Source organism: Oryzias latipes, chromosome 2 (assembly GCF_002234675.1).
Source record: "Oryzias latipes chromosome 2, ASM223467v1".
NCBI classification, from domain to species: Eukaryota; Metazoa; Chordata; class Actinopteri; order Beloniformes; family Adrianichthyidae; genus Oryzias; species Oryzias latipes.
The window spans coordinates 733,701-805,789 of NC_019860.2; the positions used below are offsets into that span (position 1 = coordinate 733,701).

Here is a 72,089-nt window from a genome sequence, read left to right on the forward strand (position 1 = left end):
AATCAGACAGACAGACACACACAAAGATCCAGAGAAAGAATTTTGCTACAAGTTTCCCAGGGTGGATGTGAAAATGCAAATGCAATCCCCTCTTTGCATTTTCGTTTTAATTATGACACAGAATAAGCGGTTTTAAGTATAAAATGAAAAAGCATTTTGAAATATTGCTTGTTCATTTTAATTTTGAGTCATTTGATGCAGCTACATTTTGAAAATTAAAAAGCATTTCTATTACTCCATTTTAATTGTCAAATTAGACATTTCTAAATTAATTTTGCTACACATTTACCAGAGAACATTTTTATAATGAAATGTCAAATACCATTTTCATAATCATTTTAATTAAGTGAAAGAATAAGCTGTGTTGAGGAAGGAAATGATTAAGCATTTTGGTGGATTGCTTTTTCATTTTAATTTTGAGTCAAAAAATGCAGCTTCATTTTGAAAATGAAAAAGCATTTCTGGTTTTGACTTTTCTTTTTATTTATGCTACACAATCGCTTCCATATAACAGCCCATCAGAGGTGAAGCCTTTACTCTTTAGGACCCAGCAGCGTACTGACTCCTGCAGTGATTGCTTGTAACTGCTGCAGCTGCAGTTACAAGAAATCACGTGATTTCTTGTAACTGCAGAGAAGTGGAGAGTCACAGCCATTAATGTGCACACACACACACACACACACACACACACACACACACACAGAGGGAGGAGTTCTGCTCTCGGTCAGTCAGCAGACTTTGTCCAGCAGACAGACGTTGGAGTTTCCTCCATTTTCTTCTTCTTTGGTGAGTCTTTGTGTAAAAGTTGTTTTCTGTTTTCTCATCATGAAGCTGTTGTGTTGATCTGTGAGGAAAAGAGCAGCAGACAAACACAACAGGGCTTCCTAAAAACATGGCGACTTCTTCCAGAATCTGCTGATTAAATTTGATACGTGGATATTCTTTAAGGGTCTTAATCTGTTTTTAAAATAAGGGGGGGCTGTTATGTTATGATGTTAGACACCATGATGGCGGCTTGAAGACGTGTTTCCCCGCAGAGCAGCAGGATATGAGTCAATTCCACAAAAAAGGCACTAATTATGTAACATAATTGCTCATAAAGCTATATAGTCAACCCTTGTTTTTCTCGGGGGTTACGTTCCAAAAAGAACCCGTGATAGGCAAAATCCGTGAAGTAGAAACCTTTATTCTTTTTAACATTTATTATACAATTAAATACTCTATTATACATTGCAAAGAAAGAAGAAACCATTTTACAGGCTCAAGCATTTGTTTCACAAATAAAAGTACTTTAAAAACGTTTTTTTTCAACAAATAACTTCTGTACTGTACTGTCAAATAATAATTTTAATCATTACTTTACATGATTACTTTATAATGAAGATAAATAAATAAATAAAAAATAAAACAAATGATTACCGGTAATCTATTATTGAAAATTGTTAAATTGATTGCCTTTTAATGATATTACTTCACTTGCTCCAAAAAAAATTGATAAATTGATTTGTGATTTTTCCTAATGTAACATAATTTTGCACATATTTTTAACTTTTGATACTTGACCAAATTTTGCTATGAAAATTCCTGAAACAGTGTTATGTCTATTTTACTCATATAAAATTATTTTGTAATCATATCAATAGCTTTTATAAGTAACATAATCTTCAAATATTTGGATACATCATTGCCATGTTGATTTCTAAAACTTATTACATTATAATTAAGTAATTCATATTTGTCATGAGCTTTATTGATATTGCAAGATTTTTAATTCTGTCTGATAAAAGTTTTGAACTGGATATTGATAAATCATGTAATAAAATGGTTATAGTATAACGGGGTGGGATTATATAAGTTTGCTTCCTTCCACTCCCTTTCAAGCAATATTTTATAATGTCCAATTATCCTAAGTCTGATTAGATAATTGATTATTTTATTATTTTTGTGTATTATTCTTATTTGATTGCTTGAAGTAAACCATTTAAAAAAAATCTAGCACACCAATCCCCGGTGTGCTAGATCGCGCTACTCTCACAGTCAGGTTTTCTTTTGTTTTGTTTTTGTTAGATGTGTTTTTGTCTCATAACGTCTACAAATAGTTAGCTCACATCAACTACAACCTGGAAGTCACAGAGGATATTTCTACAAAAATATCTTGAACCTGCACCCGGAGCTCCGACAACACCGTAATCTCACAGTCTTGCTCTGAAAACGTGGAATATCTGACTGTTAAGTGTAGGCCATTCTACCTACCAAGGGAGCTGCAGTGCATTATTCTGAGCACTGTTTACATTCCCCCCTCAGCTAACCAGGCAGCTGCACTCCAGGAGCTGCACGACATGATCAACAGGCATGAGAACAACCACCCTGATGCTGCATTTGTGATCCTAGGAGATTTCAACCACTGTGATCTCCGGAAAAGTCTTCCAAAATTCCACCAATTTATTGATTTCCCCACTAGGGGAAAAAACATTCTTGATAAATGTTACAGCAACATCAAAAATGCATATGCTGCCACCCCCAAGCCTCACCTCGGAAAGAGCGATCACTTAGCCATCCTGCTGAAGCCCACATACACAAGGAGGCTTAAAGCAGATCCAGTCACAACCAGGACTGTAATGACTTGGACTGACAAAGCTGTGGAACAACTGAAAGGCTGCTTGGAGGCCACAGACATGAGCATCTTCAAAGCAGCTTCATCAAACATTGATGAATACACGGACACAGTCAGCAGCTACATAGACCGGTGCACCTCCATTTGCATTCCAACTCGGACCATCCGCATCTTCCCTAACCAAAAGCCCTGGTTCAACACAGATGTTCGAACAAAAATATACAAACGGCGTGCAGCCTTCAAATCTGGAGACAGCACAGCATACAAACACGCCCGCTATGACCTCCAGAAGTCCATCAAAGCTGCCAAAAGGAACTACAGTCATAAAATTGAGAGCTGCCACAGGGAAACCAACACAAGAGGCCTGTGGCAGGGGATCAAATCCATCACCAACTACAAGACAAACACCAGCAGATCAGAGTTCCAGAGTAACATTCCGCCAGACAGCCTTAACAGCTTCTATGCAAGGTTCGACCAGAACAACAAAGAGGTCCCCCAAAAGACCTCATGGGCCCCAGAAGAGGCAGCGCTGCAGGTGATAAACACACAGGTCCTCAGGGCCCTGAAGCAGGTGAACCCACACAAGGCGACGGGACCGGACCACGTTTCACCAAGGTTTCTGAAAGCCTGTGCGGAGCAGCTAGCAGAGGTGCACACAGACATCTTCAACCTCTCGCTATCGCAGGAAACGGTGCCCCGTATCTTCAAGTCCTCTGTGATCGTGCCGGTCCCGAAGAAAACACACGTCGCAGCGATGAACGACCTTAGACCCGTGGCTCTCACCCCTGCAGCAATGAAATGTCTGGAAAAGCTGGTTCTGTCCCACATCAACTCCCTGGTCGACGAATCAGTAGACCCCCACCAGTTCGCCTACCGCCCCAACAGATCAGCAGAAGATGCTGTGGCACTGGCACTTCACTCCACCCAGCAACATCTGGACACCAAGAACACTTACGCCCAGATTCTGTTCCTGGACTACAGCTCTGCCTTCAACACCATCAGGCCCCTGAAGCTGACTGATAAACTCGCAGATCTGGGAATACCAACACCCGCCAGAAACTGGATTCTTGACTTTCTCACTGACCGACCACAGGTGGTGAGGATGGGAAAGAAGGTTTCTGCTGAGCTGACAGTTAGCACCGGTACACCACAGGGGTGCTGCCTCAGTCCAAAGCTCTTCTCACTTTACACCCACGACTGCACCTCCCCCGACTCCAACAACATCATCATTAAGTATGCAGACGACACAACCGTCCTCGGCCTCATCAGAGGAGGGGACGAGTCTGCATACAGAGACCTGGTGCACAGGATCACCATCTACGGAGAGGACAACCACCTTGTTCTCAACGTAGAGAAAACAAAAGAAATAATCGTGGACTACAGAAGGAAAGCACCGCCACATCAACCGCTCATCATCAACGGGACTGTGGTGGAGCGGACCGACTGCCACCGGTTCCTGGGTCTGCAGATCACAAACAGCCTCAGCTGGGGAAAAAACACTGTTGCCACAGTGAAGAAAGCCCAGCAGAGGCTGTACTTCATCAGGCTGCTGAAGAAGGCCGGTATCAAGCGCCGGACCCTCACCCAAGCCTACAGGGGGCTTGTGGAAAGCATCCTCACAAGCGGACTAACAGCCTGGTTCGGTAACACCACCTTAAAAGAGAAGAAGATGCTGCAGAGGGTCATTAATACAGCTGGAAAAATTATAGGTTGCAACCTACCATCCATGGACACCATCCATCTACAAACAGCGCTGCAGGAGGAGAGTGACTAAGATCATCAGAGACAGACACCACCCTGCTCATGGACTGATTCAATGTGTAGACTCAGGCCACAACCTCAGACGCCGCAGGCCTGAAAGCATCCGAGCACACACCACACGCTTCCACGATAGCTTCTTCCCAACAGCAATCAGAATGCTGGCAAAGGACATCAGAGAGGGAAGACTGGACTAAATTACTAAGTGCAATAAACAATAATATGTGCAATAATTCTATGTGCAATAATGCTTCTGTACAGATTGGGTCTCTGCAATATTCATTATCATATTTTACTGATATTTATATTTTTTTTATACACCATGTAAATTTGTTGTCTAATTTTGACTTTTAACTTTATTCTATTTATTTTTATTTTCTTTATTATTTCTTCTTCAAATTACTCTTTTGTCCTTTTTTTTTAACCTACCCTGACATGAGAGTTGCCAAAGACAAATTCCGATGTACCGCATGTGCAAACGGCAATAAAAACTTGAATCTTGAATCTTGAGCTTTAACCCCACGCTGGAATCTCACCACAACAGGCCGCAGCGGGATCGTCTCCCGGAATCGAGAAGCCGTCTCGCAAGCGCGGAAGACGGGGAGGGACAGCACGAAGGCTACGCCGGCTGGATATAGCCGCGGGAGGCTAACGCTCCCGATCATTCTCCTCGCAATACGTACAATCTCTGGCGAACAAGATGGATGCTGCGTACCCTGATGCTGCATTTGTGACCCTAGGAGTTCAACCACTATAATCTCTGGAAATGTATTTATTCACTAATTTGTTAACTTTCCCACCAGGGGAAACAATATTCTGGATAAATGTTACAGCAACATCAAACATGCATATGTTGCCACCGACACACGCCCCAACGATGAACGACCTGAGACCCGTGGCTCTCACCCCTGCAGCAATGAAATGTTTGGAAAAGCTGGTTCTGTCCCACATCAACTCCCTGGTCGACGAATCAGTAGACCCCCACCAGTTTGCCAACCCCCCCCAAACAGATCAGCAGAAGATGCGGTGGCACTGGCACTTCACTATCCCTGCAACATCTGGACACCAAGAACACGTATGCCAGGATTCTGTTCCTGGACTACAGCTCTGCCTTCAACACCATCAGGCCCCTGAAACTGACTGATAAACTCGTAGAACTGGGAATACCAACACCCGCCAGAAACTGGATCCTTGACTTTCTCACTGACCGACCACAGGTGGTGAGGATGTGAAAGAAGGTTTCTGCTGAGCTGATAGTCCGCACAGGTACACCGCAGGGGTGCTGCCTCAGTCCAAAGCTATTCTCACTCTACACTTATGACTGCACCTCCCCCGACTCCAACAACATCATCATTAAGTATGCAAACGACACAACCGTCCTCGGCCTCATCAGAGGAGGGGACGAGTCTGCATACAGAGACCTGGTGCACAGGATCACCATCTACGGAGAGGACAACCACCTTGTTCTCAACGTAGAGAAAACAAAAGAAATAATCGTGGACTACAGAAGGAAAGCACCGCCACATCAACCGCTCATCATCAACGGGACTGTGGTGGAGTGGACCGACTGCCACCGGTTCCTTGGTCTGCAGATCACAAACAGCCTCAGCTGGGAAAAAAAACACTGTTGCCACAGTGAAGAAAGCCCAGCAGAGGCTGTACTTCATCAGGCAGCTGAAGAAGGCTGGTCTCAAGCTCCGGACCCTCACCCAAGCCTACAGGGGGCTTGTGGAAAGCATCCTCACAAGCGGACTGACAGCCTGGTTTGGAAACACCACCATAAAAGAAAGGAAGATGCTGGAAAAGTCTTTCGTTGCAACCTTCCATCCATGGACACCATCTACAAACAGTGCTGCAGGAGGAGAGTGTCCAAGAGCATCAGACAAAGACGCCACCCCACTCATGCACTGATCCAATGTGTGGACTCAGGCCACAACCTCAGACGTCGCAGGCCTGAAAGCATCCACACACACACCACACACCTCCTCTACAGCTTCTTCCCAGCAGCAATCAGAATACTGGCACAAGACATCAGACAGGGAAGACTGGACTAAATCATAATACATACCATCCAGCTAGGACACTAAGTGAAATAAATAATAAACTCCACATGTGCAATAATTCTATCTGAATAGATCGGGACGCTGCAATATTCACATTTATTCATATTTATTTCTATACTTTTTAATTTTGTTGTCTAATTTTACTTTATTCTATTTATGTATTTATTTTTTTAATCTTTTGACCTTTCTTTATTTACCCTGACATGAGAGATGTCAACTAAAAATTCAGATGTACTGCATGTGCAAACGGCAATAAAACCTTGAAATTATGTGTTTTGCTTAGAAATAGTATTCGTTTTCTTCATTTCACACCACCAGGGGCGGGACAGTGGATATGCTGTAAATACGTCGTAGGGCTACCAACCAAACTTGGGAAAGTTATTTACAGTTCCTATTTTTTAATTTCACAGCTGTATCCGCTCCTCCCTCCCTTCCTCCCTCGGGTCTTGTTACAGAGAGCGTGCTGCAGCGCGCCTCTCACGGAGACGCGCGCGCGGGAGCGCAATGTTTTTTTTTTTTTGTTGTTGAATTGTGTAGTCATCTGCTGACAGCGCGCTAAAGATGGAAAGGCAAAAAAACAAAAACAATCTAGGGCTAAAAATAAAAACGCAAAAGGGAAAAAGATTGGGTGTGAATGAAGAAAAGTTTCTCTAAAACTCTAAGACGCTTTTTTCCCTGCTCCTGCTGCTTCCTGCTTTATTTGCTTTTTAATCATTTAATTAATCATTTTTAATCATTTTACTTCTTCCACACATCCTGGAATATCAGACTGGTCATCCTTTTTTGTGACTTCTACCTATACAAATCAATATTTTTGACAAGCCAGCGACATGTCCGGAAGAGGAAGAAAAACAAACTCCCACTGTGAACGCTGTCGGATCTACCAACAAGAAATAAAAGAGCTACAAACACGGATATTTACTTTGGAAACTGAAAATGGACTTCACAAGACCCTTCCAGTAACATCGGGTGGTAAGAAGCCTGCTCTTACCACAAACGAGAAGAATAACAGTGACATAGACCTGAGTGATGTTGTGTCCTTTCCAAAACTTTGTGCGGAGGAACTCTGTGTTAAGCCAAAGCGTAAAGATGACAGAACATCCGAAATAAAGCTCACAAACAGATTTTTACCCCTAACACAATGTGATATTGAAGAACACAGTGAAATTGGACCACAGAGAAGGAGTCATAATGTTGGCAACAAAGCACAGGCAGAAAGAAAATCTGTGCCAAACGTCAAGGTCAGAGATACGCTGCTGCTTGGAGATGGCGCTATCAGTGGAGTCAGCCACAGAAGAATGCAAACTTTATGTTGCCCAAGTTCTACTGTTCCAGTGATTACAGGACTCTTATCTAAAGTCTTGTACCAAGGAGTTAAACGAATAATCATCCATGTAGGTGCTGTCGATATCAGAAAAGAACAGTCCGAACGTTTGAAAAAAGACTTCATCAAGTTATTTGAAGAGATTGACAAAGTAGAGGTTGAAGCATTCATCAGCGGACCTCTTCCTAACATCGATGGGGTGTCACTCAAGTTCAGCCGTCTGTTTCAGCTGAACAATTGGCTCTCCAGAGAGTGTGCTTCCAGAGGATTGCATTACATTGAGAACTTCAATACATTCTGGAAGCGAAAGGACCTTTTCATGGGAAGAGGCCCACACCTGAACAGAGGTGGAGCAAGAGAGTTAGTGAAGAACCTCCTCCACGCTCTGGGGCATAGAGGCCAAGGCCCTGAAAAGGCAGTAAGGAAGGACCGAGCCAGTGTCCCAGGAACCACAGCACAACGGCAACAACAACTACCTCCACCAACACCGGTCAATGACTTGGATCCGGCAGCACCAGCACCACAACCACCTCCACCTAAGGACTCAGCTCCACCAGCATTACAGCAACCACCTCCATCTAAGGACTCACCTGCACCAGCACCACAACAACTACCGCCAGCTAAGGACCCAGCTGCAGAACCACAACAACAACCACCAGATTTGGCCCCAGAAATTCCACCATCTGACCAGCTGTGGGCGCCCCCTGCTACGTCTACTCCCAGTGAAGACTCACTTTCCTTTTCGTCCCCCCCACTTTCCCCCATGGCCCTACCTAGCCATTTTGATAGCCTCATCAAGTCAGGAATTAAGATGGCTCCCCTAACACCTGTGAGCCTCACACCACACAGGAGCTCTCCTACCCCTCCAGCGCCCCCTCCTCATCCTTCACCCAAAGTCCCTCCAACACGGCCTTCATCCAAACCCCCTCCAACACGCCCCCTCCGTCGTTCACCCAAATCCCGTCCAGCTCCCACTCCTCCCGGTCCATCACCCAAACTACCCTCAACTCAACCTCTCCTGCGCGCCTCTAGACGTGCTATTACCCAGAGCTAGGATGAAACGGGCCCCCAGTGTCCTAGGAAAGGTTATGTCAAACTGGGGCCCTGTGATGAACAGCTTCCTTCTGGTGCTATACCTGTAGTTGCACCACGTAGAATGCAAAAAAGGGCAGTTAGACTGTCCAATCAAAGAAATCTAGTTCACATCCCTTGCAAGAAGGTTTTGACCAGTCCCAAGGAAACTAATCTCAAACTTGCTGCACTCAATGTCAGATCTTTATGCAACAAATCATTTTTAATCAATAATCTTATCTCTTCTTTTAATCTTGATTTTATGTTATTAACTGAAACATGGCTTGACAAAAACACAGGAAACATAGTTCTAGTCGAATCAACTCCCCCCAACTACAAACATGAATCGGAAATACGAGAAAATAAAAAGGGTGGAGGCGTTTCTGCACTGTTTAAAGATAATATTGCAACCCGCAGACTATCATTTGGTGTGTTTTCATCATTTGAGTATGTGTCCTTTAAGATTGAGTTAAAACAAACTCCTCCCTTACTCTGCATAGTTATGTACAAACCTCCTCAGCACAGCCAAAGTTTTATTGATGATTTCACTGAAATGCTCTCAGTTGTGTGCACAGACTTTGATGGTCTAGTCATTACAGGTGATTTTAATGTTCATGTTGATAATGTCAATGACAAAAATGCAAAAGAGCTCAATGCTGTCCTTGAAACCTTTGGTCTAATTCAGCATGTGAGTTGCCCCACCCACAGCAGAGGGCACACTCTGGACCTGCTCATCACAAGGGGGGTTACTATTTACAATGTCAGTGTGGTTGATGTCGCCCTCTCTGATCATTTCTGTGTATTCTTTGACCTGTCTGTTGCTCCCAAACCACCGCCTGGCCCTGCAGTTGTCCAAAGGAGACAAATAAATGAGAGCACTAGGGCACAGTTTGTAGAAATGATAAACCCTGAAAACGTCTCTGGTGCCAATGTTGATGAAATGCTGAATTCTGTTACTTCTAGCATCTTGAATGTTCTGGATGCCATTGCCCCTATGAAAGTTCAATTGAGAAAACATAGACAGAAAGCTCCCTGGAGGAATGATGATCTAGTCAGGGCACAGAAACAACAGTGCCGCAGAGCCGAGCGAAAGTGGCGCAAGTCAAAACTCCAGGTTCATTATGAAATGTATAAGGGGGAGTTGTACGCTTATAACCAGATCTTATGCAGAACAAGGGAAAGGTACTTCTCTGAAATAATTGGAAGTTGCAGCAGCAACTCTCGTATCCTGTTCACAACAGTTAACAGATTAACTAACCCTCCAACCCAGCTACCAATAGAATTGGTTTGTACACCTAAATGTAATGAGTTTGCTGTATTTTTCAATGACAAGGTTCAGGGCATTAAAAAAGCCATCAACTCCACAACACATATAACTATCGAACGGCCACCTACTCACTCTAAGCTGACTCACTTTATACCTGTCACTGACCAAACTGTCCAAGAGACCATCACCCGTCTGAGCTTGTCTACATGCTGCCTTGATGTGTTACCCACTAGATTTCTAAAGTCTGTCTTGAACAGTGTGTTGCCATCAATTACTCAAATAGTTAACATGTCTCTTCAATCTGGAATATTTCCAGAGGCCTTAAAAACTGCAGTCATTAAACCCCTCCTGAAAAAGAGCGGTCTTGATCCCACTGTACTGAATAATTACAGACCTATCTCTAATCTGCCATTTTTAGGAAAAGTCCTTGAAAAAGTTGTCTACCAACAGCTCACTGACTTTCTCTTATTAAACAATTCGTTTGATGTTTTCCAGTCAGGTTTTAGACCCCATCATAGCACAGAAACTGCTCTTATCAAGGTAACCAATGACATCCGCCTGAACACTGATGATGGCAAAGTCTCTGTCTTAATCCTGCTAGACCTGAGTGCTGCCTTTGATACTGTTGATCATGGGATCCTTTTGCACAGACTCCAAGACTGGGTTGGCATCTCTGGATCTGCCTTAAGTTGGCTCAAGTCTTATCTAGAAGACAGGAAATATTTTGTTGAAATTGGGAGTTGTGTCTCAGACTACATGGGCTTGAATTGTGGTGTGCCCCAGGGATCGATCCTGGGACCCCTTCTGTTCAACCTCTACATGCTGCCACTAGGGCAGTTAATACGCAGTAATAACATATCTTATCACAACTATGCAGATGATACTCAGATCTATGTGTCACTGACAACAGGTGAATATGGGCCGGTGGATTCACTCAGCCACTGCCTCCAACAGATCAGTGCGTGGATGCAGAACAACTTTCTCCAGCTAAACTCAGACAAGACCGAAGTTATTGTTTTTGGCCCACAGAAACAAAGAGAAATTGTCAGCAGCTACCTTCATTCTCTGTCTCTCAAACCCTCAAATCAAGTCAGAAATCTAGGGGTAATCATGGACTCTGACCTGAACTTTAACAGCCATATCAAGTCAGTAACATCAGCGGCATTTTACCATCTGAAAAACATTGCCAAAATCAAAAACATAATCTCAAAGCGAGACCTGGAGATACTTATCCATGCATTTGTCTCCAGTAGGTTAGACTACTGTAACGGCCTGCTCACCGGCCTCTCCAAACGAGCTGTAAAACAGCTTCAGTACATCCAGAATGCTGCTGCTCGAGTCCTGACCAAAACCAGGAAGTATGATCACATTAGTCCTGTGCTCAGGTCTTTGCACTGGCTCCCTGTACCTCAAAGAATAGACTTCAAAGCAGCTCTGCTTGTGTACAAGTCTCTCCATGGCCACGCACCAAAGTACATCTCTGACATGTTAGTGCCATATGAACCATCTCGTACTCTGAGGACCTCAGGGGCCGGCCTCCTGTTGATTCCCAGAGTCAGAACTAAACAAGGGGAATCAGCGTTTCAATATTCTGCAGCTAAAATCTGGAACAGCCTCCCTGAAGGCGTAAGACAGGCCTCTTCTATGTTCATGTTCAAATCTAGACTTAAAACATTTCTGTTTAGCCGTGTATATGACTGAAAGGTCCTATCTGCACCTTTCTTTCCTTCCTTTCTTTTTAAATCTTTTTTTTTCTTCCTTTTCTTTTAAAGTAAATTTTATGTTGATTATTTCTATGATGTATTGTGATTTTAATGCATTTTTCTGTTTTGTGAAGCACCTTGAATTACTTTGTGTACGAATTGTGCTATACAAATAAACTTGCCTTGCCTTGCCTTGCCTTGCCTAAATGGTTGAGAGACAGCAACTTTTTTTGTGTTTGCAAAGCACATGTTTTCGCATGCGTTGTGTGCCATCTCACTTTTTTCCTATCTTTGCTGAGTTAAGTTTCGGTTTGACGTGCCAAGCTGCCATCAAACAGCGGCTGATTGGTCCAGATTCTAACCAATCAGGTGTCTCTGTCTCATATTACGGTGCTTGGAGGCAGACATGGATTTTGGACTTTGCGTTGGTTCTGTTCTAACGGGATTCTGTCGTTTACAACCATTCTGGCCCATTTCTCTGAGTAAAACGCAGAAGGAGCAGCAAAGCAGCTAAAATCAAACAGAGTTTAGTATTTATTCATGTCAGTGTAGAGACCAACGTGTTTGAAATGTCTGCAGCAGAAAAAAACGTTAGAGCTCCGAATCCGTCCAGCAGGAAGTAACACTTTTTAAGATTTGTATCAGAACTATTTTATTTTAAACAATAAATGTTGAAATATTAATAGAAAATAGCATTTTTTATGACTATTTTTTTTTACTTTGGGCAAATGCTCACGAGTTCTAAAATATGAGTCAACTGTTGTGATTTATCATTATTTTGCTCATTATTGCTGTTGATCTAATCCCTAATAGTTGTGCAGCATAAAATCATATGTGCTTTAAATCTTTTATTGTTTTGTTTTAAAAAACAGATCTTAAAGAAAATCACACTTTCCCCCAATAATTTGCTCTGCAGGATTCACAGATCACACACAGACCTGTTGATTGAATGTCACCAGATAAACTTTACAGTTTCATTAGAATTTTAGCCTTAAATTCACAAATCTTTTGACTTAATCAAAATTAATCAATGCAAAAAAAAAAAAGTATAAATCATTGTTAAAATTATTTACAAAGATGAAAACGTCTATATCCAAAGAGATAAATGTGGCAATCAATGTTTCATTGATTAAAATCTGGACCAATCAGCAGTTGTTTGATGGCAGCTTTGTCACGTCACACTGAAACTTAACTCAGCAAAATCAAAGATAGGAAAAAAGTGAGATGACGCAAGAGCAGACATACATAACAAGTCAGTCCCATTAGAGAAGAACGAGGAGAGAGGTTCAAATGAAGATGAAGAGGGAAAAGAACAGAGCTACAGAGGAGAGAACTGGGGCAAGGCATTTTTCAGAGGATTCTTCTGAATGGCCTTCACCACACAAATTTGGGGAATCATTGAGGCAAAACATGGTTTAAATAGCTCACAAAAATGTTCTGTTGGGTCATATCCATGATCAGATAAGAAGTAATGAGATTTATACATTTGAACAATAAAAGTGTTGTGGGGATGTTTAGATAGCTTTAGGAGGGGATAGCTTTGTGTGTGTGTGTGTGTGTGGGGGGGGGGGGGGGCGTTTTTATACCCCTGAAATGGGGTTGGCTGTTGCACCCCTGTACACCACCAATTTTGTCATTACCGTTATGACCTAACTGAGTTCACTTCACAAATACCAATCAATTTTATTATAAAAAGTCAATATTTGCATTAATCTAAAGTTCTTTTTATGCTCTTTTGATAGTAATGATTTTTTTCCCTGAGTAACTCCTCAACCCGTAACACACAACGATGCCACCCATTATTTGTATGATCCGTGAAAGTGTATAGACCAGGAAGTGACAGCAGTGGAGTCTTTTGGACCCTGGAGTCGCAGAGGGAAGCATACGGAAGTTCTTCTGTTGCATCACATTCTACATTTTTTAAACCTTTGAATTTTCTTTATACATTTTTTTAATCAACAAACTCTCAAACAGCAACATGTTATGTCCCGAAATATTATTTTCTATCTTAAATATGTAGCCCCGAGAAGAAAAAAGAGGATTAAAAAATTCCCATAAATGATCAATATTAGTATTAAGAGTTACTGAAATGTTTGAGTAAGTCTGGGTGATGACACAGATTTAACTATAATGAAATGGGTTGATTGTAAATAACAAGGTTATTGTTGTTTATTGATTTATTTTGGATAATGTAACCTAGACCTTACAGAACTATTTTTTATTCTGAAGTTTATTCTGAGTGTTCTGTGGAGTGCTCTTTGGTTTTGATTGGACTAAGCTGATTGGCTGAGGAGAGGATGAAAGAGAAAACAAGAACATCCTGGACGTGAAAGCACGCTGGGAGGTGAAGAAGAAGAAGACGGGGAAAAAATAGAAACTTTCTGCAGAAAAAGTCAGGAGGAAGATTTGAGAGTGGTTTCCCGTGACAGAAAAGGTGACTTCCAAATCTACAGTTCAAAAATCGAGTGGACTAGAAATTTCCCAGAAGTATCTACGAAAAACCAGTGTGGATCGATGCTCACTCAATTGGCGAATATTGACCAGAATGCACTGCATTCGGACCAGAATGCACTGCGTATGAGCCACAATGCATTGCGTTTGAATTATTCGAAAATGGCAGCCGGTTGGGCAAGGAAAACAACCGAAACATGTAAGTATATTAAAAAGTATCTAGTATATGTTGTAAAATATATTTGTAAATACGTAAGATGATGTGTTTAATATGTTATATTCCTCAATCGACAACCTACATTGTTTTGAAGCTCATCAATTTCGGTAATGCTAAAGCTAACGCTAGCGCGAATTAGCGCCGAAGGCTAAAAACAAACGCTAGATATTACATCAAAAAGCAGTGAGTTCTAACCGTAGTCATAAGTTATTAACACTTTTTAAATGTGTTCATATATGCAGGGACAGACGAGGTTCTTGAACGGAGAAAGGTAGCTTGCCATCTCTCGGTGGGTGGAGTCTCCCTGCTCCATGTGGAGGAGTTTAAATATCTGGGGGGTCTTGTTCACGAGTGAGGGAAGACCGGAGCGTGAGATTGACAGGCGGATTGGAGCAGCGTCTGTAGTTATGCGGTTGCTGTACCGGTCCGTTGTGGTGAAGAGAGAGCTGAGCCAAAAAGCAAAGCTCTCAATTTACCGGTCGATCTTCGTTCCAATACTCACCTTTGGCAGGGCTCGACATAGCCATTTGTCCGCTGGCCCGGTCCTGTTTTTCGAGCAGTGCGGACCACAAGACTTTACTTTTCACTTGTCCGCTCGGGCCACTAAAATATCTAACGGTTTATATATTCTTCACCTTTTTCAATAAAGTAAATTTTGCGAAAACGTGTAGATTTACCTCGTCTTCATAATGTAGTTTTTCTGCTAGTCCTGTGTTCAGACTTCAAGGGTTTCTATGGGAAACCTTTGATCACTTCTCCTTCTCTCCCGCCTGCGCGCGCGCGGCTTTCACTGCCGAGCACCACGCGGCACGCGCTCACTACTTTTTTTTTCAAACTTTATTGAATGTAACAATTCAATACAAAACAATGTTAAACAGCAACAACGAAGGCACAAGCCAGTGGGTTATTATTACATTTGATTATAAATCCGACACCGTCACTGAAGAGAGACTGAAGCATGTCAGAGATGTGGAAGACATGGCAGGAATAGATAGGAATATGTTGGATGGAGTAGTGGGTATAATTAGTAGTATGGACAGCAAGATATTTAATGAATGCATTGAAGATGAAACTGTATCCACTAAGCTTTAAGCTGAATGTCAAAGAATCAAAGGCAACTCCAAATACCTGAATCTCAGACTCAAATGCAGTAGAATGTTAAACTACTTAATTTTGTTTTTCTTTACAACACTGTAAGCAGTAAGTATTTCTAGTTAGCTGAATGATCTCAGTTAGACCTGCACAATATGAGGAAAACTCGCGATATGCGATATCAGAGATTAAAATTGCGATAACGATATAATTTGCGGTATATAAACAAACAGCATTCTTCTTCCACTTTCGGCTTCTCCCATCAGGGGTTGCCACAGCGAACAAGTTGCATGGTAAATTTGGCAATGTTTTACACCGGATGCCCTTCCTGACGCAACCTTCTCAAACCGGGCTCGGGACCGGCTCAGAGGTAGAGAAGGGAACAGGGAGCAGCCCGGAGTCGAACCCTGGTTTCCTGGACGGAAGGCGCCGCAAACCAGCACGAGCTAAACCAGCTCCCATATAAACAAACAGCAAAATAACCAAATAACCATTCCCAGTTTAAAAATTATACTCCAAATGACCCACGTTGACATAGGTTACAAACATCTAACATAACAGGGCTCCATCTGATTGGTCAACAATGTGAAGGCGTCCATCCGATTGGTCAAATGCATTAAGGGATTTATTTGATTCGTTAAATGGTTCAAGCTGCCATTAGATTGTTTTAACACATTTAAGGTTTATGATTTATTGCGATATTTGCCGTTAGAAGCACCATGAAAACTTCTGAACTAGTGTTACCTACTACACTGCAGTGCTCTCTTCAAAACATCTGAAACAGACTAGAGCAGATTTAAGTTTGATATGGTCTATTTTCAGTCATTGAAAAGTGTAGAAATAAGTGATGTCACCAGAATGCACCAAATTGCACCATATTAAAAGTTTCCGGGGGGGCATGCCCCCAGACCCCCCTAAAGTTGCAAGCACCTGCGAAGCGGCGGGTCCCGCTATGCGCGGTGTCGGGCCAGTAACTTTCAGGCAGGGCCAGTAAGTTTCAAAAACTACTGGCCCTGTGGGCCAGTGCAAATTTCTGGGCTATGTCAACCCCTGCCTTTGGTCATGAGCTATTGGTCATGACCGAAAGAACGAGGTCCCGAATACAAGCGGCTGAAATGAGCTACCTCCGTAGGGTGGCTGGGCGCTCCCTTAGAAATAGGGTAAGAAGCTCGGCCACCCGCGGGGAGCTCGGAGTAGAACTGCTTCTCCTCCACATCGAAAGGAGCCAGCTGAGGTGGCTCGGGCATCTAGTCTCCTGGATGCCTCCTGGACGCCTCCCTGGAGAGGTGTTCCGGGCATGTCCCACTGGGCGGAGGCCCCGGGGAAGACCTAGGACACGCTGGAGAGACTACATCTCTTGGCTGGCCTGGGAACGGCTCGGGGTTCCCCCAGAGGAGCTGGAGGAAGTGGCTGGGGTGAGGGAAGTCTGGGCATCTCTGCTTAGACTGCTGCCCCCGCGACCCGGTTCCGGATAAGCAGAGGAAGATGGATGGATGGATGGAGAGACGAGGATGAGGAAAATTTGATCCATCTGTGGATGGAGAAAGACAGCCTGTTTTTTTTCAGGCAAGCTCGTGTCGGATGGGAGTCAAGTCACTTGTTGATGATCATCATCAGATTTGTCTGTTAATAAACGGTTAATCGTTGTCATATTGGGGTAAAGGTTTTTGTTGAAAGAGCCAGAGGAGAGGAGGAAAGAGCAAGAAGGGAGGAAGAGCGACAGGAGAGTCTGTTAAGCTTACTTAAGTTACAAATATTGTTCAAAAATGTAATGTTGCCGTTGTTTTCCAATTTGTTTACTAAATGCATGAACAAAAATGAATAATTTACATGTATTATTTAAATCTGAGCCATTTTTAACAATCTCAAAAGGATTTTCATATAAATATTAAATGTACACATTTACAATTTCGTGTTATATGTTAACATTTATTTTTACACATGTTAACAATAATTGTGCTCCTCCAGAGTCATGTGTGTCACAGTTGGAGCTGAAAGGAAAGCAGAGATTTGTCCTCCCAGACGGACGCCACTTTGCTCGTCCTGCTGGTTCCTGGTGTCGTCCTGCTCTGGCTCCCAGCAGTCTCCTTTGCTGATGCACAGATTGTGCAGAATTAAACTTCAGGCAATGATTTTCATTGCAAAGGTTGGTTTTACTCCCAGTGCCCCCAGAAATATTGCTCTCCTCCTCATCTTTATAATGCCAGATGCTCTCTCTCCACCACAGTGCGTGTTCTGGAGTGGTGCTGGTTGTAACTGCCTCAACCACATTCCTCATGGGTTCCCTGTAGGGTGTCAGCAGCATGATGGGATGAGCAATGCAGGGATACCCACCATCACCCAAAAGGATCCTTCAGGTGGGTAATGTTTTATTTACATAAATTGGGCTTTTACGTAGAACCCGTGAATCATGAACTGATCCTGGATTCCCAACAAAAATATCTCTAAATTTGGCATTAGAGTCACATCCAGCCTGCATTTGAATGGAATAAAAAAGCTTCCTGTTAAAATAACAAGCTGCATTTTCTTTTAGGGCCTTTATTCTCATGTGGCAGCCATTGATGCTCCCCACAACCTTTTGGAAGGTGGAAGACCAAGCGAGCTGCTAAAAAACCAGGGGTGACTAACGGTAGTTCATTCCCACCGGGAAGCTGGATGACCCGGCTCACAGTGGACCGTGTCATGTCAAAGGCCCTGGCTACCACAACGTAAGATGTGCCACACGCCAGCCATAAAAGTAATACCAGGACCTCAGTCTCCTGTGCCCCCAGAGTGTGAGGAACCCGAAGCTGCTCCACCAGATGCTCGATGGTCCTGCGGGTCAACCGAAAATCCAGTCTTGTGTTGGACTGACCGTCAGCGTAAAGGGCCAGGACAGAAACCTTTATGTTTGCAAAGCAGTAGAGACGTGGAAGACTCTGTTAAATCCAATATTAATTCTTTCATTGACGAAATTAAATCTCATTTTTTGAATGTTTCTATTTATTTTGATGTCTTACATTTTAGTTTATGAAGTATTTTTAAATGCTGGAAAATCTTGTGTAAGTATTTAAAAAATGAAAGTATTTTTGATTTAAACAAGTGATATGGTTTGACTCTGAATAAAAAATACTAAACTTTGAACTCACAAGTGTTTCATGTAGTTAGACTATACAACTCATAATCCAATGTTGAAAAAGAATGTTAAAGTCTTACCCAGCAGATTGTGTAACCTTGAGCACAATAAGTGACAAATGCTTAAGTTTAACTAAAAAAAACTTGAAGTTTAACTCACAGGTTGTTCATGTCTGGCCAGGGCATTCAGAGGAAATCTTCTGAGACGTCTGTTCCTCCTCCTTGCTGTCCTGTGATGCTGCATATCTGCTCGTTTTCGGTTTGATCTCACGAAAAACGGTTGAATTACTGCCAACAGGAACACGGACAGATTCATATTCATAGCTATTTTCAGTAAGGTGGAAGAGAAAACTACTGAAAAAATGCCTCTTCACAAGAGCCCGTAAATCGTTCAGTGGCATAAAAATAAAAAATAAATATTGCCATGGACTAATGACTTGAGGGTTTAGTTCTGTACAAATACATTAAATTAACACCAATGTGCTTGTAATTTTATTATTTATAAATCAGCCACGTTTTCCATGATCAGAACACAGCAGATTCATAGTATTTGTAAAGATTTTCATATTTATTATGTTTTTTTGTTAAATAGTAGTAGTTCCCCTCCAGACCAGGTGGTGGCGGCACTATAATGCGCCACTTTGTTTTCGTGTCAAGCGCCATATCAAAACACCAAAAAGAGGAAAAGTAGTGAGTATGGGTGTCCGAATTGCTTTGAAATTTCAGAGAACTATATAGTGCCGCACTATATAGGGTTTCAGTAGTTAGGGGTTAGGGTAGGAATTCGGACACAGCCTGACTGTGTGAATGAGTGAGTGAATATGGGCCCAGTTTGTTATTTTTCATGGCGTCATAACTTTTTAAACCAGTTTATGAATGTTCAGTTAAGTTTTGAAATTTACATTTTTCTCAAGTGTTTATATTTTTTCATTTAAGAGGAAGAGTATAAAACCAAGATATATTGACCGATATTTTTTGTTCGTGTTGAGGGTCAAATCTTTATTGTATTAAACTTGAGACAGTGTTCAGTTTCAAATGGTTGTCTGGTGTCGTATTTTTTAGGAAGGCATACTTGTCTATTTTGAGTTCTGTGATGCTGTAACTTTTTAGACTTAAATAGGTAACCCGATTGGGAGCTACCATAGCTCAACGAACCCAATCCCCCCATCACGACTCTGTAGGTTACTATTCTTTAAGTTAATGCTGAGTTATGGGGCTACAAATATTTCAGTTTTTTTAAATTTCAAGAATCAATTTATAGCACAGAAATTGGAAACAATACAATACAATAATCATCAGTTATACATTCATACAATGATGAATCAAACTTAGGGATAATTAGACATATTAATAAATATTGCTTGAAAGGGCGTGGAAGGAAGCAAATTTATATAATCCCATCCCGTTATACCGTAACCATTTTATTACATGATTAACCATTATCTGGTTCCTATCTTTTACACACACACACCAGAGTTTGTGGTCTGGCTAATGTTACCAGGAGCAGTCAGCACTGGATTGACTTCACAATTTCACCATCATTACTGTGATCACCATCCTACTACAAAAACATTGTTTGCGGCGGGGAAAATTTAAGAATAAATTAAAAAACAAAACCACATTAAAAGTTGCAGGTTTTTCTATTATATGAAATGATGTCAATGAGAAGATAATGGGGAGATATGGAGCAGTTACCTTTTGTGTTGGACAGGTTTTACTATCACAAAAAGAGGTTATAGAACTTTAGAAGCCAGAGTGCAGATTTGTATTAACCCCTTTTTGTTGTATTATCGGGCCGGACACCGAGACAAGGGCCAAGGACGAAGCCAGGGCCCCCACACATACTAAATTGTTACATTTAGTATGTGTGGGGAGGGACAGGGAAAGTGTGTGTGGGGGGGGGGGGGGTGGAAGAGAGTAAAAGGAAGAAAGTTGAGAAAGTGGGGGATACAAGCACTGATTTGAAAAAGTTATTAATTTAAGCTGTAACAATTATACCAGATATGCTGGAAAGACAAATATTACATCAAAGGTGAGAATCTGACACGAAAATGAGCGGAAACTATCTGTCCATCAATACACTGGGGGTATGGAGGAGGGATAATGCAGACAGGGAGCAGTGTGGCAGTGTGCACGTGCACGTGGGGGTGGAGATACATGCATGCTGCCAACGTGAGCCGTGTGTTCATAAGGGGAACCAGATCCTACCCAGCCAGACCAGGAGAGAGGAGGAGAGACCCCCAGGCCAGGAGCCCCGCCCAGCATCCGGACACAGGCAGCCGAGGAGGGGGGGAGGAGGGGACTGCCCACCCAACCAGCTAAGCGCAGAGAAGGCCCCCCTACAGGGCCCCCCCCAACGCCCAGAGACATAAGCGAACCTGGTGTCCGGGCCCCCAGGCCACAGGACAGGAGCTCTTAGCCATACCAGGCGGCAGCCATGGGGTCACCGGGCCGGACACCGAGACAAGGGCCAAGGACGAAGCCAGGGCCCCCAAAACCCTTGAGCCGCCCACCACCCGACCGGTGCCCCTTCTCCGCAAGCCAGCCCCGGCATGCGACCTGAGCAACCCAGAGATCGCCACGCACCCACAGCCCCCCCCCCCCCCATAACCCTACACACTACAACCCCTCCCCCCCTGCCACATTATCTGAGCCCCCCTCCCCAACCCTCTCAGTGCCCTCCCCTCTCTGTGATGGGGAGGGAACGCCCCAGAGGGTCCCAGCGAGCCAGCCCCCAGGTCCGTCCCACCCATGCACTCACGCACACATACTCACAATCTTCTGGTTACCCCGGTACCATGCAGTAACCCCCCCAGCCGACCGACCCCTAGCGCCGTATGCCCGACCATCACCGCAGCCGACAGGATACCCACAAGCCTGGCCGCCCTGAGAGGACCAGGCGGGTGAAGACCGGCCGCCCCTCCCCGACCCCACCCATGTATGGTGGTGTAGGTGTGCTGTGTGTGTGCTACAGGTAAAATAGGTCTCCAGTGTGGGGGGCCCCACCGCTGCCAAGCCGCAGAGCCCCCCACTCCGGGGTCCCTCTGTGAGTGGTGTGTATTTGCTGTGTGTGTGCTGCCAGCATGCAGTGTGTGTGTCTAAAGTGGAAGTTCAAATTGTGGGGGGGGGGCAGTGAAAGATGAGCACGGATGTTTCACCGTGTCCCCCTCCACCAGACCCTCCCCACAAGGCCCTAGATGAATCAGAGTGTCTAATATGCAAGTAAAAGCGGGATTGAGGGCGGGCACCAACGCGACCCCAGAGAGAGATGTCCCCAGTGAGCCCCGCCAGCATCATCCACCCATCCAGTTCCTGGAGCCCCATCTGCCTGTGTGCAACATTTATTTGGGCAGGAGCGGGGAGGAGCAGACCTCCCTAAGGACTAGCACACACACCCCCCCCCCCCCCAAAAAAAAAAGGGAACCCAAAATAGATTAAATAATAAAAATACTAAAAGAAAAAATGAATAATAATAATAATAATAAAATAAACCCACCCAAGTGAACCCCTTAACCCAGGGGTGTCAAACTCATTTTGGTGCGGGGCCACATTTAGCCCGTCTGATCTCAAGTGGGCCGGACCAGTAGCGTAAAAGCAAAATAACATCTTAGTTTTAGTTTTTTTACTCATTTGGAAAAAATGCTCTGACCAACATAGTTGCCTAATCACTTGGGGCCAATGGATCTCAAATAAAATTAATTTCACTTCAAAAAAAGTTGGTCTATTCAATTTTTTATAGACTGAATATTTGACATCTGACATTGAAGCAATCCCAATAAAAAATTAAGAGGCGCTCCAGAAAAAATGAAACACCTTGCCCTAAAATGTAAATGTCCAAACTATTAAAAATTGAATTAAAAAATTTAACCTGCTAATATTTGTGAACATAAGAATTTAACCTCCCCTTCTCTCCTTAAACTTGACTTAACCGTCAATATCAGGATTCAAATTCTGTGCAGCAACACATTTACTGTCATTCAAGTGTTTAAAACACAATGAAATGTCCAACAGTCTTTTCCTGGTTTATGCCTGAATTTTGAGTCAACACCTGACCTTTTCCTGAACTTTGATGGGGCGCCATCAGTGACCAGACTGACATCACGTGACCAGTTCACTCCAGCATAGTCTGGCGCAGTAACTAGAGCGCTGAACTCAGCTGTGATGGTCTCTCTAACATCTCTAATAAATATGCACAGCTGTATATATCTGTGATGTTGGTGTTTTCATAAATAGCAACCGAAAATGCAATAAATGACTGGATTGCTTCATTTGGCGTCCAACTCTCCTCAGAGATGTTGTATCTGTAATCGTAATCCTTGATAGACTCATGTTGGCAAAGATCGACTGCTTTTTGGGGCACAAGTTCAACTCTGAAAAGGATTTGGATGTTTGCACCAACGTGTTTACAAAAAGGTAGCTGTCACTGCTCCATCACTGATGTCAATGCTGCAGTGAATGCAAACGATTGTTTTTCAGTCCAGCTAATTTTTGGTAATACTTCTCTTTTTTTTTAATTGCAAATGGACACAAGCAAAAAAAAACTCAGTCCATTTTTCATGTAAAACTCAGCACTCCACTTCACTTTTTGACAACATTTTGGTCTTTAGGGTGTTGCTCATAGGGAACCAAAGTGCATCCTACCCAGACGCAGAGCTATTAAGTTTTGCTTTTGGCACGTGCAGAGATATGCTGTTTCACCTGTTTTGGTTTTCCTTTGCTCCCCCTAGTGTCGAATTGCACATTTCGGTTATTTTAAAAAAAAATCACAAGTCGCTAGGAATGGACTAGAAACTTGCTTCCTTTTTTAAACATCCTTATAAATTTTACTCTTCGTATCTTCCCGCGGGCCGTATGTTTGACACCCCTGCCTTAACCCCTGCTGTGAATGCAGCGTCGACCCCCGGGAGTCCAGGCCACGCGCCAACTACTGGCCAGGGACGAAAAACCGGCCACGGGCAGACGACCCCAGAACCCCAAGCACCCCCCACCCCAGCCCCCGCCACGGCGACCAACCACCCAGCACAGCACCCGGCCGCCGTTCCCGGTCAGCCGCACTGCCTACCCTGCGCCCAGAAGGCACCCGCCCAGGAACCCCTGCGTAGTTGCCGACAGAGTGCACCCCCCCCCCCCTCCGGGCTACCAGAGCCCCGAGCCGGGAGAACGGCAGGCCCGGCTCGGGGCCAGTTAAATTCCCTCCATTTCAGTGATGTGGTAGAAGACTGAGTTAATACACATATTGAATACCATTCTTTCTCTGACATAGTGATGGACATTTCCTTTTCCCACTTTTCTTTAACATATAAAGTTGTGTTTTTCTGACATGAAATGAGGCTGTAGTACAGTTTAGAAATGATTTTAGATGAAACAGCGGCTATTTTGATCAAAATTTTCAATCCCGTCACACTCAACCCCATAACAAGGTGCAGCAGAGAGGAAGAGGATCAGCTGAGGGTTCTCCTCATGTGAGCGTGGGCAGAGGGAAGCTCCCACACAGACTCTGCTGGGGGGCGGAGCTGCTGCTCAGGTGTCCTGTGTGCGTGTCAGCAGGTGAAGGACTGCAGTCAGAAAGGTGCAGCAGCTGACCTTTGACCTCTGAGCAGCTCTGTTCTGCTCCAACTGAAGTGGGGGGGGGGACCAGCTGACGACCTCCTGTTGCCATGAAAACACATTTTGGAGCAAAGAAGTGCAACTTAATGTCAGAGTGGAGGAAATGTTTGATCTTCATCAGATGAAATGAGAGGGTCTCATGTGAGGAAGAAAATCTGGACAGCTTTGATCTTTTTCTGCTGCTTTTGCTCTGATGTTATTTCAATTATGCTTCAATACGTTTATATTTTAACTCCTTTCATGGATTTTCTTCAGAGCAGCTTGACTGGATTCTGGACATAAAGGAAAACAGGTCAAAGGTCAAATGTCAGTGAGGAAACTCTGAGCTCATTCAGATATTTAGTTTTAGTCCCAGAAAAACAGCAGAAAAGAGAAATTGGTTCAGATCCACAGAATCCTGATCCTGCTGCAGACAGAACTTCTCAGAACATTTGAATCATCTTCTGACAGAAGAAACACTTTTCTGCTGCAGCAAATAAAGATTTGATGAAGCTGTAGAGGATTGAAAATGAAGCTCCAAAGCAGAAACTTCATCCTGATGAACTGATGATGATGATGATGATGATGATGAGGGTTTCCCCTGCAGGTGAAGGTGAAAGGTGAGCTGATGGGGTCCAGTGAATCCAGCAGCATGGATCAGAGGGAGGAGCCACAGGAGGGAGCCCCTCCCTCTAAAAGGAGAGATGGTAACCATGACAACCAGAGCAAAGCTCAGAGGTGAGATGAACATCTCCAACTGTCCATGATCTTCTCCATGTCAGAGCTCAGGACTCAAACCAGCAACCTTCATTCTACACAGGAACCAACCTGGACCTGGACTTGGATCTGGATCTGGATCTGGATCCAGCTGGGGGTCCAACAGGAGTGACAAGTCAAAGGGTTGGACTCCAGACTTCAAGAACATCCATCCAGCAGTGGACCAGTGAGTGTTTGTCAGAGTTTTTGGAGGCTGGATTCTAGTTCAGATGATCAACAGTTTTCAGATGAAGGACTTGAGGTCTGGTTCAGTTCTGGATCTCTCTGATCAGACTCACTTGGAGCATCATGTGTGTGATGAGATCTTTTCAGTCGAGTCTTCTGAGAGTCTCTGTACGGAACCCGTGACCTGACATGGATAAATAATAAATATCCCGTTCCCACCGAATTAATATCTTGTTCCCACAAAATAATATTCAGCTCCCACGCATTAATCAATTTGTGCGAATGAAATAATTATTTACGTTATAAGACACACATAAACACAGATATTTGGATTTACAGCAGATACCGTCACATTTCTGTCTGTGTGTGTCTCATTACAACACATGGAAGACACGGATGATGTTTAGAGATCAAATTTATTTATTTTAAAAAGCACAAAAGCATCTGTAATCAGGTCTCCATGTCTGGTGATGTATGTGATGTGTGTGATGTATGTGTGATGTATGTGTGATGCATTATGGGATACGTAGCATGTAGCCTTCGGATGTAAAATGCTGCTAACAAGTATGTTAATAGAAGACAAGTCGTGAATATTATTATTCCTATTCGACCCTAAACTAAAATATCCCATACCGCACCTGGCTGTCCGTCTACTGGTGTTGGGTTAAAACAACCTTTAACATCAAAATAATTAAATAAGAAAAGAAAGACAACAGAGCAAAGGTACCTTTTTACGAGGAGAACAGACAGATATGATACCCAGCAACAATCTCTCTCTGCTCTGGCGCATATTCTGTTGCCTCCTCTTTTATTAAGTTTGTTGGGTATTCCTAATTTACATATGCGCTGAGCTTTTTACCTTTTTAGAGTGTGTCAGTTGAATCCAGGTGGACCTTTCAGCAAGTAGGAGTGATCAGAAGTGCCTGGTATGGCCCCTCCCACCTGGGTGAATACTAGTGTTTTTTTATGCTTCTTATTAGCGCCCAATCACCTGGTTCCACCAGCTGGTTTTCCTACTGAGAGCCAAGAGGTTCTTCATTAGTCAAGTTTTCTTTTTGTTTTTCTAAAAATGTCCTCATGTAAACAGCCAGGTTTGCTTCTTCTTCTTCATTAGTCTCCCATCGGTTTTTAAACTGTGGTAACCTGTAAGGTCTTCCAAAAGGCTCTCATAAGGTGTTGGACTCATAAGGTGTCTCATAGGGTGTGGCCTTTTGTACTGGTAATGATTATGTACTTCTTCTTTCTCTTTCGGCTTTTCCCATCAGGGGTCGCCACAGCGAATCATCCTTTTCCACCTCACTCTATCATGGACATCTTCTACCCTAACATTAGCCACCTCATGTCCTCTGTTAAGACATCCATGTATCTCCTCTTTGGCCGTCCTCTTGCCCTCCTGCCAGGCAGCTCCATGTCCAACATCCTTCTACCAATAAATCCACTGTCCCTCCTCTGAACATGTCCAAACCATCTCAGTCTGGCTTCTCTGACTTTGTCGCTAACACAGGCAACATGAGCCGTCCCTCTGATGTACTCGTTCCTTATCCTGTCTAACCTGGTCACTCCTAAGGAGAACCTCAACATCTTCATCTCTGCTACCTCCATCTCAGCCTCTTGTCTCTGTCTCACTGCTACCGTCTCTAACCCATAGAGCAGAGCTGGTCTCACCACTGTCTTGTACACCTTTCCTTTGAGTCTTGCTGACACTTTTCTGTCACACAACACTCCTGACACTTTCCTCCACCCGCTCCAACCTGCCTGCACTCGCCTCTTCACCTCTTTTCCACACTCCCCATCACACTGAACTGTTGACCCCAAGTACTTAAACTCCTGCACCTTCTTCACCTCAGCCCCCTGTAACCTAACGCTTCTACCTTGATCCCTCTCGTTCAGACACATGCATTCTGTCTTACTACGACTGACCTTCATGCCTCTTCTTTCCAGAGCAAACCTCCACCTCTCTAGCTGTTCCTCCACCTGCTCTCTACTCTCACTGCAAATTACAATGTCATCCGCAAACATCATTGTCCAGGGAGATTCCTGTCTTACCTCGTCTGTCAGCCTGTCCATCAGCATAGCAAACAAAAAAGGACTCAAAGCTGATCCTTGGTGTAGTCCCACCTCCACCTTGAACTCCTCTGTCTGACCTACAGCACATCTCACCACCGTCATACTTCTCTCATACATGTCCTGAACTACTCTGACATACTTCTCTGCCACTCCAGACGACCTCATACAGTACCACAGCTCCTCCCTCGGCACCCTGTCATACGCCTTCTCTAAATCTACGAACACACAATGCAGCTCCTTCTGACCTTCTCTGTACTTTTCCATCAACATTCTCAAAGCAAAAATGGCATCAGTGGTGCTCTTACGGGGCATGAAACCATACTGCTGCTCACAAATCTCCACTTTCTTCCTAAGCCTGGCTTCCACTACTCTTTCCCACAGCTTCATTGTGTGGCTCATCAACTTTATTCCTCTATAGTTGCTGCAGTTCTGCGTGTCACCCTTGTTCTTAAAGATCGGAACCAGAACGCTTCTCCTCCATTCCTCAGGCATCTTCTCACTCTCTAAAATCCTGTTGAACAACCTTGTTAGAAATTCCACTGCTGTCTCTCCTAGGCACTTCCATACCTCCACAGGTACGTCATCAGGACCAACGGCCTTTCCGCTCTTCATCCTTTTCAGAGCCTTCCTAACCTCATCCTTTCCGATCTCTGCTACTTCCTGCTCCACAACAACCACATCTTCCTCCCTTCTTTCCCTGACATTTTCCTCGTTCATCAGCTCCTCAAAATACTCCTTCCATCTTTTCTGTACACTCTCCTGGGTTGTTAGCACCTTTCCATCTCTGTCCTTAATCACCCTTACCTGTTGCACGTCCTTCCCATCTCTGTCTCTCTGTCTGGCTAGTCTGTACAAGTCCTTCTCTCCTTCCTTTGTGTCTAACCTGTCATATAGCTCATCGTAAGCTTTCTGTTTGGCCTTTGCCACCTCTCTTTTCACTCTACGCTGCGCTTCCTTGTACTCCTGTCTACCTTCCTCAGTCCTTTCTACATCCCACTTCCTTTTAGCCAACCTCTTCCTCTGGACGCAGTCCTGTACTTCCTCATTCCACCACCAAGTCTCTTTACCGTCTTTCCTCTTTCCAGATGACACACCTAGCACCTTCCTACCTGTTTCCCTGATAATCTCTGCTGTAGTTTCCCAGTCATCTGGAAGCTCATCCTGACCACCCAGGACCTGTCTCAACTTCTGCCTAAATTCCTCACAAGTTTCTTCATTCTGTAGCTTCCACCACTTGGTCTTCTTTTCTGTTTTCCCTCTCTTCTTCTTCCTGACCTCCAGAGTCATCTTACACACCACCATGCGGTGCTGTCTGGCTACACTCTCTCCTACCACCACTTTGCAGTCATTAACCTCTCTCAAATGACCTCGTCTACATAGGATGTAGTCCACCTGAGTACTCCTACCTCCACTTCTGTATGTCACTCTATGTTCCTCTCTCTTCTGGAAGTAAGTGTTGACTACAGCCATTTCCATCCTCTTCGCAAAGTCCACCACCATCTGTCCCTCCAGATTCCTTTCCTTCACACCAAACCTGCCCATCACCTCCTCATCACCTCTGTTGCCCTCACCAACATGCCCATTAAAGTCTGCTCCAATAACAACTCTCTCTCCTCTGGGAAAACTCTCTATGACCTCATCCAACTCACTCCAGAATCTCTCCTTCACTTCTAACTCACAGCCAACCTGTGGCGCATACCCACTGACTACATTCACCATCACCCCTTCAATTTCTAACTTTAGGCTCATCATCCTGTCTGAGACTCTTTTCACCTCTAGAACACTGTTTACAAACTCCCCCTTCAGAATCACACCTACCCCGTTTCTCTTCCTATCAACACCATGATAGAACAGTTTGTATCCTCCTCCAATACTACGTGCCTTGCTGCCCTTCCACCTTGTCTCCTGCACACACAGTACATCTACCTTCCTTCTCTCCATCATGTCTGCCAGCTCTCTGCCTTTCCCTGTCATTGTGCCAACGTTAAGAGTCCCTATTCTCAAACCTATGTTCCTGCCTTTTCCCTTCTCTCTCTGGCCACGGACCCTTCTGCCTCCCCTCTTTCTTCGACCAACAGTAGTCAAATTTCCACCGACACCCTGTAGGTTAACAGCATCGGTGGCGGTCGTTGTTAACCCGGGCCTCGACCGATCCGGTATGTCTAAAGTGTTGTGGATGATTTGCATGGTTATTTTGGAAATTTTTACGCCGGATGCCCTTCCTGACGCAACCCTCTCTATTTATCCGGGCTTGGGACCGGCACAGAAGTAACTGGCTTGCAACCCCTGTGGCTAGATTACTGGTAATGATTATGTACAGTTTTACTAAATCTAGGCACTGAGTCCATGGCCTTCCAGTTTCATAATTTCTTTAGCTTATTCTTAATTATACCATTCATTCTTTCTACTAACCCAGCACTCTGAGGGTGGTAGGCACAGTGATTCTTTAAGTCAATGTGAAATATAGTTCCTATCCTTTTTATGATTTGATTAACAAAATGAGACCCATTGTCACTATAGGATTTTTCAGGTATACCATACCGAGGAACTATATCTTTGCATAATGCTTTAGCTACTGTTATTGACTCAGTATGTTTTGTTAGGAACAATTTAATTCAAGAATGCATCTATTATGACCAGACAGAATTTTTTCCCTTCACTTTTGTTTAATTCTTTAAAGTCCATATGTATAACCTGAAACGGATACTGGGGAGTTGGAAACCTCCTTCGTTTTGGTCTAAGGTTTCCCTGAGTATTGTGCTTGGCACAGATGAGACATGCTCTACAAAACATTTTTGAATAAGAATTAAATCCATAGGTCGTGTAATGTTTGTTTACCTGCCCCATCAGTCCTTCCGTCGACACATGGGTTACCCCATGGGTCAATATAGCTGCCCATTTATAAAGATTTTTGGGTAAATTAGGTCTGTTGTCTGGTCATACATATACTGTTTATCATTTAGGGTTTTAGCATTATGTTTTTTCCTTAGTATTTTCAGATTGTAAACGCCGTTGTTGCATTTCACAAGTATTTAATTGTTAATTTTTTCATTTGCGTTGATTTCTAGTGCGAACATTTGGATAGATTTTGTTGCTGCTTCCTTTGCCATTTTATCAGCAAAATGTCTCTAAATTTCCTTTAGACATTATCTCATCCTGCTGTGTGAGCTGTGTGTGTTACAAGGTGAGTTATTGCACTTGACAATTACTCCTGCAGCTATTAAATCTTTAATTACTGGTTTACTTCCTTCTTGTGCATCTGGTTTTAAAGGGTATTGTCGAACACATTTTCTATATTCTGTTTTTGGTCTAATCTGAACTGGTAATTAACCCTACAGCTGTGGGTCCTTTAGACCACAGGGTTTCAGGGAGATCTTTTAACAGATCTTCCTCCTCCTCAGTTAACACTAATAATCATTTGGCCCAGTCCTTTGGTTTTTCTTGCAAATGCACACCCATTTTAACAGAGGTCGTCCAAAACAAAGCCGCTTGAGTCAGTCCAGTTGAGGGACTTGATAGTAGGGACGTGATAGTGTAGGAATCCAGTTCATCAGCATTTTCTCCCATCCTAACCATAACTCCCAGATCCTGCCACTGCTGATTGTGCCCTTTCAGCACGGAGACGTGTAGGGGTGCCACATGTGATTAGAATTACAACATGTTTTCTCCCATTTTTGCAGCTACAGCTGCACTACTTTGTTCATCTGCATACAAATACGTTAAAGTGATTTTAGTTGGAGTAGCTCTTGCCAGCTGCTGCTCATACTCATCTTCTGGAGCAGGTAATCTTTTGTACCACAAGGTCATCCGGAGACATTTAATCTCTTACATCTATGACATGTTTTTTTGCTTCTGCTAAAAGAGCAAGTCCTGTGTTTATTGGAGGGTTGTTTGCAACATCCAAGGTGTAATAGTAATAGGAGGAGCCTCCCCCTATTACCACAGAGAGTCCGCCTTCTTTCATCTCATTTTTATGTTTAGCTTCAATGTTCCCTTGAGAAGTGGGGACGAGTGCAATGTTTAACAACCACAGTGCATCTCTTCCTAGAAGATTGACTGGACATTCTGGAAACATGAGGACTGATAACTCACAACTGGTTCCACAAGGATCTGTTAGTCGCACAAACTGACTGAGAAATGTTCACAGTTTCACTGCTTTCACTGAAACTCTCGTGGCTGCAGGCTTTGCTCCTGGAATTGGTTCTTTGATAGCTGTCCTACATGCACCAGCGTCACACAAAAAAGTCATTTCTTTTCCATTCATCCTTAATTTAACTTCTGGTTTAACATCTGCATAAGCCAATAAATCCTGGAAGTTTATCAACTCCTCATCATCTCCATCTGACTCATCATTCTGCCTTTCAGGAAGTTTTGTATCAGAAAATGCAAGGTCCTCTGTCCCCTGGCCGAGTCTTGCTTGTTCTTTTTTTTTCGGGGCAATCCCGAGCTATGTGTCCTTCCTTTCCACAGGTCCAACACCCTGGAAAGGGGTAACCATAAGCCCCTCTCTGATGTCCTCATCTACCTCTGAAACCTCTTCTGTTACGTCCTCTAAAACCTCCCCTGCTTCGGCTGCCTCCACCATGAAAAAACACTTCTTCTGTTCCTCCCTCAAAGAATGCTCCCAGTTTTTTTGTTTCTCTTTTCCTTCACTAGCTTTTCAGCATGTATAGCGGGATTCACATACTGCTCTAATGTTCCCATGGATAAATCAATGTAATGTTTTTGTACCCAGCTTCTCATTGCATCTTTTGATCCAGCATGTAGAGCCTTTTTGAGTTGCTGCTGATAGGGCCCATCTGCTCGTGCATCATCCTCTAAACCATAGTGAATTTGAAAAGTAGGTATACAAAGTCTGTAATCATCAAAGCTTTCCTCATCTTTTTGTTTTATTCTACCAATCTCTGTGTAGTTAGCTCTGCGTATAAAACGCGCCTCTACTCTGTTTCTCAAACCTTGAACTGGTTGCTCCAGTAGGTCTGAACCTTGAATCACTGGGGCGTTGCCATCCTTAGGATTCCAATCTCCCTGCACATAATGCCAATCCGGCCCCAAAGCGGCCGTCTACACCTGCTGCACTTCCTGACCATTCAGATGGTATGGTATGATTGTCTCAAACTTTCCATGTCCTGCACAAACTGATTCACATCTGCTTTGTAAAAAATCACACCTTCTATAGCTTTCTTAACATCTTCCGTTGTCCATGTCCTATATACTAAAATAGTAGGGGGTTGATCATCTCCTGCCTGGGGGTTTGCAACCTGGATCATTGGAAATGATTCTGTCATTGCTGATGTTTCTTCAGGTGCAGAGGGGAGAGGAGAAAGTCCCTCTCCCATCGTTTTTGACCACTGTAATTTCTGCCCTGTCTGTGATATAGTCAACATTCCTGTTTGAGAGGATTCCCCATCATTAGGTGGGGGATCCTTTACTAACTGGGGGTAAAGAGACCTATTTACATCTGCGCTCTGTTGAGTTCTGCTCTCAGTTGCCCCTCCTCCTTGCACTTCCGTGTCTGCCCTGTGACGTCCACGGGCCACGGAGCCTGTTTCGTCATCCAAAGGGGACTCTCCTGTACGGGTTAACCCTTTCAGTCTGACCGTTGGATTGCGGATGGTAGCCAGACGTTAGGCTGACCGTGGCCCCTAACGCAGAGCAGAAGGCCCTCCACACCTGCGAGATGAACTGGGGTCCACGGTCCGAAACAATGTCCGTAGGCATGCCATGATGCCTGAATACGTTTTGGACCAGTATCTCAGCCAACTCCGTAGCTGTGGGCAGCTGAGTGAGAGGGATGAAATAGGCAGCCTTGGAGAAACGGTCCACAACAGTGAGAATGACAGTGTTACCCTGTGAGGGAGGCAGGCCAGTAACGATGTCCATTGCTATGTGAGACCAGGGACGTCCCGGCACCGGAAGGGGTTGAAGAAAACCAGCCGGAGGTGAGTTGCCAGTCTTAGAACGGGCACAGACTGTGCAGGCGGCAACGTATTCTCTGACATCCTTCTCCGTGGAGGGCCAGAAAAACCGACGTTTCAGGAGGTTCAATGTTCTGCGGACTCCGGCGTGGCAGGCTATACGGGAGGCGTGACCCCAGGAGAGGACTTCCGAGCGGAGGGACGTAGGAACATAGAGAGTGTTAGGAGATGCAATAGGGTGATTAGGCTCCTCACTTTGCGCCTGTAAAACTCTGGACTCGACATCCCAGGTGAGGTTGCCTAGGATGCAGGTGGATGGTAGGATGGTGGATTGTACGGTATCCTCACCGGAACTGTAACGTCGAGAGAGTGCATCCGGCTTGATGTTGCGGCTACCGGGTCTGTAAGTTATGGAGAAGTTGAATCTGTCAAAGAAGAGACACCAACGGGCTTGTCGAGAATTTAACCTTTTGGCGGATCTTAAGTAGGCCAGGTTTTTGTGGTCCGTCCAGACGATAAACGGGTGGTGCGCTCCCTCCAGCCAATGACGCCACTCTTCTAGGGCTAGTTTTATGGCCAAGAGTTCTCGGTTACCCACGTCGTAATTTCTCTCGGCGGGTGATAGCTTTCGGGACAAAAAAGGCGCAAGGCTTCAACTTGCCGGAGGTCTTCTCCCGTTGAGAAAGGACGGCCCCTACGCCTGTGTCCGAGGCGTCCACCTCAACAACGAATTGGCTAGAGGGGGTCAGGTTGGATGAGGATGTGCGCTGAGATAAAGAGTTCCTTGAGTCTATCGAAAGCAGACTGAGCCTCTGGGGTCCAGACAAAGGGTCTCTTGGTGGAGGTGAGCTGTGTGAGGGGGGAAGCTATGGAACTGTAATTACGAATAAACCTCTGGTAGAAATTAGCAAACCCTAAAAATTGTTGCAGTTTCTTCCGACTTTCAGGGGGTTCCCAATTAGCGACGGCTTCGATCTTTGCTGGATCATGTTTGATATTGCCGGCTTCAAAGATATACCCGAGGAACGAGACTGTGGAGGCGTGGAACTCACACTTCTCTGCTTTCACGAAAAGCTGATTAGCTAGCAAACGTTCGAGGACAAGTCGTACGTGGTGAGTGTGTTGAGACAAGTTGGGAGAGTAGATCAGAATATCGTCCAGATAAACAAAAACAAAACGGTTGAGGAAGTCGCGGAGGACGTCGTTAACCAGTCGTTGGAAGACTGCGGGGGCGTTCGTGAGGCCAAAGGGCATGACTAGATACTCGAAAAGTCCTAATGGAGTGTTAAACGCAGTCTTCCACTCGTCCCCCATCTTTGATTCCTTTCAGAATCAAAGATGGGCAGGTTGGCGTGTTAGCTTTAGCATGGCTCCTGTAGGTTTATTGTCTTCGGTCTTCAAAAATTACTAGCTTGTGCAACTTTCTTGTGGACTTTGAAGCAAGGCAACAGTGATTGAATGCAGTTGGCATTGAATGCAGAGTACTGTCTCCTGGTGATGGGATTTGCAATGAATGTTTCACTCAGGATAGATGCTAATACTTTATCCTTATTAGCTTTGATGCTAGAGTCATCCAACACCTATCTATGTTTTTAATTTTTTTTATTTGTCTGAATTAAATTATTATATATCTTTTACAGAACGATTTGTGTATGTTTAGTCTGTTTAAATGTTATAAAGTTATTTTTACAAGCTTTATGGTTTGTGGTTGTTTGTGCTAAAAACCGTCCTCACTTTAGATGAGGTGCTGCAAAACAATTAACAAACTTTTAAAAAAGTTAATTAATCCATTTGTAAAGCTTATAAGCAGTTTAGTAATATGGATTTAGAAGACAATGGTCTGACTTTAGATGTTAATAAATCCTTTCAGATTCCTCTTTTGATTCACCAGAGCTAACTTGTGTTTTTGATTTACAAACCTGATGAGCATCGCTGGTTTATCCGTCTCCTTTCTCCTGGGGAGCTGGTGGCAGGTCTCGATGGTATTTAGATCCAGAGAAATCCCTTTAGACGTGAGAAATGATTCCACTTGGTGTTCCTGAGACTCTCCATTGCTCCCAGATTCAGAAGAACTGCTAGCAATGCTAGCGCTATTAGCATTAGCAATGCTAACTCTGGCTGCATTTAGCTTTGCCCGAGGTTTGATCTGTAATCTGGTGAGAATGACATTATTCATCCTTACTTGTTGTTCCACATCATTCAGTCTTTTCTCTAGAATGTCGACCCGGTTATCTCTTTGCTCGTTTTGAGCTCAGAGACTTCGGAACTAGGAGGAGTTAGCTTAGCGTTCATTTGCTCCATGAAATGATACAACGTAGCTTGGATTTAATCAAGAATCTTTTAATATCATAGTCACCTGTTGCTTGTTTTTTTTAGAGACATGGTCAGCCCCCCCCCCCCCCCCTTTTTTTAAAGATAAAATCAACTCTTAAGTCACTTAAGTTGTATCGCTACCGTGAGCCACACGCGACTGTGCTGCAACCCGGAACCCACTTCTGACGTGAATAAGTATTTTGCTCTCAAAACTTAATTATTGTGTAGGAACGAGATCTTTATTATTTTACCCATGTCAGTTCACAGGCACCGTATCTCTGAGAGCAGAGATGTTGGAGAAGAAAACATGTTGACTGCTGACTCTGACAGCAGCTCCAGTCTAATGAGAAGAATCACTGCAGACTCCTAGGATTCAGATTTTCATGGCTTTCTAAACATCACATTGTTCTAGTTTGACTTTCTGCTCTCAGAATTTCTCCATTTCTACATGGAGAATTGGAATCAGCTTTTCTAGAAAAAAGTCTGGATTGACTGACAGAAAATGCTGAAAGCTGGAAACTGTTGATCCAAACATGTCATGTTATTCCAGACTAAACAGCTCAGTCTGTGTTCATGTCAAAGTCCATCAGCTGTTCATGAAGAAGCAGATCCTCCAACACTCTGATGCTTTGGTGTTTGCAGAGGTCAACAGGTCACACAGAGAGTCCAGTCTGCAGCCTCCAGCTGTGGATCCATGAAGAGTGACCGGTCCAAAGGTGGTCCTCCATACTTCAGAACTGAACCAGGACCTTCAGACTCACAGTAAGAAGCAGTTTCTAGTGAACAAAGCAGAGTTCAGCTCTCAGCAGGAACAACAATGTTCTCATCAAGAACATCAGCTGATCCATCCAGGAAGGTCAACCATCTGCTGTGAGCGTTTTAGGTCTGAGAGGAAAGAAAAGAGTTGGACAACTCTGGAGGACACAAAGCTCAGTCTGTGAGGATGAAGCAAACAGCTGAACTTTTCTCTGAGCTCAGTCCAGACATGAGCTCCAAACACAGCTAAGGCATCATTTAGACCTTCAGATGGACTAGATCTGCTCTGGTTTCACCTGGAAACACATTTGCTCACATTCAGCACAGTCTGGATCCCAATATCTGAGTCTGAAGATCAGAGAGGATCTGCTCCATGATCAGAGTCAGTCTGGAACTTCCCACTGACTGCTTTGATTGTTGTTCACTAACGTTTCTCCTTAGTGTCCACAGAGAGAAGAAGAGGAGCGGACCCCAGTCTGCAGAAAGAGCCAGAGCTGGTGAGTCAGAGCCTGATCATCTGCTGATGGATTCTTCTGGAAACATGTGGAACACTCATGAAGGAGCTTTCTTCTCTGCTCTGTCAGCAGATGTTGGTCTGCAGGAGATGTTTGGAGAACATCAGATCAGTCTGAGGAGCAGAAGTCAACATGTGGCTGAAGGAACTGAAGAAGCAGGAAGAGAAACGCTCCTCAACAGGGTCTACACTGAGCTCTACATCACAGAGGGACTGAGACCAGAGGCTCACACCCAACATGAGGTGATGCAGCTGGAGACCACCACCAAGACCAACCAGCTCCATGACACTGCAATCAAGAACCCAGACATCTTCAAAGTCCTCCCTGACCAACACAGATCCATCAGAGTGGTTCTGACCAGCGGAGTTGCTGGAGCTGGAAAAAGCTTCTCAGTGCAGAAGTTCACTCTGGACTGGGCCGAGGGCTTGGAGAACCAAGACATCAGTGCTGTGGTTCCTCTGTCCTTCAGGGAGATGAACTTGATCAGAGATGAGCAGCACAGTCTTCTCACTCTGATCCAGCTGTTCCATCCAACACTCCAGAAGATCCCAGCAGAACAGCTGTCTGTCTGCAAACTTCTCTTCATCTTTGATGGTCTGGATGAAAGCAGACTTTCTCTGGACTTCTACAACAGTCCGCTGGTGTCTGATGTCACACACAAGTCCTCAGTCAACGTGCTGCTCACTAACCTCATCCAGGGACGTCTGCTGCCCTCAGCTCTGGTCTGGATCACTTCCAGACCTGCAGCAGCCAATCAGATCCCTCCTTCATGTGTGGACAGACTGACAGAAGTCCGAGGGTTCAATGATGCTCAGATGGAGGAGTACTTCAGGAGGAGGTTCCCAGATGGAGAGCTGTCCAGCAGAATCATCTCCCACATCAAGGGCTCCATGTCCCTCTACATCATGTGTGAAGTTCCAGTCTTCTGCTGGATCACTGCTGTGGTTCTGGAGAACCTGCTGACCACAAAGAAGAGAAGAAAGCTGCCCACCACCCTGACTGACATGTACTCCCACTTCCTGATGGTCCAGACAAAGAGGAAGAAGAACAAGTACCAGCAGGAACATCAGACAAGTCCACAAGAGCTGACAGAGACTGACAGGGAAGTTCTTCTGAAGCTGGGGAGGCTGGCATTTGAACATCTGGAGAAAGGAAACATTATGTTCTACCAAGAAGACCTGCAGCAGTGTGGTCTGGATGTCACAGAGGCCTCAGTGTACTCTGGAGTTTGTACTGAGATCTTCAGAAGAGAGTGTGGGATCTTCCAGAAACCGGTCTACAGCTTTGTTCATCTGAGCGTTCAGGAGTTTCTGGCTGCAGTCTACATGTTCCACTGTTACTCCAACAGGAAGGTAGAGGTTATTGAGGACTTCCTGGAGGACAACAGGGAGAACCGGTCCCTGAATGAGTTTCTGAGTAGAGTCATGGAGAAATCCCTGCAGAGTCAAACTGGACACCTGGACCTGCTGGTTCGCTTCCTTCATGGTCTCTCTGTGGAGTCCAACCAGAGACTCTTAGGAGGCCTGCTGGGTCAGACAGAGAAGAATCCAGAAACCATTCAGAGAGCCATCAACAACCTGAAGGAGATCAAAAGTGGAGGAGTCTCTTCTGACAGAAGCATCAACATCTATCACTGTCTGATAGAGATGAAGGACCTCTCAGTTCATCAGGAGATCCAAGAGTTCCTGAAGTCAGAGAACAAATCAAAGAAGAAACTCTCAGAGATCTACTGCTCAGCTCTGGCCTACACTCTGCTGATGTCAGAGGAGGTTCTGGATGAGCTGGACCTGGACCAGTTCAACACATCAGATGAGGGTAAACGGAGACTGATCCCAGCTGTTAGGAACTGCAGAAAGTTCAGGTGAGTCCAGAAGTGATTGTGTTGATAAATCAGATCAGTGTTCAGATTGATTTACAAAGAATGAAAGGTTTGAAAATAATTAGAAATAAAAGCATTAAAGAAGAAAATCTGTTTGTTTTTAACACTCATATGATCTTTTAGCTAAAGACCAAAGAAGGATCATATTTGTCCAAATTAAATCCAATCCAGAACCTTCTGAAAGGTTTGAACCCAAAGCAGACGGTCCAGAATGAAAAGATGTCTTCATTTCCACAATGTCAGTCATTCTAGAAGCACATTTCTACAATGTCAGTCATTCTAGAAGCACATTTCTACAATGTCAGTCATTCTAGAAGCACATTTCTACAATGTCAGTCATTCTAGAAGCACATTTCTACAATGTCAGTCATTCTAGAAGCACATTTCTACAATCCTCTTTCTTCTGTTCATCATCTTCTTTCTAGAGAAATCATTGATCTGTGAATGAAACAGTTTGATGACTAAAAGAAGAAACTAAAGCAGAAACTTGATTTCTTAGGTTCTTCTATATCAGACACGGTTCTGTTTTTTCACATACCAGTACCTGACATTTTACAACTGATGTCTTCCGTCTTCATCATAGTCGTCATCATCATGGTCCGAGTGATAGCTGTCAGTCTCTGTGATCCAGATGTTCTACTGTGAACTTGGGGGTTAAGACCTCAGATCACTAGCTGCGTTTACATGGGCCAAAGTAATCGGAAAGAACGCCTCATCGGAAGGAAAATGCATCATGTAAACACACCGTTCGGAAAACTCTGCCCCGATCAGACTCGTTCGGATCAAAATTTATTTCTGATCGAGATAGATGGGTTATGCCGATTGTTGATCCAATCGTTGTGCATGTAAACTGTCATGATCTGAACTAGGTGGACCCAGATGCTGTAACCCGGAAAGAATAGGCAGATAGGTGAAAGTTAAGTAATGGGTTTTATTTTGAAAGGGCCGGCGGATCCAGGAGGGGGATGTGGCGTAGAGCTGGACGAGGAGTCTTCGGCCCGCGGTGTACACGTGAGTTTCTCTGCGGCGGGATCAGCACTCTTGACGGCGGCGATAATGGAGTTCTTGACGGTGGCGTGGCAGGAGTTCTTGACGGTGGCGTGGCTGGAGTTCTTGACGGTGGCGTGGCTGGAGTTCTTGACGGTGGCGTGGCTGGAGTTCTGGAGGAGCGTGGCGGACTTCAGCTTCTGCTCGAGATGGAAGTGGACTCGGGTTACTCTCGTGGAGAAACGGCAGACCTGAAGCACAGCAAAACAAAGCAAGGTAAGCAGGCGAAGCTTGGCATTGAGGGCCAGACGTGGCATGAGGTGAGGTGAGCACCATCAGGGTTAACGAACTGGTGAAGAAAGCTTGAGGTGGATCTCTTTAAATAGCAGGTGTGTAGATGAGGTGAGTAGTAACAGCTGCGAGTCGTGAGCAGAGCTGGGAGGGGGAGGATCCTGACGGGCCACCATGACAGTACCCCCCCCTCAACGACCACCTCCAGGTGGGCCAGGGCGCCGATCCGGGTGGGCACGGTAGAAATCGGCGATGAGGGAAGGGTCAAGGATGAGAGAACGAGAGACCCATGAGCGTTCCTCAGGCCCATACCCTTCCCAATCCACCAGGAATTGAACACCACGACCACGCCAGCGAACATCCAAGATCCCGGAAACAGTGAAGGCCGGGGCGCCGTCAATGATACGGGTGGGAGGTGGGGAGACGGAAGGCGGGCACAAAGGGCTGTCCAGAACGGGTTTAATTTGTGAAACATGGAAAGTGGGGTGTACCTTAAGGGCGGCAGGTAGGCGGAGGCGAACACAGGCAGGGTTGATTATTTTGTCGATGACGTACGGCCCGATGAACCGGGGCGACAATTTCCGTGACGAGGAATGGAGGGGAATGTTCCTTGATGATAACCACACCTTCTGCCCGACCTGATAAACAGGACCCTCCATCCTGTGCCTGTTGGCCACGCGGCAATTAGCCTCCTTGGTACGAAGGAGGGCCTCTCGGGCTTGAGTCCAGATGCGCTGGCAGCGCTGGAGATGCTCCTGGACGGAGGGAACCGCAAGTTCGAGTTCCTGAGAGGGAAACAGGGGGGGAGAATAGCCCAACGACGCCTCGAAGGGTGACAATCCTGTGGCGGCAGACGGATGGGTGTTGTGGGCATATTCGATCCAGACTAGGTACTCAGATCAGTCGGATTGATTCTGGGCAGCGAGACAACGGAGGCCGGCTTCAAGTTCTTGGTTTGCTCGTTCTGCCTGTCTGTTGGACTGCGGGTGGTAACCTGAGGACAGGCTGACAGTAGCACCGAGCGCAGAACAGAATGTCTTCCATATTTGATTAATGAACTGGGGTCCCCTATCAGAAACAATGTCGGCTGGGATACCATGATGGCGAAATACCTGGTTGACTAGGATCTTGGCGGTCTCGGTGGCAGAGGGAAGTTGAGGAAGTGGAATGAAATGCGCGGCCTTGGAGAATCTGTCGACAACAGTGAGTATTACAGTGTTTCCATGAGAGGGAGGCAACCCTGTGACAAAATCAACAGCAAGATGGGACCAAGGACGATGAGGAGTGGGCAACGGATGAAGCAAACCGGCAGGTGGAGAGTTACCGGATTTGGCGCGGGCGCAGACAGTGCATGCGCCAATAAACTCACGCACATCCCTGTCCATACGGGGCCAGAAGAATTTCTTACGGAGGAGAGATAGGGTTCGATGAACACCTCCGTGGCAGGCGATCCGAGAACTGTGCCCCCAAGCTATGATGTCTGACCTGAGGGACGTGGGAACAAACAGAGTGCCATCAGGGCAGGGGGTATTGCAGGCTTCCTCACCTTGGGCATCTCTGACGCGGGTTTCGATGTCCCAGGTTAGGTTGCCAACTATGCAGGAAGCAGGGATGATGGAAGAAGGAGGCGGAGCATCGTCAGGACTGTACTTTCTGGAGAGAGCATCGGGTTTGGTATTGCGGCTTCCGGGTCTGTAGGTAATTGTGAAGTGAAAGCGGTCAAAAAAAAGACACCACCGAGCTTGACGAGAGTTCAGTCTCTTGGCTGTGCGCAGATAAGCCAGTTTTTTATGGTCTGTCCAAACAATATATGGGTGATCAGCTCCCTCCAGCCAGTGACGCCACTCCTCCAGAGCCAGCTTAATGGCAAGTAGTTCCCGATTTCCCACGTCGTAATTTCGTTCCGCCTGGGATAGTTTGCGGGAGAAGAAGGCGCAGGGTTTTATTTTGCCGGAGGACTCCTCTCTTTGGGAGAAGACGGCCCCAACCCCTGTGTCCGAGGCATCGACTTCAACAATGAACTGCTTCGTGGTATCTGGTTGAATAAGGATGGGCGCCGAGATGAACAGAGACTTTAACCGGTCAAAGGCTTCTTGGGCCTGAGGGTGCCAGGTAAAGGGCTTGGAGACGGAGGTGAGCTGAGTGAGGGGAGCAGCTAAGGCGCTATAGTTACGTATAAATCGGCGGTAAAAATTAGCAAACCCCAGAAATTGTTGCAGTTTTTTGCGGTTAGAGGGGGGTTCCCACTGAGAAACGGCTTCAAGCTTGGCAGGATCGGGGCGAACCTGGCCGGATTCGAAAATATAACCCAGAAATGAACTTGGCGTGAAATTGACAGTTCTCGGCTTTAACATAAAGTTGATTTTCGAGGAGCCTGGATAAAACTGACCAGACATGGTTTTCGTGCTGACTGGGATCGCGGGAAAAAATGAGTATGTCGTCCAAATAGACGAATACAAACCGGTTGAGAAAGTCACGAAGCGCGTCGTTGACTAGTCTCTGAAATACCGCGGGAGCATTGGTGAGACCGAAAGGCATCACAAGGTATTCGTAGTGCCCAAGGGGTGTGTTAAAAGCCGTTTTCCACTCGTCGCCCTCTTTGATGCGAACGAGGTGGTAGGCGTTGTGTATATCTAATTTTGAAAAAACCTGGGCTCCCTGGACCGAGTCAAAGACGGAACTGATGAGGGGAAGCGAATATTTGTCCTTCACGGTGATTAAGTTAAGCTCACGATAATCGATGCAGGGGCGAAGGGTCTTATCCTTCTTTTCTACGAAGAAAAAACCAGCGCCTACGGGAGACGACGAGGGACGAATATGACCGGAGGTAAGGGCCTCGTGAATGTATGTCTCCATGGCGGTCTTTTCCGGACCGGAGAGATTATACAAATGGCCCTTGGGGAGCGTAGCGCCCGGAAGTAGCTCAATGGCACAATCGTAGGGGCGGTGCTGGGGTAACGAACCAGCCTTCTTTTTACTGAAGACGGCCTTGAACTCGTGGTAACAAGAAGGGACGGAGTAAAGGTCAATGTCTTCGAGCAAGGAGGTACTAGCAGGAGGGACGGGAGGAATGGCTGACTGGAGACAATTAGCCAGACAAAACCCACTCCAGTTGGAAACGCGCTGCCCGGCCCAGTCAAACTGAGGGTTGTGGACCTTAAGCCATGAGTACCCCAGAACCACAGGATTTTGGGGGGACGAAGTGACATAAAACCGAATATACTCGTGGTGGTTACCGGAAGTGATGAGTTAACATGGGTTTAGTGCGATGGGTGATGCACGAGAGATGTTGACCTCCCAAACCGGCGGCATTGATAGGATTGTCGAGGGTTTCTATAGGAAGAGAGAGACAGGAAACCAGAGCATGATCAATAAGGCTTTGTTCGGCACCAGAGTCAACTAGGGCATGGGTTTCAGAACACTTAGACTGGAAACATAACTTGACAGGAATATAACAGAAGTTATTCCGGGAAGAAACAACTGGCATATTCCCCCGTGGCCTGTCTTTTAACAGGGGGGTTCGTGAGTTTAAACGAATTGGACACTGTGAGACTTGGTGACCTTGACCCCCGCAGTAGAAGCATAACCCCTCATCACGGCGTTTGTTACGTTCTTCCGCTGAAAGGCGAGAGACACCGATCTGCATAGGTTCACCAGGGGTTTTACGTTGGAGGTTCTGTGGTGGGAGTTCCAGTGAGGACAGCTGTGGAGTACTGACCATGGTGGTCTTACGAGCAGGATACGAGCGTTCATGTTGACGTTCTTTTAGTCTGATATCAGAGCGCAAGGCGGCGGCTACAAGTTCCTCAAAAGATAGGGCTTCTGGTTGGGTACATAAATGATCTTTTATGATTTCATTGAGTGACTGATAAAAAACACCTCGCAGGGCGGGATCTGTCCAACCTGCCTCTACCGCCAGGATGCGAAAATCTACCACGTGGTCGCTGACGGACCGGTTGCGCTGTTTCAGATTGAGAAGTCGCCTAGTGGCTTCCTCTTGCTTGCGAGGCTGGTCGAAAACGAGTCTGAACTCACCAATGAAGCGTTTGAACGTCAAGTGGGAGATGGGGTTGGCTGCGAGGAAGGCTTGAGCCCACTGGAGTGACTTACTTCTCAGGGAATTCACAACCAACGTAATCTTGCTATGGTCCGAGTGATAATATCTGGGAGCCTGCTGAAATAAGAGTTGACATTGGAGTAGAAAGCCTCCACAATTTTCTACATCACCCAAAAACGGTTCTGGCAGGAGTCTGTAATTTTTCCGGTTTGAGGAGGAAGCGGAAGGTCCCAGGTTGACAGAGGGTGGAGCGGGGACTGGAGCTGCGGAACCAGAAAATTGTCCAGTTAATTCTAATAAAGTTTGTGTCATACCGTCGAGACGGCGAAAAAGGTCTTGTTGAGCTGAATCCATTTGGGAAAGGGCGTCGGCTTGGCGTCCTAACAAGATGCCTTGGTGACTTATGGCCAGACGGAGTCCTTCCGGGTCAGCTGGGTCGGGGTTTTGGCCAGTTCGTTCTGTCATGATCTGAACTAGGTGGACCCAGATGCTGTAACCCGGAAGGAAGAGGCAGATAGGTGAAAGTTAAGTAATGGGTTTTATTTTGAAAGGGCCGGCGGATCCAGGAGGGGGATGTGGCGTAGAGCTTGACGAGGAGTCTTCGGCCCGCGGTGTACACGTGAGTTTCTCTGCGGCGGGATCAGCACTCTTGACGGCGGCGATAATGGAGTTCTTGACGGTGGCGTGGCAGGAGTTCTTGACGGTGGCGTGGCTGGAGTTCTGGAGGAGCGTGGCGGACTTCAGCTTCTGCTCGAGATGGAAGTGGACTCGGGTTACTCTCGTGGAGAAACGGCAGACCTGAAGCACAGCAAAACAAAGCAAGGTAAGGTAAGCAGGCGAAGCTTGGCATTGAGGGCCAGACATGGCATGAGGTGAGGTGAGCACCATCAGGGTTAACGAACTGGCGAAGAAAGCTTGAGGTGGATCTCCTTAAATAGCAGGTGTGTAGATGAGGTGAGTAGTAACAGCTGCGAGTCGTGAGCAGAGCTGGGAGGGGGAGGATCCTGACGGGCCACCATGACATAAACAGTACATTCCGATCGTGTGTCACTACTGCTCTGGTTTAACGTCATGCATAGATGGTGTTTTGCTCCAGAGAAAGCTTTAAAGCTCAAACGGGACCGAGGCCTCCTGCTCTGCGGAGGCCCGGTGCAAAGCGCCGCTCTGCTCCCGCCCCTCTGGCTCGTCGCCTCTCCCCTCTCTTACACCCCTCAAGAGGGGGGTGCCGGGAAAGAGCGCTCTCTGCCCCGTGACATGTGGACCCTGCGCGGTCCAGGCTTGGGTGCCAGTGGACCGAACGAACTGTGTCTCTGAGCAGAGTAGCCGGATTAATAACTTTGTGTTTAAGGTGAGGGAGGATGCTTTATTACGTGTGTGTTTTGTTGTTTTGTTTTGTGTGGGAGAATTCAGACCGCGATCCTTCCTGCTGCTCTGGGTTAGCGGCAAATTTTCACGTGGATTTTGTGTTTCCAGACGTGTCCAAAATAAAGGCTGATGTTATTCCCACATATTTACGTGCAGCCAATACTCAGATTGCGGCATTTCCCGCATGGATTTTGTGTTCATCAAACAAAGCTAATGTTGTTAGCGCGTGTATTAGCCTTTTCTTGTGGCCAGTCTAATGCTCACCTGTGCAATAATCATGCTGTCTAATCAGCATCTTGATATGGCACACCTGTGAGGTGGGATGGATTGTCTTGGCAAAGGAGAAGTGCTCACTATCACAGATTTGTGAACAATATTTCAGAGAACTGGTTATTTTGTGTATGTGGAAAATGTTTCAAATCTTTGAGTTCATACCATAAAAAATGGGAGCAATAACAAAAGTGTTGCGTTTATATTTTTGGTCAGTGTAATAACCATACCAATAATAAAAGCACGTTTAGACGATCATCTCGTATATTACAGAGCTGCTGCATAAACGTTTATGACAGCAAGGTTTGTTTACTGTGGGACTCCTTTCCTTTTCCAGTATTTTCAACACTACTGCACATGCCCAAATGATTTATTCCGACCTAAAGTGTGACCCACGGAATCGGAAAAAGGTTTTCTGATCCCATGTGCACGGTTGAATTTTAACCCGACCATTGATCCGATCAAGATATTTTGCCCATGTAACCGTGGCTACTGACAGACTGAGGGGAGCATGAAGCTCCATGGAGCTCCACCTTCTCTCCTCCAGCTGCAGATGAAAGAAAGATGAAGGTCTGAGAGAGACTGATGAGGAGGACTGGTTCATGATGAAGATGAAGCTCTGATGAAGAGACAAATGTCCAACTGGAACTTCATCACAGCCTGAATTCATCATAGTTCACCTGTTTCTTTCTCTTCACAGACTTTCAGGATGTGAACTCTCAGAGACTGACTGGGAAATTGTGGCCTCAGCTCTGAAGTCCAACCCGTCCTTCCTGACAGAACTGCACCTGACCTACAACAGACTGGAGGATTCATCCATGAAGGGTCTGTGTTCTGGACTGGAGAGTCCAAACTGCAGACTGCAGACTCTGAGGTCAGAACTGTTTATAATTTCTTTAGAACAAATATGTTTCCATGGCAACCAAAGGTTCAGCTGTGGAAACATTTGACAGATTTGCGAGTTTAAGAGTCAGAAAACAAACAAGAACTCAAACTAATGACAGACTAGTCATCCTGATCAAACCTGCCTGAAAGCTGAGCGAGGTCAAAGTTCAAATCAGACACAGCAGAGCACAAAAGTGTGAGTTCAGACTAGAGAGGAAAGAGAGGAAAAAAAGAAAGAAGGAGAGTTTCGGTGAAGAGAAATGAAAGAATTGAGTAAACCTGCAAAGGTAGATCTGTAGCTGCTTATCGGTTTAATGTCAGTTAAGTAAGTCTGATGGGTTTTTTTTTAACTTCCCATTTCCTGTCAAATCTATTTTTCACCATTAAAGGGTTCTGATAATTCTGTAGAGCCATTAAGCTCTTGGCCAATGTGATGGATGTGAAATATTAGCATATTTTCTAAATATTGAAATTAAAATCGTTGTGTTTTGGGGTTTTTTTAAGGAAAGATTAAGATCAACGACGTTAAGAGTAAAGAGGTTATAGATTAACAATATTTGATAAATGATTAAATGCAAAATCTACAGAGAATGAGTTTAGCATCAGTACGCTTCTCCACAGCAACACTTCTCTGATTTCATTTTACATTTGATCTTCTTATCGTGATTTTATTATTGTTATGATTATTATTAAGTGCTCATAATTTTCTAAAACTGTGCGGCCAGTGCTTTATTCTCGGCAGCTTGGACCCAGAAGAATGGTTAGAATGAGGCTAATACGTGCTAACAACATTTAGCCAAGGATGAACTTACCCTCTGTGCAGCTCAATTTGCTTCTTGGATGTAAATACATAGGAAGAACTTCAGCTTTTTTTCTTTGTCTGGACACAACTGAAAACAAATTTACGATTGTTTACATCAGGGGTGCTCATTACGTCCACTGCGATCGACCAGTAGATCTTCAAGGACATGAGGGTAGATCGCAGGCCAGCAAAGATAAATAACCACAAATGTAAAAAATATACTCAAAAATCCGTCAGCGAATCAATATCCTCACTGGGAAGTACATGGCTTGATTGGCATGCAGAACTGCCAATTGGACATTTTCTGAAACATCCGTCACTGCACATGCGTGTTTAAATACACTGAGCGCAGATTCTGTCTGTCATCAGAGAGTCACTTCTTGCCTCACAGCACATTCAACTGGTTAAAATTTCAGCATGTGATCAATAAACGCCCTATTTGTACGTAGCCTGCAAGCCAGGACTTAAGAACTGGCGTAGCGATGTGCAATCATGAGCATTCTACTGAGCCCGGGAACTGACAGGGGTAAAATAATAAATATTCCGTTCCCAGAAAATAATATCTTGTTCCCTGGAAAGAATAATTTGTCATTCATAAACACGGATGTTGTTACTTGGATTTACAGCAGATACCTTCACATTTCTGTCTGTGTGTGTCTCATTACATTACATGGAAGACACGGAGGATGTTTAAAGATCAGATTTATACATTTTAAAAAGCACAAAAGCATCGATAATCACGTCTCCTTGTCTGCGTTCATTCACATCCCGGTATGGTCTCCGTCCTGCCGCAAAAGCAGCTTTCAGTGGTAACTTCCGTGTCTCTGTGACCCACATTCGTTCAAGAGGGGAAAAATAAAAACAAGAATGATCAATTTATTATTATCTCGATAAAAATGAAACAATATCCTAATATTTAGGATGGCCAAGCTTGCTGCTTCCCCACTTCGCCCTGAGCAACTCTTTCAACCAATAGCCACACGTTTGACGGGATAGAATGTATCAGTCTGGATTTTAATTGTCTCAGAGACAGTTACCCTCTCTCTGCGAATAAAAATCCCCTTACCCGGTCAAAATTAATAACGCATTTGAAAACTTTTATAAAAACCTGTACACACCGCAGATCAATCCGTCAGAGCAAAGTATTGACTCATTTCTTAATAATGTAAACCTACCCAGGCTAAATGAGGATCAAATCACAAACTTAGATTCTCCGCTCTCGCCGTCTGAACTTCATGAAGCTCTGTTACTTATGCCCAATGGTAAAGCACCAGGGCCTGACGGCTTTCCTGCTGAGTTTTATAAAGAATTCTGGGAACAACTGGCACCAACATTTTATAAAACTGTCACATCTATTAATGAGAGCCAATCAATGCCACCTAACATGAACTCAGCCAACATAATTCTTCTTCTAAAACCAGACAAAGATCCCACTAGTCCTTCAAGCTATCGCCCTATTTCTCTAATCAATGCAGATGTAAAAATTATCTGCAAAGCACTAGCACAGAGAATAGAAAAAATCACTCCTCACATAATTCACTTCGACCAGACTGGATTCATCAAAGGCAGACACTCGGATGATAATGTCCGTAGACAAGTTAATATAATAGACTTTGCCACCATTAAAAACCAGGAAATGACGGTACTATCGCTGGATGCTGAAAAAGCCTTTGACAGAGTTAATTGGAAGTTCCTTATTGCTGCCCTCCAGAAGTTTGGTTTTGGAGAAGCATTCATCAATTGGATCAAAATATTATATCACAACCCCAATGCATCAGTTAGAACTAATAAACAGACTTCAAACAGGTTTTTTCTTGGAAGAGGAACCAGACAGGGCTGCCCACTCTCTCCTTCTCTTTTTGCTATATTCATTGAGCCTTTAGCTGCAGCAATAAGACAGAATGAGAGCATTATAGGAATAAAAACCAAACACAGCCATCATAAAATTAGTCTTTATGCAGATGACATATTACTGTTTTTAAGGAATTTACATTCTGTAAATGAAACAGCAATGATCATAAATGAATTCTCCTCCATATCAGACTATTCCATTAATTGGAATAAGTCTGTTTTATTACCACTCAACAGGAATATGGAACAAAGACTCACAATTCCAGTTAAAACAGGAAATATCAAATATCTGGGTATCTACTTTTCCCCCAAACTATCAGAACTGGTGCAGCTAAACCACACCCCATTACTGAAAAGCATACAGGACGATCTAACACGCTGGACCAACCTGCCTTTGTCCCTTATGGGCAAGGTAGCCACGGTTAAAATGAAAATCTTACCCAAGGTTAATTATCTCTTCTCAATGATTCCCACACAACCGCCATTAAAATGGTTCAAAACATTAGACTCATCCATATCAAGCTTTCTATGGAACAACAAACCTGCAAGAATTAGTCTAAAAACTTTAAAATCTGCAAAAAACTGTGGAGTATTAGAATTACCTAACTTCCACAAATACTTTCTTGCAAATAGATTACAATACATCTTAAAATGGTTAAAAAATAATCCAGAAACCAACTCATGGTTAGACTTGGAACAGGCGTTATGTGGAAAGATCAACCTGTCACAGCTACCATTTATTAGCCAAACAGTTAAAAAACAGGATTGTTTCAAAAGCATTAATATAAATGCCACCTTAACAGCCTGGTGGGAATTTCTCAAAATATCAAAATCATCAATTCAACCGTGCAAAATGACACCCATCTGGAACAACCCGGACATCCTTATTAACAAAAAAATGATTCACTTCCCAGCTTGGCAAGCAGGGGGCATAAAACAACTAGAGCACGTAATTATTGATAGAAGATTCATAACCCCCCAGGAACTTCAGGACAAACATGGAATAAATAACTTCTTGGAATATCAGCAACTTAAATCAAGTATTACTAAAAAGTATAAAATTAAAGACGACGATTTAAAGCTACCAGATGTAGTTACCACTCTGATTAATTTTTCAATGTATAGAACTCTCTCCAAAATATACAAACTTTTATGTAATTTAGATAACAATATTGCCCTTCCAACAAAAAAATGGGATGCAGATTTGAGCATCAGCACAGATGAAAGCTTCTGGTCAGAACTTTGTCTAAACACCTTTAAACTGACAAAAAGTCCAAATCTGCAGCTAATCCATCTCAAAACTCTTCACAGAATTTACTACACTGGACAGAGGATGTTCAAGATGGGTCTCAGTAACTCAGACATTTGCGAGCACTGTGATAATAATCTACCCGACAGCTACATGCACGCACTGTGGTTCTGCACTCCTGTCCAGGCTCTCTGGCAGCAGGTATGTGCCGATTTATCAGTCTGGCTTAAGGTTTCAATCACTGCCTCACCGTCACTTTGTGTGCTTGGTGACATGAGTGCCATCGATATAGAAGAAGGATTAGCATCTATCATTTTCATAACTCTTTGTATTGCCAAAAAAACTATTTTAATAAATTGGAAAAACAAGAAAAATATAAACATAAGTCAACACAGAAATCTGCTGTTTGATCATATCAGCTTGGAAAAAATGTCAGCCCAAAGCTCAAGTAACTTTGAAAGAATTCAGTCTCTCTGGTCTCCTGTGGTTGACTCCATGACTTAGGGGGTGGGGGGCTTGGTCGTCGCTGCTCCTTGCCCTTCTGCCGTGGTATGGGGTGGGGGTTGGGGCTTCCGGTGCCTGGCGGGGGCGGTGGGGGGCTCCGTTGGTCGGGGGGTCGGGTCCGGTGCCTGGGTGGGGCGGGCTGGGGCGCTGCGTGGCCCTCTGGGCTTGGGTGTGGGGGTGCGTGGTGGGGGGGTGGGGTGGTGGTCTGGCTTGGCTTGGGGGGGTGGTCCCTTTGCCTGTGCTGGGGGGGGTTGGCGGGGGGCCCTGCTCGGGTGGGGGGGGCCCAGCGGCGCCGGATGGGCTGCCCATCTGCACCTGGGGCTGGGATCGGCCCTTCCCTGGCTCTGGGGCGGGACGGGACAACCCTCTCGGGGCCCCCGGTCGCTCTGGGTGTCACCCGCGTCGGCTGCGGGGTCTGGGGTGGGGTGGGGTGGGGGGCTTGTCGGCCCTGTCCTGTGGGGGGGCGTTCTGGGGGGGAGGGGGGGCCCATTATTAGTACGGGTCGGGGGGGCTAGCGGGTCGGGGTCTCCGCTGAGGCAATCAGTGGTTGCCTCGGCCGGTTGGCCTCCTCGGTCCCGTCGAGGCCTGACCAGAGCTCTTCTAGGGCCGGCGTCTGGGGGTGGGGGCCTGGGCTTGCTCCGGGGGGGGGCGACGCTTTCTGGCTCCTCTCTCTCTGTGTGGGGTGGGTGGTGCCGGGCCTGGGGTGTCGGCGCCTCCGGGGGTGGGCCCCTGGGCTGGGTGGCCCTGGCCCCTTTGCTGGGGGTGGGCTGGGGGACGGCTGTTTGACCACCGGGGGACAGTTTACCAGCTGTCCCCAACTTACCCCCTTCCTTATATAACCTCATATTAGGGTGAGGGGGTGGGGGGTCTAGCCTGCGATGCGCCTTGGGGGGGGGCTACTTGGGAGTGGCCCCCCTCCTATGGTTGCCGTATGGAGTGGGCCCCCCCTCTTTCGGTTTTATTTGCACCTTAGACATGTAGGGTCCTTGGTAGGGGGGGTGCTTGGACATCACTGCAAGCAAGCAGCAGATGTCCTCCTGGCACCCTACCCGCCAATTTTAACCGCACCTTAGACATTTAGGGCCCCTTGGTGTGGAGGGTGAGGGGACATCACTGTGAGTAATCAGGAGATGTCCCCTTAGTGCCCTACTCGCCAATTTTAACTGCACCCCCCTTAGTACACACACCCCTCCCCCTTCAATATATACATTCAAACATAAACACACACACATGCACACAAACACCCTCTCAAACACCCATACACGCACACACATTTTACAAGGAAGGTGGGACCTGGGTCCATCTGTCCCCTACCCCTTCCCTGGTGGGGGGTGCGGGCCCCTTGGCGATGGCGGCCGTGTCCCTTGGGTGCCGGCTCCCTGGGCCCGGCGGTGCTCTCTCCGCACGGTGGGGGGGTTCATATTACACCTGAGCCGGGGGTGTTTGTGTCCCTGGGGGGTGGGTCCTGGTCCTTGCCCCTGGGCGCTGGGCCCCGCCAAACTTTCAACATGGCCGAGCCTGGTCGGGCCATATTTATAACATCCCTTGTGGGCCGCCCTTTTTTCCCCGGGGTTCCCCCCTCCTGGGCGGGGGCGGCGGGCCCCTGCCTTGCTCCTACCTGGACCAACCGTGGGCCGGGTGGGTGGCTGCCTGGAGTGCGGAGCGGGTCTCCCTTGGGGGGTCCTGGCTCGTACCTGGGGTCGGGGCGGGGGGATGCCCGGAACTCCTGGGTGGTGGTGGGGTGCTCGTCTGGGGCTGTGGGCGTCCCTCTCCGGTGGGGCCCTGCGTTGGGCTCTTCCGGCGCGGCGGGGGGCTGCTTTCCTGGCTGGGCTGGGGCGGCGCTCTCTTTCCCTCTGCGCCTCCCTGCTCTCTGGCTCTGGGGGCCTCGCGGCGGTCCTGCTGGCCCTGGCCTGGGTGGCGGTCTTGGTCGCCCGGGGGGCGGTTGTTCCCTGCCTGTTCCCGTGTGGCGTTGGGGGAATTCCGGCTGCCGCTGCTGCTGCGGCGGGGGTATGGGTGTGGGGGTGGCTGGGCGCTCCTCCTACTTGTTTTCACATTCCACCATCCATTTTAGAAGAACATAAACACTCACCTGAGCACAGGTGTTAGCTCACCTTTGCACTAATAGTTTGCATGATTGAATGAATGAAAGATTTCACACTAGTTGGTTTAAAGGCATAGGTATGCGTTCGTGAACACTATCTGTTTTGTGTGCATGTTGACATGTGGACATTTTTGCGGCTAGCAGGTGTGTTGATAATATTTGAGTGTGTGTGAACAGGCCCCGCCCTTTTTGTACTACATTTGAACCGTACCGTAACGATAAACAACCAGTAAACCTGTCTGCTCTATGCTGCTTCATGGTCTTACCCCCCTTCCCCTCCTATTATCACCCTCCTACCCCCCCCTCTCTCTAACGTCCCTCTCTCTTCTTCCCCTCTTTCCTTTTCCGTCCGGTCCAACACCAAAGATTTTCAAACATGATTGAAATTAATAAATTTTGGCCTCAATTACAAAAGGGGTTTATTCAGACATACCTTTGGTTTGTCTGAAGATGAATAACCCCTCTTGTTAAAATAAAATATGTCCAACACAAGAGGCCATCAGCTCTCATCTGTTTGCCTAGCTGTTGGACAGGACAAGTTAAAAAAAAAAAAAAAAAAAAAAAAAATCCCCTTACCTTCCGCATTCCCCCATTTCTATCAGCTTCTGGTTAATTGAAGCCTAAGGATCCAAGATGGTGGCGCCAGGTTCTGCAGGTGTAGTCGCAGCTCTGCTTGTTTATGTATTGCTTAATAGTTTAAAGTATGATGACAACTATCAACCTTTAAATGTCAATGAATTAAACAGCAGTAGTAAGCCATCATATATGCGACCAAAAACGGAATTCCAACTAAACAAGCACTCGGGAAACTTGCCCTGACTACTACCACCTTCTTTGTCCATCCACATCACTACCGGCGCATAAAAATGCACTCTGAAATTAAATTAAAGCCGCAACAAAGCCTTGCTTTAGTCATCGCCATCTACCTTCTGCTGTCTGGTGATATCCATCAATGCCCCGAAAAAGCCATTGAAAAAGCCACAATTACTGTACAAGGAGGAGGCCTAGCTGTAATATGTCCCAGAAACCTTTATCTGACACCCATTTCACCACCTGTATTGTCTACATTCGAATGCCTGTTATTCAAATGTAGAACAGAAAAATAACAATAGCAATAATCCTTATTTACCGACCACGCAAAATGAACCCCGGCTTTTTCACTGAACTTCAAGACCTGCTGACAACAATACGCGTCACATCACCCAGTACGCTCATATTAGGTGACTTTAATTTACATGTAGACACTCCCAAAAACTGCTCTGCTGTCGAGTTTTTGGAATTGCTTGACACCTTACAGCTAACACAGCATGTAAAAGAACCCACACACTATAAAGGATACACTCTTGACTTGGTTATCACTGACACAGCCCCCATTACCAGCATGGAAGTTTACGACTTGGGCGTGTCCGACCACAAGGTTATTTCATTGGAACTAGCATTAGCTCACCAACATCAAATCACAAAATGGTAAATATATTTCAGGAACCTGAAAAACATTGACCATGCAGCCATACAAGAGGACATACAAAAACTCTCTCTGCTATCACCACTCACCTCAGTTAATGAATCTGTTGATCACTACAACTCTACACTTCATAACACTCTGCAATCCCATGCACCCCTGAAATCAAGAACCGTCTCTTTCGCAAGATTAGCCCCGTGGTAAACAGAGGAACAGCGAATTCTTACAAGACTTGGACGAGCCATGGAACGAAGACTTGTAAAAAACAACCTGGCAGTACATAAATAGGCCTATCGAGACCATCAAAAAGTCTATTGCAGAGCCCTTACAATAGCCAGGTCAAAGTTCTATTCCCACAAGATCAATAGCAACACTGGAAATTCAAAACAGCTGTTTTCCACCACACACTCTCTGCTTAAGCCCCCCACACATAGTGATGCTAGTGATGCTAGTGTCAGCAGCTGTGATAGATTCATGGATTTTTTCACCAAAAAAATATCTTCCATGAGATCTAACTACTTACCTGCCAAACTTGACCCCCTCCCAACAGCCCTGATCAAAGACAACATTTCAATTATCAGTCCAATCATCACAACTATAATTAACCAATCATTACAAGCTGGTCATGTTCTCCTTGCTCTCAAAATTGCCATTATAAGACCACACTTAAAAAAACCTGCACTGGATCCTGATAATTTGGCCAATTACAGACCCATTTTTAACCTACCGTTCCTGTCAAAGGTTCTTGAAAAAGTTGTCGCTGCTCAGCTCCACCATCATCTCTCAACGCGCAGCTTATATGAAAAATTTCAGTCTGGTTTCCGGCCAGCTCACAGTACAGAGACAGCCCTGGTCCGAGTCATGAATGACCTTCTCATAGCTGCGGACCAGGGTTCCCCATCTCTACTCTTCCTTCTGGACTTATCAGCTGTATTTGATACCGTGGATCACGGCATTCTCCGTAACCGTCTTCATACTACTGTTGGACTCTCTAGGAACATATTCAACTGGTTTAAATCATATCTCACAAACAGGACAGAATATGTGGCTCTGGGGACTGCTAAATCTCACACACACACAGTCACCTGCGAAGTGCCTCAAGGCTCTGTTCTTGGACCTTCACTCTTTACCATCTACATATCTCCACTTGGAAAAATCATTCGGAAACACAACATTTCATTCCACTGTTACACCAATGACACACAGTTATATATAAAAATGGATTCCACTCCCACCCTAACTTGTTTTGCCATCCAGGCATGTCTCGAGGAGATAGGTGTTATTATGTGTAATAAAGTGAAATGGCACAGGGAATAAGTATTGAACACGCTTACTGAAATTTATTTAATACTTAGTGCAAAAACCTTTGTTGGTGATTCCAGCCTCAAGACGCCTCCTGTATGGAGAAACCAGTGGAATACATTGCTCAGGTGTGATTTTGGCCCATTCATCCACACAAACTGCCTTCAAATCTTCAAGGTTCCGGGGGTCACTTCTGTGAACCCGGATCTTCAGTTCTTTCCAAAGATTTTCAAGTCTGGTGATTGACTGGGCCATTCTAGCAGCTTTATTTTCCTTTTCTTCAACTAGTTGAGTGATACCTTGGCTGTGTGCTTGGGATCGTTGTCTTGCTGAAAGATCCACCCTCTTTTCATCTTCAGCAGCCTGGCAGCTGACAGCAGATTCTGATCAAGAATGTCTCCATACTTTTCTCCAGTCATTATTCCTTCAATGATATGAAGTCTACCAGTACCACATGCTGAAAAACAGCCCCAAGCCATGATGCTCCCACCTCCAAACTTGACTGTTGGTATGGTGTTTTGGGGGTGATGTGCGGTGCCATTTTTCCTCCAAACATGTTGTGTCATCTGAAACCCTTAGACTACCAGCAGAACCAGCTGGAACCTTATACTAACAGCAGAACCATCAGCAGCTCCTCTTCAGGGCCACATTCAGACATTTTGGGTCCCGTGGATCCTCATGTTTTACAAGGCCCCTCTATTGTTTAGAAATGTCAGGAAATGCTTTCAGAGGAGAACTAAAGACTTTTACAGCTGTTTTTCTGCAATGTGATCATTTGAAAATGCATTTTACAATTTAGGATTCAAGATGAAGAAATACAATTTAATCTGACATTTTTGATGTGGAAGCTTGAAATCTATTGGATTGTAAATATTTAGTCCTCAATAATTCATGATGATCAATAACATTTCAATTCCTCGTCTGTTTTAACTTAATTTCAAGTCATTTCTAATCTATTATGTTTTCATTCCTGATCATGTTTTTGGGTCCAAATCCAAAAGAAATGAGCAAACAGTGAAAATGTCATCTGTCATCAGGGCGGGTCCCACCTGACTGAATGGACCAAGTTCCTGGACCTCCAGCTGCATCACTGCTCCTGAACACACTTTTCTGTCTGACTGCAGGTTGTGGTTCTGCAGTTTGTCAAAGATCAGCTGTGAAGTTCTGGTCTCAGCTCTGAAGAAAACCCCGTCTAATCTGACAGAACTGGACCTAAGCTGGAACCAGAACCTGCAGGATCCAGGAGTTCTTCATCTGTGTGGTTTTCTGGAGAGTCCAGACTGCAGACTGCAGACTTTGAGGTCAGTAAAGAAGCTGAACTCCCTGAAGGATGAGAAGAACGGATCAGTTGAAGAACTTTCTGATGTTTCACTGGAAGATTTTATTAACCGCGACACCTCGACTCCTGCTGCTTTATCACGTCGGTGATCAAAAATCCCACACTATCACAGCTCTAGTCTTAAAAAGAAACTTGTCATTTAGGAGTCCTCTCTGGACGTCCATTTCTGCCTCGTACTCCTGAACGGCGCGGTTGTACGGAAAGGCACAAGTGCCAAAACTCAAAAGTCAAAGTCTGTGATGAACGTCGTCAAAAAAATTGAACAGCTTCAAACATATTTTGAGTTTTTAATACAACAAAAGTGACAGCCTTCAAAAACAAATTATTACATATGGAAACAGACCTGCAATGAAAGCTAGAAATACTGTAACAAACCAGCTAGTACGTCACTATTGCCGAGCTGCTAATTATGTGGCTTCATTGCATAGCTGTTTGAGCCCCACACACATTGAACGACCCCGGACAGTTTCAGTGAGGAAGAAATAGGCAGAGAAGCAAAGTCTCCTTTTCAGCATCAATGCCCATTTATATGAACACACCACAAATAGCAGGGTTATCGCTTCTGTTCCCAGGCCCCTCACTCATGGTTTTCACCCAAGATTCCCCACTTCCAATGAGTCTTTGGGGCTGAAGGCAGGGCTAACCCCCAGGTCGCCACAATACAAAGGACATCAGCTGATCCATCTGTGAGCATAGAGGCTCTGACCGATACAAAGCCCATCGAGATGACTGTTGTTGTGAATTTGGGATATACAAATAAAATTGAATTGAATTGACTGGGGAAAGAAGTCAGATGTTAAACGGCTCCAACGGCCAATCCAATAACCTGTTAGTAGCCAGTTAAATGCTACTAAAGGGACAAAAATGGAAGATGAAATATTCGAAAAGTTTCTCCTATTACAATTCTCATATTACAATTAGCATTAATTTTTGAACAGCTTATGGTCATTTTCACTCATGAAATAATTCTGATGTCACCTCTCTGTGAACCACATCTATCATCTGAGTGTTTCCCACAATGCTTTGCTTTTATACTGCAGTGAAGGTTCATTATTCCACCAAGAGGTGGTGGCAATTTTCCATATTACAGAATTGAACAATAATCTTTACACCTTAAGTTTGAGTTTGATTTGATTGAAGTGTCATGCACTCAAGTGTCAAGCCTTAATGGGCTTATGTGACACTGGACAGCAGAAAATGGCCATCCCATAACTAACAGAACAATATACACTAATCCATCCAATCAAAGTCTAACAGAAATCAAAGTGTCCATTCTTATTGTCCATGCCTTTGCCACAAAAGTTTCCAAACAGAAACATTCATTTTCAAAAAGCCAACATAAAATGTTATCTTCAGAAACCAAAACAAATCAAAACATTTCTTTTCTATGACCTCATACAAAAAAAGTCTGTTTTTTTTCATACAAAAGACAATAAAACAGAAATTAAATTTATCCTCCACCAGTTGCAGCTCACAGAACTCAGTCTTTCCTCTTCTGGAACGCCTTTAAAGCGCCCTACTTCCACCTGTATGGTGAACACTCCTGCTCTGAGTTCAGGATCTTTGTCCTCTTTTTCAATTGGACCTGACATATGGCTCAGTAGAGGCAGAGGCAGGCCGGGATGACCTATGGCCAGCCCACACTGCACAGCCTGCAACCTGCCCACCAGCCCTACTAAGGACAAAATTGGCAAAATTCTCACAGACCAGTATGTTATATGTGGCGGACACACGCTGCATGAACGCTGCAATAAAGGCAAAGACATGTGATAAGATGTACTTCGCACTTTTATTTGGACACCCAAACCATTATACATCGCACAGGTGTCATCATCCTCTACCCTTCCCACACTCATTGTGCTAAAAAGAACTAAACACAACAAGAAGAAATAACTAAGGGTGAAATAACATAACTGCCAGATGAGAGGACACGTAGGCAAAAAGAAACACCTGTGCTCAACCCTATTTGAGCTGAGTTCCTCAGCCTGTGGAACTCCGACAGCAGTTTTAAACAGAACAATAAACACGAATAATAACATAAGCAACGTCCTCTCTGCCCGCAACACTCCCTGGTCGCTATGGTAACATTTAAACATGCCTTCAAAATAAGTGCATGGAAAATTCAACTCACCGGTCACGTGATAGGATACCGCTAAATTAAAACGCAGGAACTAGCAAAATGAATAAAAACAAAAGTCTGGAAAAAAATTTTGCCAAGTGGAAAAGCCCAGCCAAGAGACAGAAGAGGAGCCTTCCACTTTGATTAAAAAAAAAAGAAAGCTACATTTAATGGACATTATCAGGAGTCCTACTTAAAACACAGATTTATCCCAACGGGAGATTCCCTCGAACAATTCAGCATTGTGGGACGAGCGAATTGGTCGGCATCAAGACTAAGAGTGACATAGAAGGATGTAACACATAATCTGGCAATTTTCAAAATAAAACATCCGAAATAAATAAAACGAAAGTCATGTAAGTTATTTTATTTTTTCTGTGTGGCCCGGTACCAAATTACCCACGTAACGGTACCAGTCCACGGCCCAGGGGTGGGGACCACTGCCTTAGACTACCAAAAGAACCAGCTGGAACCCTTAGACTAACAGCAGAACCAGCTGAAACCCTTAGACTAACAGCAGAACCAGCTGAACCCCTTACACTACCAGCAGAACCAGCTGAAACCCTTAGACTACAAGCAGAATCAGCTGAAACGCTCAGACTACCAGCAAAACCAGCTGAAACCCTTAGACTACCAGCAGAACCAGCTGAAACCTTTAGACTACCAGCAGAGCCACCTGAAACCCTTAGACTAACAGCAGAACCAGCTGAAATCCTTAGACTACCAGCAGAACCAGCTGATACCCTTAGACTACCAGCAGAACCAGCTGAAACCCTTAGTCTACCAGCAGAACCAGCTGAAACCCTTAGACTACCAGCAGAACCAGCTGAAACCCTTAGACTACCAGCAGAACCAGCTGAAACCCTTAGACTACCAGCAGAACCACCTGAAACCCTTAGACTACCAGCAGAACCACCTGAAACCCTTAGACTACAAGCAACACCAGCTGAAACCCATTAGACTACCAGCAGAACCACCTGAAACCCATTAGACTACCAGCAGAACCAGCTGAAACCCCTTAGACTACCAGCAGAACCAGCTGAAACCCCTTAGACTACCAGCAGAACCAGCTGAAACCCTTAGACTACCAGCAGAACCAGCTGAAACCCTTAGACTACCAGCAGAACCACCTGAAACCCTTAGACTACCAGCAGAACCACCTGAAACCCTTAGACTACAATCAACACCAGCTGAAACCCATTAGACTACCAGCAGAACCAGCTGAAACCCATTAGACAACCAGCAGAACCAGCTGAAACCCCTTAGACTACCAGCAGAACCAGCTGAAACCCATTAAACTACCAGCAGAACCAGTTGAAACGCATTAAACTACCAGCAGAACCAGCTGAAACCCGTAGACTACCAGCAGAACCAGCTGAAACCCGTAGACTACCAGCAGAACCAGCTGAAACCCTTAGACTACCAGCAGAACCAGCTGAAACCCTTAGACTACCAGCAGAACCAGCTGAAACCCTTAGACTACCAGCAGAACCAGCTGAAACCCTTAGACTACCAGCAGAACCAGCTCAACCCCTTAGACTACTAGCAGAACCCGCTGAAACCATTAGACTACCAGCAGATCCATCTGAAACCCTTATACTACCAGCAACACCAACTGAAACCCTTAAACTACCAGCAGATCCATCTGAAACCCTTATACTACCAGCAACACCAGCTGAAACCCATTAGACTACCAGCAGAACCAGCTGAAACCCCTTAGACTACCAGCAGAACCAGCTGAAACCCTTAGACTACCAGCAGAACCAGCTGAAACCCATTAGACTACCAGCAACACCAGCTGAAACCCCTTAGACTACCAGCAGAACCAGCTGAAACCCTTAGACTAACACTACAACCAGCTGAAACCCGTAGACTAACAGCAGAACCAGCTGAAACCCTTAGACTACCAGCAGAACCAGCTGAAACCTTTAGACTAACAGCAGAACCAGCTGAAACCCTTAGACTAACACTACAACCAGCTGAAACCCATTAAACTACCAGCAGAACCAGCTGAAACCCATTAAACTAACAGCAGAACCAGCTGAAACGCATTAAACTAACAGCAGAACCAGCTGAAACATTTAGACTACCAGCAGAACCAGCTGAAACCCATTAAACTAACAGCAGAACCAGCTGAAACGCATTAAACTAACAGCAGAACCACCTGAAACCCGTAGACTACCAGCAGAACCAGCTGAAACCCTTAGACTACCAGCAGAACCAGCTGAGACCCTTAGACTACCAGCAGAACCAGCTGAAACCCTTAGACTACCAGCAGAACCAGCTGAAACCCCTAGACTAACACTAGAACCAGCTGAAACCTTTAGACTACCAATAGAACCAGCAGAAACCCTGAAACTAACACTAGAACCAGCTGAAACCCTTAAACTACCAGCAGAACCAGCTGAAACCCCTAGACTAACACTAGAACCAGCTGAAACCTTTAGACTACCAATAGAACCAGCTGAAACCCTGAGACTAACACTAGAACCAGCTGAAACCATTAGACTAACAGCAGAACCAGCAGAAACCCTGAGACTAACACTATAACCCGCTGAAACCATTAGACTTACAGCAGAACCAGCTGAAACCTTTAGAATAACAGCAGAACCAGCTGAAACCCTGAGACTAACACTACAACCAGCTGAAACCATTAGACTTACAGCAGAACCAGCTGAAACCCTTAGACTAACAGCAGAACTAGCTGAAACCCTTAGACTAACAGCAGAACCAGCTGAAACCTTTAGAATAACAGCAGAACCAGCTGAAACCCTGAGACTAACACTACAACCAGCTGAAACCATTAGACTTACAGCAGAACCAGCTGAAACCCTTAGACTAACAGCAGAACCAGCTGAAACCTTTAGACTAACAGCAGAACCAGCTGAAACCTTTAGACTAACAGCAGAACCAGCTGAAACCTTTAGACTACCAATAGAACCAGCTGGAACCCTTAGACTAACACTAGAACCAGCTGAAACCATTAGAATAACAGCAGAACCAGCTGAAACTTTTAGACTACCAATAGAACCAGCTGAAACCTTTAGACTACCAATAGAACCAGCTGAAACCCTGAGACTAACACTAGAACCAGCTGAAACCATTAGAATAACAGCAGAACCAGCTGAAACCCTGAGACTAACACTAGAACCAGCTGAAACCTTTAGACTAACAGCAGAACCAGCTGAAACCTTTAGACTAACAGCAGAACCAGCTGAAACCCTGAGACTAACAGCAGAACCAGCTGAAACCTTTAGACTACTAATAGAACCAGCAGAAACCCTGAGACTAACACTAGAACCAGCTGAAACCATTAGAATAACAGCAGAACCAGCTGAAACCCTGAGACTAACACTAGAACCAGCTGAAACCATTAGAATAACAGCAGAACCAGCTGAAACCCTGAGACTAACAGCAGAACCAGCTGAAACCTTTAGACTACTAATAGAACCAGCAGAAACCCTTAGACTAACACTAGAACCAGCTGAAACCATTAGAATAACAGCAGAACCAGCTGAAGCCCTGAGACTAACACTACAACCAGCTGAAACCATTAGAATAACAGCAGAACCAGCTGAAACCCTGAGACTAACACTACAACCAGCTGAAACCATAAGACTTACAGCAGAACCAGCTGAAACCCTTAAACTACCAGCAGAACCATCTGAAACCCATTAAACTACCATCAGAACCAGCTGAAACCCATTAAACTAACAGCAGAACCAGCTGAAACCCATTAAACTAAGAGCAGAACCAACTGAAACGCATTAAACTACCAGCAGAACCAGCTGAATCCCGTAGACTACCAGCAGAACCAGCTGAAACCCTTAGACTAACACTACAACCAGCTGAAACCATTAGACTTACAGCAGAACTAGCTGAAACCCTTAGACTAACAGCAGAACCAGCTGAAACCTTTAGACTAACAGCAGAACCAGCTGAAACCCTTAGACTACCAGCAGAACCAGCTGAAACCCTTAGACTACCAGCAGAACCAGCTGAAACCCCTTAGACTACCAGCAGAACCCAGCTGAAACCCTTAGACTACCAGCAATCCACTGAACCCTAACTACCAGCAACCACTGAAACCCTTAAACTACCAGCAGACCATCTGAAACCCTTAACTACCAGCAGAACCAGCTGAAACCCATTAGACTACCAGCAGAACCAGCTGAAACCCTTAGACTACCAGCAGAACCAGCTGAAACCCTTAGACTACCAGCAGAACCAGCTGAAACCCATTAGACTACCAGCAACACCAGCTGAAACCCTTAGACTACCAGCAGAACCAGCTGAAACCCTTAGACTAACACTACAACCAGCTGAAACCCGTAGACTAACAGCAGAACCAGCTGAAACCCTTAGACTACCAGCAGAACCAGCTGAAACCTTTAGACTAACAGCAGAACCAGCTGAAACCCTTAGACTAACACTACAACCAGCTGAAACCCATTAAACTACCAGCAGAACCAGCTGAAACCCATTAAACTAACAGCAGAACCAGCTGAAACGCATTAAACTAACAGCAGAACCAGCTGAAACATTTAGACTACCAGCAGAACCAGCTGAAACCCATTAAACTAACAGCAGAACCAGCTGAAACGCATTAAACTAACAGCAGAACCACCTGAAACCCGTAGACTACCAGCAGAACCAGCTGAAACCCTTAGACTACCAGCAGAACCAGCTGAGACCCTTAGACTACAGCAGAACCAGCTGAAACCCTTAGACTACCAGCAGAACCAGCTGAAACCCCTAGACTAACACTAGAACCAGCTGAAACCTTTAGACTACCAATAGAACCAGCAGAAACCCTGAAACTAACACTAGAACCAGCTGAAACCCTTAAACTACCAGCAGAACCAGCTGAAACCCCTAGACTAACACTAGAACCAGCTGAAACCTTTAGACTACCATAGAACCAGCTGAAACCCTGAGACTAACACTAGAACCAGCTGAAACCATTAGACTAACAGCAGAACCAGCAGAAACCCTGAGACTAACACTATAACCCGCTGAAACCATTAGACTTACAGCAGAACCAGCTGAAACCTTTAGAATAACAGCAGAACCAGCTGAAACCCTGAGACTAACACTACAACCAGCTGAAACCATTAGACTTACAGCAGAACCAGCTGAAACCTTAGACTAACAGCAGAACTAGCTGAAACCCTTAGACTAACAGCAGAACCAGCTGAAACCTTTAGAATAACAGCAGAACCAGCTGAAACCCTGAGACTAACACTACAACCAGCTGAAACCATTAGACTTACAGCAGAACCAGCTGAAACCCTTAGACTAACAGCAGAACCAGCTGAAACCTTTAGACTAACAGCAGAACCAGCTGAAACCTTTAGACTAACAGCAGAACCAGCTGAAACCTTTAGACTACCAATAGAACCAGCTGGAACCCTTAGACTAACACTAGAACCAGCTGAAACCATTAGAATAACAGCAGAACCAGCTGAAACTTTTAGACTACCAATAGAAACCAGCTGAAACCTTTAGACTACCAATAGAACCAGCTGAAACCCTGAGACTAACACTAGAACCAGCTGAAACCATTAGAATAACAGCAGAACCAGCTGAAACCCTGAGACTAACACTAGAACCAGCTGAAACCTTTAGACTAACAGCAGAACCAGCTGAAACCTTTAGACTAACAGCAGAACCAGCTGAAACCCTGAGACTAACAGCAGAACCAGCTGAAACCCTTTAGACTACTAATAGAACCAGCAGAAACCCTGAGACTAACACTAGAACCAGCTGAAACCATTAGAATAACAGCAGAACCAGCTGAAACCCTGAGACTAACACTAGAACCAGCTGAAACCATTAGAATAACAGCAGAACCAGCTGAAACCCTGAGACTAACAGCAGAACCAGCTGAAACCTTTAGACTACTAATAGAACCAGCAGAAACCCTTAGACTAACACTAGAACCAGCTGAAACCATTAGAATAACAGCAGAACCAGCTGAAGCCTGAGACTAACACTACAACCAGCTGAAACCATTAGAATAACAGCAGAACCAGCTGAAACCCTGAGACTAACACTACAACCAGCTGAAACCATAAGACTTACAGCAGAACCAGCTGAAACCCTTAAACTACCAGCAGAACCATCTGAAACCCATTAAACTACCATCAGAACCAGCTGAAACCCATTAAACTAACAGCAGAACCAGCTGAAACCCATTAAACTAAGAGCAGAACCAACTGAAACGCATTAAACTACCAGCAGAACCAGCTGAATCCCGTAGACTACCAGCAGAACCAGCTGAAACCCTTAGACTAACACTACAACCAGCTGAAACCATTAGACTTACAGCAGAACTAGCTGAAACCCTTAGACTAACAGCAGAACCAGCTGAAACCTTTAGACTAACAGCAGAACCAGCTGAAACCCTTAGACTAACACTACAACCAGCTGTAACCCTTAAACTAACAGCAGAACCAGCTGAAACCCTTAGACTACCAGCAGAACCAGCTGAAACCCTTAGACTAACACTACAACCAGCTGTAACCCTTAAACTAACAGCAGAACCAGCTGAAACCCTTAGACTACCAGCAGAACCAGCTGAAACCCATTAAACTAAGAGCAGAACCAGCTGAAACCCGTAGACTACCAGCAGAACCAGCTGAATCCCGTAGACTACCAGCAGAACCAGCTGAAACCCTTAGACTACCAGCAGAACCAGCTGAAACTTTTAGACTACCAATAGAACCAGCTGAAACCCTTAGACTACCAGCAGAACCAGCTGAAACCCTTAGACTACCAGCAGAACCAGCTGAAACCCCTAGACTAACACTAGAACCAGCTGAAACCTTTAGACTACCAATAGAACCAGCAGAAACCCTGAGATTAACACTAGAACCACCTGAAACCATTAGACTAACAGCAGAACCAGCAGAAACCCTGAGACTAACACTAGAACCAGCTGAAACCATTAGACTTACAGCAGAACTAGCTGAAACCCTTAGACTAACAGCAGAACCAGCTGAAACCTTTAGAATAACAGCAGAACCAGCTGAAACCCTGAGACTAACACTTCAACCAGCTGAAACCATTAGACTAACAGCAGAACCAGCTGAAACCTTTAGACTACCAATAGAACCAGCTGAAACCATTAGACTTACAGCAGAACCAGCTGAAACCTTTAGACTAACAGCAGAACCAGCTGAAACCTTTAGACTAACAGCAGAACCAGCTGAAACCTTTAGACTAACAGCAGAACCAGCTGAAACCTTTAGACTAACAGCAGAACCAGCTGAAACCTTTAGACTACCAATAGAACCAGCTGGAACCCTTAGACTAACACTAGAACCAGCTGAAACCATTAGAATAACAGCAGAACCAGCTGAAACCCTGAGACTAACACTACAACCAGCTGAAACAATTAGACTAACAGCAGAACCAGCTGAAACTTTTAGACTACCAATAGAACCAGCTGAAACCTTTAGACTACCAATAGAACCAGCTGAAACCCTGAGACTAACACTAGAACCAGCTGAAACCATTAGACTTACAGCAGAACTAGCTGAAACCCTTAGACTAACAGCAGAACCAGCTGAAACCTTTAGACTAACAGCAGAACCAGCTGAAACCCTTAAACTATTAGCAGAACCAGTTGAAACCCTTAGACTACCAGCAGAACCAGCTGAAACCATTAGACTACCAGCAGAACCAGCTGAAACCCTTAGACTAACAGCAGAACCAGCTGAAACCTTTAGACTAACAGCAGAATCAGCTGAAACCTTTAGACTAACAGCAGAACCAACTGAAACCTTTAGACTACCAATAGAACCAGCTGGAACCCTTAGACTAACACTAGAACCAGCTGAAACCATTAGAATAACAGCAGAACCAGCTGAAACCTTTAGACTAACAGCAGAACCAGCTGAAACCTTTAAACTAACAGCAGAACCAGCTGAAACCCTTAAACTACCAGCAGAACCAGCTGAAACTTTTAGACTACCAATAGAACCAGCTGAAACCTTTAGACTACCAATAGAACCAGCTGAAACCCTTAGACTAACACTAGAACCAGCTGAAACCATTAGAATAACAGCAGAACCAGCTGAAACCCTGAGACTAACACTACAACCAGCTGAAACAATTAGACTAACAGCAGAACCAGCTGAAACTTTTAGACTACCAATAGAACCAGCTGAAACCTTTAGACTACCAATAGAACCAGCTGAAACCCTGAGACTAACACTAGAACCAGCTGAAACCATTAGACTTACAGCAGAACTAGCTGAAACCCTTAGACTAACAGCAGAACCAGCTGAAACCTTTAGACTAACAGCAGAACCAGCTGAAACCCTTAAACTATTAGCAGAACCAGTTGAAACCCTTAGACTACCAGCAGAACCAGCTGAAACCATTAGACTACCAGCAGAACCAGCTGAAACCCTTAGACTAACAGCAGAATCAGCTGAAACCTTTAGACTAACAGCAGAACCAACTGAAACCTTTAGACTACCAATAGAACCAGCTGGAACCCTTAGACTAACACTAGAACCAGCTAAAACCCTTAGACTAACAGCAGAACCAGCTGAAACCTTTAGACTAACAGCAAAACCAGCTGAAACCTTTAAACTAACAGCAGAACCAGCTGAAACCATTAGACTAACAGCAGAACCAGCTGAAACTTTTAGACTACCAATAGAACCAGCTGGAACCCTTAGACTAACACTACAACCAGCTGAAACCATTAGACTAACAGCAGAACCAGCTGAAACTTTTAGACTACCAATAGAACCAGCTGAAACCATTAGACTAACAGCAGAACCAGCTGAAACATTTAGACTACCAGCAGAACCAGCTGAAACCCATTAAACTAAGAGCAGAACCAGCTGAAACGCATTAAACTAACAGCAGAACCAGCTGAATCCCGTAGACTACCAGCAGAACCAGCTGAAACCCTTAGACTACCAGCAGAACCAGCTGAAACCCCTATACCAGGGGTCGGGAACCTATGGCTCGCGAGCCATATATGGCTCTTTTGATGGTCACATGTGGCTCGCAGACAAATCTTTACTTATACTTTTTTTTTCATTAGACCAGTCCTTCTCGGGCGCGATGCGATGCCAGAGGCGCGCAGTAGTAGCAGTGCTTAGAGAGAGAAATCTGCGCCAGCATTATCAGTTTACTATTATCTATTATTTCACAGAGTTTGTACCAGCTGGAAACCTGTGAATTGACGTGCCTAAAACTGCGCGCTCCCGTCTCTGAGAAAGAGCGCGCAGATGCGGGGACGGGATGTGTGAGGGAGAAAGCAGAGGGTGGGGGGTTGTGGGGACCGGCAGCAGGTGAATCGCGCAGGGATTGTAAAAACGTAAAACCCGCTTCCCGTCACTCACTGCAGCGTGTGAGTGTGTGTTTGGCTCCCCGTCTGCATGTGATCAGTCTGTCTCACATCTACAGAACATTCAGACCTACGATCACGTTTAAAGTCTCAACGCCTGCATGAAGCAGAAACTCACCACGTATAAACCAGACTAGACCATCAGCAGAACTACCACGAGAAATACTCATCATTTATTAGCAACAGCATAACAATGTTATTAAAAAGAATCCACAGACTTATTGTACTTTAAAAATGTTGAAATTAAATCAAATGCACACATTCACTTGTATATTTAGTTTTAAACAAATTGTCGCGGACTGAGTTGGATGGCTGTTGGGTCGCGTTAAAAGTTCTGGAGTTCATTGAACGCGTCAAGCAGAGATCTGATTGGCTCTCAGTTCTGTCGCTCAGCCTGTTGTTAGGTAGTTTGGACCAATGGGGTTCAGCTATGGGCCGAATAAGGGAAATGGGAGGGCTGGAGCGGTAGGAGCGAATATAAAGTTGGGAGACGCGCTCTCGTCTCGGCGGGAGAGATTCAGGAGTTGCTGAATTAATTGAACGGCGTTTGTTGCGGTCTGCAGTCACCAGAATAAAGAACTTTAAAAGAGGTTAAGTCTCCGTGCCTCAGTGTGGGGAAGGGACACTACATTATTGTATGGCTCTTTCGAAATTACATTTCAAAATATGTGGCATTTATGGCTCTCTTGGCCACAAAGGTTCCCGACCCCTGCCCTATACTAACACTAGAACCAGCTGAAACCTTTAGACTACCAATAGAACCAGCAGAAACCCTGAGACTAACACTTAAACCACCTGAAACCATTAGACTAACAGCAGAACCAGCTGAAACCCTGAGACTAACACTAGAACCAGCTGAAACCCTTAGACTAACAGCAGAACCAGCTGAAACCTTTAGACTACCAATAGAACCAGCAGAAACCCTGAGACTAACACTAGAACCAGGTGAAACCATTAGACTTACAGCAGAACTAGCTGAAACCATTAGACTAACAGCAGAACCAGCTGAAACCCTGAGACTAACACTAGAACCAGCTGAAACCCTTAGACTAACAGCAGAACCAGCTGAAACCCTGAGACTAACACTAGAACCAGCTGAAACCCTTAAACTAACAGCAGAACCAGCTGAAACCCTGAGACTAACACTAGAACCAGCTGAAACCATTAGACTTACAGCAGAACTAGCTGAAACCCTTAGACTAACAGCAGAACCAGCTGAAACCCTGAGACTAACACTACAACCAGCTGAAACCATTAGACTAACAGCAGAACCAGCTGAAACCTTTAGACTAACAGCAGAACCAGCTGAAACCCTTAGACTAACACTAGAACCAGCTGAAACTATTAGAATAACAGCAGAACCAGCTGAAACCCTGAGACTAACACTACAACCAGCTGAAACCATTAGACTAACAGCAGAACCAGCTGAAACCCTGAGACTAACACTAGAACCAGCTGAAACCCTTAGACTAACAGCAGAACCAGCTGAAACCTTTAGACTAACAGCAGAACCAGCTGAAACCTTTAGACTAACAGCAGAACCAGCTGAAACCCTTAAACTAACAGCAGAACCAGCTGAAACCCTTAGACTACCAGCAGAACCAGCTGAAACCATTAGACTACCAGCAGAACCAGCTGAAAACCTTAGACTAACAGCAGAACCAGCTGAAACCTTTAGACTAACAGCAGAACCAGCTGAAACCTTTAGACTAACAGCAGAACCAGCTGAAACCTTTAGACTACCAATAGAACCAGCTGAAACCCTGAGACTAACAGCAGAACCAGCTGAAACCCTGAGACTAACACTACAACCAGCTGAAACCATTAGACTTACAGCAGAACCAGCTGAAACCCTTAGACTAACACTACAACCAGCTGAAACCTTTAGACTAACAGCAGAACCAGCTGAAACCTTTAGACTAACAGCAGAACCAGCTGAAACCCTTAGACTAACACTAGAACCAGCTGAAACTATTAGAATAACAGCAGAACCAGCTGAAACCCTGAGACTAACACTACAACCAGCTGAAACCATTAGACTAACAGCAGAACCAGCTGAAACTTTTAGACTACCAATAGAACCATCTGAAACCCTGAGACTAACACTAGAACCAGCTGAAACCATTAGAATAACAGCAGAACCAGCTGAAACCCTGAGACTAACACTAGAACCAGCTGAAACCATTAGACTAACAGCAGAACCAGCTGAAACCCTGAGACTAACACTAGAACCAGCTGAAACCCTTAGACTAACAGCAGAACCAGCTGAAACCTTTAGACTAACAGCAGAACCAGCTGAAACCTTTAGACTAACAGCAGAACCAGCTGAAACCCTTAAACTAACAGCAGAACCAGCTGAAACCCTTAGACTACCAGCAGAACCAGCTGAAACCATTAGACTACCAGCAGAACCAGCTGAAAACCTTAGACTAACAGCAGAACCAGCTGAAACCTTTAGACTAACAGCAGAACCAGCTGAAACCTTTAGACTAACAGCAGAACCAGCTGAAACCTTTAGACTACCAATAGAACCAGCTGAAACCCTGAGACTAACACTAGAACCAGCTGAAACCATTAGAATAACAGCAGAACCAGCTGAAACCCTTAGACTAACAACAGAACCAGCTGAAACCCTTAAACTAACAGCAGAACCAGCTGAAACCCTTAGACTACCAGCAGAACCAGCTGAAACCATTAGACTAACAGCAGAACCAGCTGAAACATTTAGACTACCAGCAGAACCAGCTGAAACCCATTAAACTAAGAGCAGAACCAGCTGAAACGCATTAAACTAACAGCAGAACCAGCTGAATCCCGTAGACTACCAGCAGAACCAGCTGAAACCCTTAGACTACCAGCAGAACCAGCTGAAACCCCTATACTAACACTAGAACCAGCTGAAACCTTTAGACTACCAATAGAACCAGCAGAAACCCTGAGACTAACACTAGAACCAGCTGAAACCATTAGACTAACAGCAGAACCAGCTGAAACCCTGAGACTAACACTAAAACCAGCTGAAACCCTTAGACTAACAGCAGAACCAGCTGAAACCCTGAGACTAACACTAGAACCAGCTGAAACCCTTAGACTAACAGCAGAACCAGCTGAAACCCTGAGACTAACACTAGAACCAGCTGAAACCATTAGACTTACAGCAGAACCAGCTGAAACCCTTAGACTAACAGCAGAACCAGCTGAAACCTTTAGACTAACAGCAGAACCAGCTGAAGCCTTTAGACTAACAGCAGAACCAGCTGAAACCTTTAGACTAACAGCAGAACCAGCTGAAACCTTTAGACTACCAATAGAACCAGCTGGAACCCTTAGACTAACACTAGAACCAGCTGAAACCATTAGAATAACAGCAGAACCAGCTGAAACATTTAGACTACCAATAGAACCAGCTGAAACCTTTAGACTACCAATAGAACCAGCTGAAACCCTGAGACTAACACTAGAACCAGCTGAAACCATTAGAC

General features: G+C 45.0%; 1 protein-coding gene and 1 long non-coding RNA gene across 2 annotated transcripts; both read left to right on the top strand.

Moving 5' to 3' along the window:
• Positions 1-706: 706 nt before the first annotated feature.
• Positions 707-56,946, top strand: LOC105358602 (protein NLRC3-like; the record flags this gene model as incomplete). Its single annotated transcript, XM_023961519.1, has 8 exons — positions 707-786; positions 24,868-24,998; positions 25,081-25,203; positions 36,143-36,262; positions 36,698-36,753; positions 36,841-38,632; positions 46,321-46,494; positions 56,901-56,946. Coding segments are annotated over exons 2-8 (2,421 nt in total), but the record flags the coding sequence as incomplete, so codon positions are not given.
• Positions 17,375-18,369, top strand: LOC105358452. The gene is made up of 3 exons (XR_912080.3): positions 17,375-17,706; positions 17,788-17,917; positions 18,094-18,369. It is a non-coding gene; the product is annotated as an uncharacterized LOC105358452 (long non-coding RNA).
• Positions 56,947-72,089: the final 15,143 nt, after the last annotated feature.